We start from the raw sequence: 72089 nt of genomic DNA, 5'->3' as shown, positions 1-72089 counted from the left end.
GGTAAAAAAATGTCACAAAATTCAAATCAATAACCAAAAGTTTAATCCCATGTCATTTTTTCTTGGAATCACAGTGTAGTGCATAATCATTAGCTATGAGAGAATTAGGAGTTTGATTATAATTGACAAAAATTTAAATATCAAGAAGTTAAAAGCACAATTCAAGATTACATGGCAAAGAGATTAAACTAAAACTAATCAAGGCAATGAACTAGAAAAGAAAGTAAATTCAAGTTATAAAAGATCTTGTCAAGAGTTAAGGGTTAAGGATTACTATCCTTGTCACTAACCACAACAAAAGAAAATAAATTCAAGTTATAAAAGATCTTGTCAAGAGTTAAGGGTTAAGGATTACTATCCTTGTCACTAACCACAACATGATAATTACAAAGAGTAAAATCAATTTGTTAACCTCTACAAATTAAGAAAAGTCAATTAGGCTTTATTAATCCTAATCCACAAGTCCTAACTAACTTATTAATTGAATTAGTAAAAGATTAGCATTTGTAGAAACAAGATTAATTAACATCTCTAAATTATTAATCAACTTGGACATTAGTAACTCAAGTTCACCTAAATTTTCAACCTAAGGCAAGAATAAAATTTACTCTATAACTAAGTGAGGCACTTGATCAAACACTTGGGAAGACATATAAACAAAACTTCATAAATTCTAAGAATAATAAAAACTATAACTACACAATGTAAGAAATTGACAATAGCGACTCAATTAAGTAAGAATAAAGCATAAAACATCAAATTCATTAAAGAAAATTCAAAATTCAACAGGGTTCAAGAACTTAAAATAACAAAATATAAGAAGTAACAAATTCTAAGAAATTAGAGTTGCAAAACAAGAAATTATAAACTAAGAATTACAATTAAACAAAATAAAAACCTAGAACTAAAGATAAATTCATAAGAAACTTTTGAATTCTAGAGAGAAGTTGGAGCTTCTTTCTCTATAATTCAAGGACTCAAATCCTAAAAAAGGAGGGGTGAATGAGTGTATGATAAGTTGTGTATTGATCCCCTTCATGTTTTCTTCAAGATGCATTAGAAATGGACTAAATTAGGTCAAAATAGGCTCCAAATCGGGAGTCACATGCCTTTTTTAATGAGACACAGGATGAATATGATACATACACTTGCATGATCTTTGTAGCTTTGCCAATTCTTTATTTCTTCATGAAATCTTCATTTTTGCATGCTTTTCTTCTATCTTTCTAAGCTATCATTGCCTTCTAAACCTTAAACAACTAAAACAAATATATCAAAATATCGAATGGAATAAAAGTGAAATTAATTTGATAATTTTTAAAGTCTAAAAAGTATGTTTTATCAATTAAGCTAAATTAGTAGAAATTTCACAAAAGCATACCATTAGAAAAAAATATGTACAAATTAAATTGATAAATTTTGCACTTGTCAATCTAAAAATCATCATAATATAAATTTATCATCCGGCCGTTGACGCAGTCTAATATAAGAATATTAGAAGAGCTTTTCAAGAGAGGTTGGATCAAGTGATAGTAGATGTTGATTGGCTGCAGCCTTATCCTTCGCAAACTATGTTGAGACTCTCTGAGAATAAATCTAACCATGACACTTTATTATTGTTGGATACTAGTCCTCAAATAGAAAGATCAAAGAGTTAGTGTGCTTTAGAGGAAGTCGAGCAAATTGTTAGTGATACATGAAGGAGCACGTCAAGGGGTCACCTATGTTTATCTTTGCGCAAAACTTCAAGAGGTACATGCATCAGTTAGTTCATTGGCACTAGAATAGTAAATTTAATTCCCATATAGAGATTGAAGAACTCATCTCTCAATTAGAAGAATTAGGAAGTTCGAATATTGGAATTCACTAGAAGTTGTTTATCACAATGAGGAGTTGTATTATGGAGAGAAATCCAAAACTAAATGACTTTATGCACGGCATAAAAATACAAAATTCCTTAACCAAAAATTCAAAACTAGAGCCCAAAGAAATAAAATATGGAGACTAATAGGTGGTAATAATTAGAAAGTAGCTACAACTCATTCAGAGTTAATTTTAGTGGTTTAAAATTACTTTAAGGATATTTTTACGTTTACTAATCAAGCTGATTTAAAGCCTTTCTTCTCGAGTTTTGAATCTAAGGTTACATCTTTTATGAACTGTAGATTCATAAGATCTATCTCAGTCAAAAAAGTAAAATATGCTATTTTTTGTGTCCACTCACTTAGTGCCCCAGAAAATGATGGTATGATTGTCATGTTTTTCCAAAATTACTAGGACATTATTAATGGAATCTATTTTGAGTTGTTGGCAATTTTTTTGAAGGTGGAAGAATATTAAGGAGCTTTTATTATACCTAGATTTGTCTTATCTCCAAAATTTTTTATGCCAGTAATATGATTCAGGTAATGCCTATCAATCTTCTACAATTTCTTATAAGATTATTTTAAAAGTGATTGTTCATAGACTCTACGGTTTCATGAATAAGCTAGTGAGCCCCGCTCAAAGTTCTTTTTTAAAAGGTGGACTAATCTCATATAACATCTTAATAGCCCATAAATGCATACATTATTTGAAGAATAAAAAGAAGAATTTGGAATATGAGATGATATTGAAGTTTGATATACGTAAAGCTTATAACAGAGCTAAATGAAATTTTCTATGATTTTGTTGATCGAAAAATTAATTTCGATCAGAAAGAGTCAAATCGAGAGATGTTAAGTATGGGTTTTTCGAGAAAATGTGCTTAGGAGACTAAGTTTGGGTGTTGCTGATGCGGGAATTGTTTCCAATTGCTTTGTCGAATCGAAGAAGCTAAGTCGAGAGAGAGATTCGATTTGAAGGAGGACTTTCGGAGATTTAGTCGAGTGGTTAACAAAGTGAGAAGGTTAATGAATAATTAATCACATGGGAAATATCTATAATCGTGTAGCGAGAACAGTTACCAAGGGCGGTTGTGTTTCAAAGGTGTAATTTATTTTAATTATAATTAATTGTAATTAATGTGATCCAATTAACCGTTATGTAAGGTTAGCCTATAAATACTAGGAAATTTCAGTGAAAAGAGGTTGGAACTTTTACTCAGAAAAACACTCAAGCACACTCACATCCCAGGAAATTTCTGAGTCTGCAATCGAGTAACTTTTTCTGTAGGGTTCCTTCCACCTTCTTTATTCTTTCAATTTATTTTCCTGTAAATTTAACATTTCAATTGATTTTATTTATTAAGTGTTCTTTGCTTTTATTTTTCAATTTATCTTTCTGCGTTTAAATTTTACATGTTGAAGTCTTTTGATTCAAACGAAGGCAATTTATTGTTTTTTCTTTAATTTCTTTGAAAATTGTTGATTTAGTTTTCAAAACTTTAATTTCTGAGTTTTATTTGTCAATTCATAAATTTATTTTATTTTAATTTTCAAATTTAGTCTAATCGAAGACGCTTTGATGCACTTCTAGAAAACTGGTACTCGCACAGAGGAGTAGGTTTCGCTCCCAGATCACTAGATATCGAACCACCATCGATTTACTAAAAATCGACAAAACAAATTGGCACGTCCGGTGGGACAGTTTTTAAGTCGAAGTGTGTCAAAAGAATAACTACTTTTCAGTAATTTCTTAGTGTATGCGATTACGAAGTGGGAAGATCATTCACATGGTTGATGAATTATCAAATGTGAATGGTGGTTCTTCCACCAATGATAGTATACCGGTATCCATACAACAAGCCAACGTGTCTTCACATTCGGAAGGTGCAATCGGAACTGAAAGCATAGTCGTCACGACTATTCAAACTGGAAATGTTGGACGTAATACTCGCCCACATGGCCCTGCGCCACCGTTTCGACCTCCATTAACCGCTGGTTGGCCCCCTTATGGTCTTCCTGCTGGTTACACCCCACCGGTGGGTGGGTTTGTCTCGCCTATCCGTTTTGGGAATGCAAATGGAGTAAATATTATGCAAAACCCACAACAACACTCTGAGTATTCTCGTGAGTATCATGTGGGCTCCACTTCGAATGCTACGAGTTCAATGGCAGTGTATCGACAACAAGTGGAGGAAAGTCACCATGACTTGGTTAATTTATTGACTCAGCAAATGACTACAATTTTGAATCCTATGATGGCCAATCATGAATCAAGATTCGAGCGTCTTACTAGACAAGTCGAGAGGATCGCTCGAATCGTCGATTATGATGAAGGCGAAAGGCATAATGCTCGAGGAACTAATGAGGGGATGGAAAATATTTTTCAAAATGAAAATCATGTTCCAAATCGAGAAAATCCTCGCATAGTTCATCGACATGAGAATGCTGATAATGTTTTACGTGGATTGCATGGTGATCGTTATCAGGTCACCCGAATTATAGAAGAAGTGTTAAATCGGGTTGGATTAAATGTTAGTTTTATGAATCAGCCACACTTTGTATCGGCTTTTTCCCAAGTAGTTCAAATGGCTGAAGTGCCAAGAGGGGTGAAAAATCCGAAAATAACTACAAAATTTGCTGGAGAAGTCAGAGAATCAACAACTGAACATGTTGCTCGTTATTTGGTCGAGATTGGAAACTTAGCAAATGATGAAAATTTGAAAATAAAATTTTTTCCGTCGTCATTGACGAAGAATGCATTTACGTGATTTTCAAATCTTAGACCAAATTCGATTACAACATGGAATCAGTTGGAAACTGCTTTTCACGCTCAATTTTATCGAGAGAAAATGAACGTAGCAGTTACCGATTTAGTAGCTTTGAAACGTGAAGATGGTGAAACCATTGATGATTATTTAATACGTTTCAAAAATTCTAGAAGTATGTGCTATGTTACATTTCCTAAAAATGAGATAGTGAAAATAGCAACTATGGGGTTGGGATTCTATATAAGCAGAAAGTTGCTTAATGTGCATATTCCTGATTTGGCCCATTTGGCTGAAAAGGTTCGGCAAACTGAGTTAATGAAAAAGGAGAAGGAAAAATATAGAACCGAACAGAGGTCGAAGAGTAAACTGTTTATGTAACACCCTAATATTCAAATCCTTATGCTCGAGTCATAAGTCAATGATATTACGGTGGTACGACTCTCAGGTGGATTTTTAATATATAAAAGTAGGTAATTTCGAAAGGAGTATTAATTGAGAAGCCTAAAAAGAGTAGAAATAAAATCGTGAAGACGTGTCACTCACGTATCGACAACAAAAGATAAACCGTGAAGCCGAAAGCGATATACGGATAAGGCGTAGAGGAGATTAAGAGGTAGATAACAGATAGATATATATAACATAAGTAAATAGCCACTAGTCGCGACCCGCGAAGTTTAGGCCAGCTAGGATACAGTATGAAAGTAGTTGACAACAGTATATCCTAATCTCTCCCGAAGGAAACATGAGAGCCTCTATAGGCAAATTCAAAAGAGTTCAATACATAATATAATCTTTTCGAAACAAAGGTGGAGAGATTCTAAGCAAAACACAAAGTAGAGAAAATAAAGATCTTCGCCGTCTCTCAGACGACCCACAACTCACTTCTGAGCACCTGGACCTGTATCTGAAAAACAAGAGATATATACAGAATGAGAACCCCGGGCCCATGGGTTCCCAGTACGGTAAAAGTGCCAAATAAATTCAATGTACTGCAATAAAAACTCACTAAGCATCCTAAACTTCTTCGCCAATTATTCATCCTAGGTTCTCACTAATCCATGAATAGGCAACTGTCATAAGGGAGTGCTAAATCTAATTCATGTTTCACATGTTTCCCAACTCGCTGACTCTTCCACGAATCAGACTCAGAATCATAAGCAAAACTATCACCAGTTGTTCTATCTCAACAATTCTATATTAATACATCATACCTTCACCTGGAGCTAGTGAAACCATATCACTGCGTCTACCCAGGGAGTTCAAATTATCTCATTCAATAATCATCATCATCATGCAATCGCATCATCAATTCATCTCATCAAGAACAGCCCTCAACATCCACCGACACCAGCATGAGGGGCCTCTCAGTTGTACAAACACAAGCAATACAGGCAAGTAATACACAAATATGGTACAAGTAGAATAAGTAGCACATAGTCAGGTAACATGGCATATATAATGTAGAAATCCAAAACAAACAGGCAAACCCAAACAATTCAAACATATGCAAATGATAAATGCCTGCCCTATGGCTGATGATATCATCTGTCGGTTATATAGCCAACTCGATATGTCCTGGTAGCTGACCATTGGACAGAAACACCCCTTGCGGAGCAAGTAGGTTTGAGCTACAACCCCCTTGCTAATGCCCGCTCAACCCAGAGCCAGTGAAATAATCACTACTGTGGCTACTACCCAGGCGGGTGTCTAAAAGCTCAACCTGGAGCGAGTGGATTCACCACTACTGCCGCTACTACCCAGGCGTTACAATCTCTGACCTGGAGCAAGTGGGACGAACCACAACCCTTGCTACTGCCCAGGATCTCAAAACATATATTCGTTCAGTTTAAAAGCAATCATCATTGTTATCAAATCTCAAATATTAACCTGGAGCAAGCGTGATGAACCACCACTCTTACTACTACCCAGGTATCACAAATGCTCATTTATTCAAAACTCCATAATTTAACTCATTTATCATAAACATCCTTTCCCGTCTCATACCCGGAGCAAGTGGACAACGCCACTGCCTACTACCCGGGGTCACACATCACATTTCAACATTCTCCATTATTATCCATTTAACACATTCATTCATTAATCATATATGCTTTTATACTCAGCCATAACTAATAATGGCTTAGCCATAACCCGGCAATAACTCAGCCATCCGGCTCATGGTTCAATCAAGAACCAGTCATTTATCAATAAATATAGCCCTTCGGCTCATGGCATACACGTTACTTCCACCGTCATCCTCCATATCTCATATAATCATCTTTGATCATCATTGATCATAACTTTTCCACTTGCTTCACTCGCAAGTTACCACATCTCCTAGCTCCTTTCTCATTGCTAGGCATATCATAATGATTTAATACATAAGGGGTGAGATCGGAGGCTTAGAAGCATTAGATTTGGCTTTTAAAACTCAAAAATCAACTTTGGCATGAAAACAGGGCCACGCGTATGCGCACTCCACGCGCACGCGTGGATGGCCACAAAACTCATCGACGCGCAAGCATCATACGCGCGGATGCGCGGGTTACAAAATAGCCAAACGACGCGCAAGCGTCAACCACGCGTACGCACGGATACCTTTGTGCCCCAGGCACAAAACTGGCACAACTCTCGGGGAAATGGCTGGACATTTGGTGCAGCGCATCGACGCGCCCGTGCACACCACGCGCACGCGTGGATGGTGCTTTCTTGAAGAATGGTGCGTACGCGCCAAGTGCGCCTACGCGCGGAGGGTCGTTCTGCTAAAAATTTTCTAAGTTAAAAGCTACAGAATTTACAGATTCAACCCCCAATCTTCCGGCGGACATAACTCTCTCATTTTAAATCGTTTTTCACCCGTTCTTCGAACGGCATGGACATCCCGGATTCAATTTTATTTTTAAACAAATTTGGCACAAAACAGAGATCCGTAGTCCAAGTTATGTCCCATCAAAATATGCCTAAAAACCATGTTTTCATACAAAACCACAACGTGCCATTTTCAAAACAAGCCATTTTCAACTATTTTCAAAATCAACCAAAACATGCCAATTTCAACCCTTTTGAAATCAATCAAAATGTACCAAAATCAACATCAAGCCATCCTCAACTCACACATTGACACTTTACCAAAATTCCCAAAAACCACATCCAACCGTTTTAACACTTCTCAATCAAATGGCTAAAGGACAAACACAATATCATGTCATACATCCTTCCTCATCCCAATTTCCAATAATACCATTTCCAATCAACCATCATTATACATAATTAATATCATACTCACTATCACGTGGTTTCATCCACAAATCAACCTTAATCATTCCTCAAGCATATATCACAACATACATATCTCTAATGCATCATCATACCATCAAGGCATCAATAATCATAATCACATATATGATCACATAATATATCTCAACCAAACCAAATATACCTCATCTACATAATTTCACCCAAAATTACCAAATTCCACACTTCAACTCCTCAAACCTTATTATTCAATAACCAACCTAATCATTCATATATTCATTATCTGAAATTCATCCAATCACTTGTGCCATCATACAATGCACACATCGAATTACCTTTCTTACCTCTTTCCGGCCTCCGGCCCAAAATTCACGGCCTCCGGCCCAATATTCAATTTTTAAATGCATAAACCACAAATCAATACTCATTACCCAGTACATCAAATTCTCAATACACCAAGCATACAAGACCACACAATTTTCGACCCAATTATTAATTCACATTACATACCAACTATGCATATTAGCACCAACCATTTACATAATCCAAACTTAATCCTAAGGGCATCTAGCCTAGGAATTCTCATCACAACACACGGTACTTAAATGAAACTTAAACCGTACCTCTTGTAGCCAAACCAATTGAACCTCTTCTTTGGAAGTCTTCACCAACCTTAGCTCCAAGCCTCACCAAAGCTCCTCAAGCAATACCAATCTCCCAATTGTGCACCAACATCACCAAATACACTAACATAACTAATATCACATACATACATCAACCTATGGCTCATAAAAATGACAAATCACAAGAGTTTGAGCACTTCTTACCTCAGCCCATATGAAGTAGGGATATAACCCGCTTAGAATCCATGTTGGAGTATCCTTAAACACCCAAAATCACAAGATTTCAACACTAACTACCCAAAAACGTGTAACAGTGGGGAATTTCAAAAACTGGGCAGAGATGAATGGAATACTCACCACAAAACTTAGATAGAATTGTAGAGGATGAGAAGAGCGACGCGTGGCTGCAAACGGCTCGTCAATCGGAGCTTCGTAGCTCAAGTTATGGTGGTTTGAAAATCAAAGAGAGTTAGGTTTTCTCTCTTCTCTTCTCTCTTCCCAAATCAGCGCCCCAACCCTTCTTTTTAGGGTAAAATGAGCTAAAATGCTCATAACTAATGTATATATATGTTGGGTCTTGGGCCCACTTAGGCCCGGTTCACTTATTTTTATCCGTTGGCCCAACTTTGGGCCAAAAACTTTAAGATTAGCGCTCTAAATCGCACTTTAAATATTTCTACCTTCCCTAATTATAATTCCTCATTTCTTAATCTTATTTACTCATAATCAATTTTCTCAGCTGTAGTACCAGACAGATCTCATCCGGTACTGCCGGTCAAAATTCCACTACGCGCTTTTACGCAGAAAACTATGTTTTTCGACTCGGAAAAATTCAATGAATCCAAATATCATATTTAAATTATCAAATTCCAATTGCCAAATCTTCCAACCATATTTGCTCCTATTTAACTTATTATTTAATTAATTTTCGGTTAGATCGGGTATTACATTCTACCCCCCTAACAGAAATTTTCGCCCTCGAAAATTCCATTCATCACTATCCTCTCCCTTTGCCAAGCCAATTACTACTAATCACAGCTCAACTCCAAGCATAACCTCCAAACTTACTTTCTTATTCTCAAACCCTCAAATTTCTACATGACTTACTGTTATAAAGTCTCTGACTCATCAATCAAAAACCCCTTTCATTTCTAGAAAACAAATGAGTTTGAAATAACAATTTAACAAAAATCATAAGAATCCGCTTTCTTTTTATAATCTATAAAAGCATTCGAGACACATCTCTTTCGTTAAAGTTACTCATATCAAAAATTATCCTCAAAACCATAACCAACACTCTTTCAAATTTTTGGAGAAAAATTTTCAACAGTACCTCCCCAAAAATTGGAGTTTACCACCCATCACGGGCTCCCTCAAACCAATCTCAGTATCGCATCTGTATTTCAATTTAGTGGCTTTCACATTCATCTTTCAAAACCAATCATTATAAATCTCAATCTAATTCCAAGGTCACTATGACCAAACATCATGGTACTCATCTCTCAAACACGACAACTTGCACTCTCTCATCATCTAAATCCAATTATGCATCAATGATAATTTTCTCATCCGCTTTAGAACCATCAAAGCTCGCAGCCGCAATCAATTCCAACTATTTGGGGATCATTACTTGCAGTAACCCACTTAACCCTTCTAGTATTCAAACTTAAGATATTATAGTAAACTTTTACAGCTCCTAGTTGTAGCTATCCTGTGTTACTGCTTCCGCAAGTTTCTGCTGCTTTATTCTTATCTCTCGTCTAGTACGAGCTCTATTACTTACTTCCTCAAGTACTCAACCACAACTTAGCATGACTAGCATTTCAAATCAACGTTTCCAAATCCCTCATTTAGGACCATTCCTTATCTATTTAAATCAAAGGAACTAAAAGTCACGGGTTCAATTCATTTCACCAAAAATCCATAAATCAACCAACTACATAACAAACACAACACATCATTCTCAACAGAGAAAAAAAAATCGTTTACATCACAGGCATTTATCCATTTGTATTAGGGCAAATCCTTACTCGGACCATCCGGTTTGCTCCTCAGTCTAATATTAAACTCGACATTCCCAGTTTTTACTGTACAGGCAGTATTATAAAATCACGCACTGTCCTTTAAGCCTGATTATTGCAATTACCTCAATCTTACTGTCGCAATCGGCCCGCATCCTGACTCTCTCCTTATTGGCAATTTCTTGATACATGCCCTGGTAACCCGCACCTGTAACATACACCTAACCCCAATCGGCACGGCCTATTTGGGTGATGACTCCCACATCTCTGACAGCTCGAAACATCAGAAGCAGCCGCTGCCCATTTTCCCTTACCATTCCTTTGGGACTCCTCACTCGTCGCAAAGTTATTCTGTCCTTGGGGAAAGTGTTGTACGTATCCTCTCTCCTTAAACTCTCGACCCCTTGGTTCGAATCCTAGGTTGTGCTCTCTATGACTTCCCTTCTCTACAACCCTCCTTTTCACACACTCTTCAGCAATTCTGCTCTTATTCACCAACTCTGAAAAAGTTCGGATCTCCATTGGTCCCACTGAACTTAAGATGTCGCTCCGGAGCCCTCCTTCATACTTAATGCATTTCCATTCCTCGAAGTCTCCCAGAGCTCCTTGACACGTGCGGGAAAACCTGAATAGCTCCTCGAATTTGTCTGTATACTCAGATACGGACATAGAACCTTGCTTCAGCTGCAGTAACTCCAATTCCTTGGCTGTCCTGGTAGAATTTGGAAAGTACTTCTTATAGAATTCCACCAGGAAGGCATCCCAAGTGATAGGATCATTCCCCTGTTGCAGGAGACGTCGAGCCCCTTGCCACCAATGCGATGATTCTCCCGTAAGTAGATAGGTAGCAAATTCAACACACTGCTCTTCAGGCACCAACTGCGCTTGCAGTGCTCGCTCCATGGCCTGAAACCAAGTATCAGCTTCAGTCGGATTGGTGGTTCCCTTGAACTTAGGTGGATTAACCTTTAAGAAGGTTGCCAGTGTCATCGGGCCCTGAGCTTCCCTTCCGCCATTACCATTATTGTATATCTGTTGCCCAAGAGCCTCCGCGGTGGCCTGCATAGCAGCAGCCATATTCTTCAATGCCCCCATAAGGTTTACCGAGTTATTCGGGTTGATTTCCGGTTCCTGCGTATTAGTACGATCTCTTTCACGTCCCCGACCGGGTCCACGAGGCACCATCTGGTTCTTATACACACCAAACAATCGATATCAAGTTGATCAGTCTCAATATCGGAAGTATAGTGCTTCAAAGTACCAAAGGTACACTCATGGACTTCATGCTAGATGTATCGGTTAGATACCCTAACTAGCACAGGTACAGACTCAGAGTATGCATTGAAGCATAAGCAGTTCCATCCCTCAGGCTCACGAGGACGAACTGCTCTGATACCATAATGTAACACCCTAATATTCAAATCCTTATGCTCGAGTCATAAGTCAATGATATTACGGTGGTACGACTCTCATGTGGATTTTTAATATATAAAAGTAGGTAATTTCGAAAGGAGTATTAATTGAGAAGCCTGAAAAGAGTAGAAATAAAATCGCGAAGACGTGTCACTCACGTATCGACAACAAAAGATAAACCATGAAGCCGAAAGCGATATACGGATAAGGCGTAGAGGAGATTAAGAGGTAGATAACAGATAGATATATATAACATAAGTAAATAGCCACTAGTCGCGACCCACGAAGTTTAGGCCAGCTAGGATACAGTATGAAAGTAGATGACAACAGTATATCCTAATCTCTCCCGAAGGAAACATGAGAGCCTCTATAGGCAAATTCAAAAGAGTTCAATACATAATATAATCTTTTCGAAACAAAGGTGGAGAGATTCTAAGCAAAACACAAAGTAGAGAAAATAAAGATCTTCGCCGTCTCTCAGACGACCCACAACTCACTTCTGAGCACCTGGACCTGTATCTAAAAAATAAGAGATATATACGGAATGAGAACCCCGAGCCCATGGGTTCCCAGTACGGTAAAAGTGCCAAATAAATTCAATATACTGCAATAAAAACTCACTAAGCATCCTAAACTTCTTCGCCAATTATTCATCCTAGGTTCTCGCTAATCCATGAATAGGCAACTGTCATAAGGGAGTGCTAAATCTAATTCATGTTTCACATGTTTCCCAACTCGCTGACTCTTCCACGAATCAGACTCAGAATCATAAGCAAAACTATCACCAGTTGTTCTATCTCAACAATTCTATATCAATACATCATACCTTCACCTGGAGCTAGTAAAACCACATCACTGCGTCTACCCAGGGAGTTCAAATTATCTCATTCAATAATCATCATCATCATGCAATCGCATCATCAATTCATCTCATCAAGAACAGCCCTCAACATCCACCGACACCAGCATGAGGGGCCTCTCAGTTGTACAAACACAAGCAATACAGGTAAGTAATACACAAATATGGTACAAGTAGAACAAGTAGCACATAGTCAGGTAACATGGCATATATAATGTAGAAATCCAAAACAAACAGGCAAACCCAAACAATTCAAACATATGCAAATGATGAATGCCTGCCATATGGCTGATGATATCATCTGTCGGTTATATAGCCAACTCGATATGACCTGGTAGCTGACCATTGGACAGAAACACCCCTTGCGGAGCAAGTAGGTTTGAGCTACAACCCCCTTGCTACTGCCCGCTCAACCCAGAGCCAGTGATATAATCATTACTGTGGCTACTACCCAGGCGGGTGTCTAAAAGCTCAACCTGGAGCGAGTGGATTCACCACTACTGCCGCTACTACCCAAGCATCACAATCTCTGACCTGGAGCAAGTGGGACGAACCACAACCCTTGTTACTGCCGAGGATCTCAAAACATATATTCGTTCAGTTTAAAAGCAATCATCATTGTTATCAAATCTCAAATATTAACCTGGAGCAAGCATGATGAACCACCACTCTTACTACTACCCAGGTATCACAAATGCTTATTTATTCAAAACTCCATAATTTAACTCATTTATCATAAACATCCTTTCCCGTCTCATACCCGGAGCAAGTGGACAACGCCACTGCCTACTACCCGGGGTCACACATCACATTTCAACATTCTCCATTATTATCCATTTAACACATTCATTCATTAATCATATATACTTTTATACTCAGCCATAACCAATAATGGCTTTGCCATAACCCGGCAATAACTCAGCCATCCGGCTCATGGTTCAATCAAGAACCAGCCATTTATCAATAAATATAGCCCTTCGGCTCATGGCATACACGGTACTTCCACCGTCATCCTCCATATCTCATATAATCATCTTTGATCATCATTAATCATAACTTTTTTCCGTTGCTTCACTCGCAAGTTACCACATCTCCTAGCTCCTTTCTCATTGCTAGGCATATCATAATGATTTAATACATAAGGGGTGAGATCGGAGGCTTAGAAGCATTAGATTTGGCTTTTAAAACTCAAAAATCAACTTTGGCATGAAAACAGAGCCACGCGTACGCGCACTCCACGCGCACGCGTGGATGGCCACAAAACTCATCGACGCGCAAGCGTCATACGCGCGGATGCGTGGGTTACAAAATAGCCAAACGACGCGCAAGCGTCAACCACGCGTACGCACGGATAACTTTGTTCCCCAGGCACAAAACTGGCACAACTCTCGGGAAAATGGCTGGGCATTTGGTACAGCGCATCGACGCGCCCGCGCACACCACGCGCATGCGTGGATGGTGCTTTTTTGAAGAACGGCGCATACGCGCCAAGTGCGCCTACGCGCGGAGGGTCGTTCTGCTAAAAATTTTCTAAGTTAAAAGCTGCAGAATTTACAAATTCAACCCCCAATCTTCTGGCGGACATAACTCTCTCATTTTAAATCGTTTTTCACCCGTTCTTCAAATGGCATGGACATCCCAGATCCAATTTCATTTCTAAATAAATTTGGCACAAAACAAAGATTCATAGTCCAAGTTATGTCCCATCAAAATATGCCCAAAAACCATATTTTCATACAAAACCACAAGGTGCCATTTTCAAAACAAGCCATTTTCAACTATTTTCAAAATCAACCAAAACATGTCAATTTCAACCCTTTTTGAAATCAATCAAAATGTACCAAAATCAACATCAAGCCATCCTCAACTCACACATTGACACTTTACCAAAATTCCCAAAAACCACATCCAACCGTTTTAACACTTCTCAATCAAATGGCTGAAGGACAAACACAATATCATGTCATACATCCTTCCTCATCCCAATTTCCAATAATACTATTTCCAATCAACCATCATTATACATAATCAATATCATACTCACTATCACGTGGTTTCATCCATAAATCAACCTTAATCATTCCTCAAGCATATATCACAACATACATATCTCTAATGCATCATCATACCATCAAGGCATAAATAATCATAATCACATATAGGATCACATAATATATCTCAACCAAACCAAACATACCTCATCTATATAATTTCACCCAAAATTACCAAATTCCACACTTCAACTCCTCAAACCTTATTATTCAATAACCAACCTAATCATTCATATATTCATTATCTGAAATTCATCCAATCACTTGTGCCATCATACAATGCACACATCGACTTACCTTTCTTACCTCTTTCCGGCATTCGGCCCAAAATTCACGGCCTCCGGCCCAATATTCACAATTTAAATGCATAAACCACAAATCAATACTCATTACCCAGTACATCAAATTCTCAGTACACCAAGCATACAAGGCCACACAATTTTTGACCCAATTATTAATTCACATTACATACCAACTATGCATATTAGCACCAACCATTTACACAATCCAAACTTAATCCTAAGGGCATCTAGCCTAGGAATTCTCATCACAACACACGGTACTTAAATGAAACTTAAACCGTACCTCTTGTAACCAAACCAATTGAGCCTCTTCTTTGGAAGTCTTCACTAACCTTAGCTCTAAGCCTCACCAAAGCTCCTCAAGCAATACCAATCTCCCAATTGTGCACCAACATCACCAAATACACTAACATAACCAATATCACATACATACATCAACCTAGGGCTCATAAAAATGACAAATCACAAGGGTTTGAGCACTTCTTACCTCAGCCCATATGAAGTAGGGATATAACCCGCTTAGAATCCATGTTGGAGTATCCCTAAACACCCAAAATCACAAGATTTCAACACTAACTACCCAAAAACGTGTAACAATGGGGAATTTCGAAAACTGGGCAGAGATGAATAGAATACTCACCACAAAACTTAGATAGAATTGTAGAGGATGAGAAGAGCAATGCGTGGCCGCAAACGGCTCGTCAATCGGAGCTCTGTAGCTCAAGTTATGGTGGTTTGAAGATCAAAGAGAGTTAGGTTTTCTCTCTTCTCTTCTCTCTTCCCGAATCAGCGCCCCAACCCTTCTTTTTAGGGTAAAATGAGCTGAAATACTCATAACTAATGTATATATATGTTGGGTCTTGGGCCCACTTAGGCCCGGTTCACTTATTTTTGTCCGTTGGCCCAACTTTGGGCCAAAACCTTTAAGATTAGCGCTCTAAATCGCACTTTAAATATTTCTACCTTCCCTAATTATAATTCTTCATTTCTTAATCTTATTTATTCATAATCAATTTTCTCAGCTGTAGTACCAGACAGATCTCAGCCGGTACTGCCGGTCAAAATTTCACTACGCGCTTTTACGCAGAAAACTATGTTTTTCGACTCGGAAAAATTCACTGAATCCAAATATCATATTTAAATTATCAAATTTCAATTGCCAAATCTTCCAACCATATTCGCTCCTATTTAACTTATTATTAATTAATTTTCGGTTAGATCGGGTATTACAGTTTACTCGAAAGGAGAAGGTTGCTTATGTAACCATGGAGTCCTCAGAGGAGGAAATTGATTTTGAAACAGAAGTCGATTTGGCCGAACTTAAGAAAGGCCCTCCATATGTTTGTTCTTTGTTGAAAAAACTCCCTGGTAGTGAAAAGTCGAATGATTCAAAACTTAAAAGTGGAAAAAAATTTAGTTTTGATATCTCGAAATCTTATCAGATTTTCGATGTGTTGCTTAAAGATAAACAATTGTTTTGCCTGAGGGTAGAACATTACTTTCCTTAAAGGATTTGAAAGAAAAGCCTTATTGCAAATTTCATCAAGCAACAAGTCATTCAACTAACAGTTGTATTTGTTTCAGGGATTTGATTCAGGAGGCAATAATGGAAGCACGTTTGAAGGAAATGAAGGTTGATGTAGATCCCTTCGAAACTGATGCCAGATATGTGGAACCTGCTTTGGAGTGAATATGGTGGGGATGTCTTATGATTTTGATGTGGCTCTTGATGATTTCGAGTCACAAGTAAGAGCTGTGTACCCTAGAATAGGGGATAGTTTGTTGGACTTCTTGGTTCAGCAAAAAATCAAAGACCGGGACGTATCTCTGTGTCCACGGTGTAACACTGTCTTTGATGCCGAAGCGGCGACAATCTTTGAAAAGGAAAGAATGAAGAAAGAATTAGCCCACAGGGAGGAACAAGCACGTCAGAGACAACCAATTCGACGTGTAGAATGTTCTGGTTCAAAAATTCCTCTACATGATGTGAATACACCTTTGAGCCGATCTCAGGCTATTGGTGTTCAGTGGATCAGAAACTGTCAAAAGTTTCAAAGGTGTGATCACTTATATCGACGCAATCAATATGCCGCTTTTCGAGGGTGAGCCAGAGGATACCCGAGAGGAAGAGGAGGAAGGAGAAGTTTCCATCAAAATAAGAAACTTCAAATTGATACAGGGAAGGAAGCAAGCAAGGGGGCAACTCCTTCGATGCATTCTCGAATTGTCTTTCCTTCTGATGGAGAGACTTATCCTAAGGAGATTCCATCGCCAGCCAATATGGACAGAGGGAAGGCAATCGCTCAGTCTTCTGGGGTAGATAAACATAAAGATGTTGATGTTGATGAGGAATAATTCGACGAAGGAGATGATGACATGGTGGGGACGATTTCAATAATCCCTACTGAGTACCTTGGGGAATGCGAAGGTAATTCGGATGAGGATTACGATCAGGAAGACGAAGAGGCTTTTTCTTTTATTCGCATAGAAGATGAACCAGGTGTTTTCCTTCGCCCTACTGAAAAGCAAATGTCTCATTTACGTCCTCTTCACATTGTTGCTGTTGTGAATGGTTACAAGATAAACAAGGTACTGATTGATGGTGGGGCAGCAATAATTCTCTTGCCTGAAAGGATGCTAGAAAAAGTAGGGAAACATGTTAGTGAGTTGGTCCCTACGAATATTGCTGTAACTGATTTTAGTGGGAATTCCACGCCAGCGAGAGGGCTGGTTACCTTAACTGTGAAGGTGGGGTCGTCGAAGAGACACTCAGTGTTTGTGGTGGTGCCATCGAAGGCAAGTTATAACGCCTTACTTGGGAGAGATTGGATTCATGGAATAGGTGTGGTGCCATCTATGGTGCATCAAAGTATGCTTCTATGGACTGAGGAAGGCAAGCCTGAAATTGTCAAAGCAGATTCGAGTCTTTATGTCGAACAAATGCATGCCGATTTTAGGATATATAATCGCAAGCTGAAGCCTTTAAATGTTGATCGATCTCTGAATCCTTACAATTGTGAAGGTTGTTATTTGACTTCGGAGGGACTGTCGGTGAAGTTGCGCTACCCAGACATGCCCTATGAACTAACAGGTTGGGATTGTGATTCTTGAAGGCCTCGAAGACTGAACCATAGACCAGGTTGAGGAAGTTTCCGATTACTTGGTAACTTTGTATAATTATTTAAATAATTTCCAAGCTTTAGAAAATAAAGATGATTCTTCTGATAAAGTTGAATCAGATATGATTAATAGATTTGTTAGTAGTAATATGTTTGATTCGACACCTCTAGTCGAATGTAGTAATGATTTTTTTATTACTTGTAATGAAGTTAACGATATGAGTCAGACTGCCGATTTAATAGCAGAGGCTCATTGTTTAGAGAATAAAAGTTGTGATGATTCAATCAAAGATCAAGTTTCTACTCTTTTTCATGATGTTATTGATTTTACTTTTGATTGTATTTATGATTTGGAGCCTTTGAGATTTGAAAAATGTACAACTGAAGATGATTATTATAAGGGGTTTGAATCTCAAGATCCTTTAGAAGAAGTTAATTTGGGAACTCATGATGATGTTCGAATTACATATATTTGTAAAGATCTTATTGATCCTTTTCGAACTAATCTTATCGATTTGTTACATGAGTTTAAGGATTGTTTTGCATGGGACTACCATGAAATGCCTGGTCTTGATTGATCGTTAGTATAACATCGATTAGCATTGAAACCCAATGCTCGACCTTTAAAACAAACCCCTAGACGTTTTGTTCCTGAAATTAATGTGAAAATTAAGGAAGAGTTAGAACGCTTGATTAAAGCCAAATTTATTCGAACCGCTCGTTATGTAGAGTGGGTGTCGAATATAGTTCCAGTGATGAAGAAAAATGGAAAATTGAGGGTGTGTATCGATTTTCGAGATTTGAACAATGCTACTCCAAAGGATGAGTATTTCATGCCAATTGCAGATATGTTAATCGATTCTGTAGCAGAAAACAAAATCCTAAGCTTCATGGACGGTTATTCTGGATATAACCAAATTTTTATTGCGAATGATGATGTGGCCAAAAATGCTTTCCGTTGTCCTAGGGCATTAGGTACGTATGAATGGGTGGTTATGCCTTTTGGTTTAAAAAATGCTGGAGCGACATATCAACGAGCAATGAATGCCATTTTCCATGAGTTTAATGGAAAATTTATGGAAATGTATATTGATGATGTAATGGTCAAATCCATTTCTGTAAATCAACATATAGACCAATTAAGAAAAGCATTCTTGACTATGAGGAAAAAATGATTGAAAATGAATCCTTTGAAATGTGCTTTTGGTGTATCGGCAGGAAATTTCTTAGGCTTTGTTGTTCATAAAAAGGGGATAGCTATCGATAAGAATAAAGCAGATGCAATATTAGCTTTGTTTGCACCCAAATCGAAAAAAGAAGTACAATCGTTTTTGGGGAAAATTAATTATCTTCGAAGGTTCATTTCGAATCTTTCAGATCGAACCAGGGTGTTTGCGCCTCTAGTAAAATTAAAGAATGGTTCGAAATTTGAATGGACTACAGAACATCAGTCAGCATTCGATTCGATCAAAACTTATTTGGCCAAAGCCCCAATTATGGCGAATGTTCGTCCATTTGAGCCTTTAAAATTATATATTGCAGCATCTGAGAATTCGATTGGATGTATGTTAGCCCAAGATGATCAAAATGGGCATGAACGCGCAGTTTATTACCTTAGTTGAGTCCTAACTGATATCGAAACAAGGCATTCGCCGACTGAAAAATTATGTTTGTCATTATATCATGCTTGTATGAAATTAAAGTGTTATATGGTGGCTAAGTTGGTAAAGGTGATAGCGCAGACTGATGTTGTTAAGTATATGCTTAGTTTCCCTATGTTAAGGGGCGTTTGGGAAAATGGATATTAGCATTAACAGAATTCGATTTGCAATATGTCCCAGCAAAAGCTGTTAAAGGACAGGTCATTGCAGACTTTCTTGTGGATAATTCGAAAGGTCTGAATGACCAGGGGCAAATATTATTGATGTAGAGGTCAATTATTGGAAATTATATTTCGATGGATCTAAGCACAAAGATGGTGCAGGGGTTGAAATCCTCATTATTTCACCTGAGGGTGTTCCATCAGAATTTTTGTTTGAATTAAAGTATCCTTGCTCTAATAATGTCGCTGAATATGAGGCTTTAATTTTAGGTCTCGAAATTTTAATTGACAAAGGAGTTTTAGATGTTCAAATTCTAGGAGATTCACAATTGGTTTTAAAGCAGTTATCAAAGGAGTTTAAATGTAACAATGAAACGTTATAGAAATATTTAGTAACTGCTTGGGGGATGTTAAATTCTTTTCAGAAGGTTTCTTTGGTACATATCCCTAGAATTCACAATGAAATTGCTAATGAATTGGCCCAAATTGCTTCAAGATATCGGGTTAGCCCGGAAACTATTAGAAAATATTCTAGTATCCAACAAATTTTAGTGCCAGCAAGTGAAAGAAAAGTGCTGTGTATGGATGAATGGGAGGATTCTGATTGGAGAAAGCTTATTGCTCAGTATTTGAAAGATCCCAATACTGCAGTTGATAGAAAGGTAAAGTTACGAGCAATGAACTTTGTTTTATTAGCTGATGAGTTGTATAAAAAGGGGATTGATGGAAGTTTGTCAAGATGTTTAGTTTGAGAAGATCAGAATGTTGCTCTGGGCGAGGTTCATAATGGAATTTGTGGTGCTCATCAGGCAGGAAGGAAAATGAGATGGGTGTTATATCGAAATCATATATATTGGCCGTCTATGGTAAAATATTGTATTGATTATGCAAAAGCATGTCAAGAATGTCAGAAACATGGCTCGATACAACAAATTCCAGCAGCTGAGTTACATTCGATAATAAAACCATGGCCATTTAGAGGTTGGGCTTTGGATCTAATTGGCTTGATTCATCCTCCTTCATCAAGACAACACAAGTTTATTTTAGTGGCTATTGATTATTTTACGAAGTGGGTTGAGGCTATTCCGTTAGTAGAAGCTGGGCAAAATGAGATAATTGACTTTATTGAAGAAAATATTATCTATCGATTTGGAATTCCTCAGACATTAAGTACTGACCAAGGAACTATGTTTACTGGTCAAAGAATTAAAAACTTTGTAGCTTCGAGAAATATTAATATGGTCACTTCGACTCCTTATTATGCACAAGCTAATGGCCAAGTTGAAGCAGCAAACGAGATATTGATAGGCTTGATTAAAAAGTATATTGGGAATAGGCCTCGAACATGGCATGAGACTTTAAGTCAAGTGTTATGGGCTTATCGAAATTCAACAAGAGGTTCGACAGAAACCTCACCTTATAAATTGGTGTATGGCCATGATGCAGTATTACCATTGGAAATTAATTTGAATACCTTGAGGGTATCGAAACAGAACAATTTGCCGGTCGATGATTATTGGAATGCAATGTTTGACGAGTTAAATGAGTTAGATTTAGAGTGAATCTTAGCACTAGAGAATATAATTCGACAGAAAGAAAGTATTGCTCGAAGTTATAATCGTCGAATTTCTAGAAAATCTTTTCAAATAGACAAATTGGTTTTGAAAGTTATTTTACCAATAGAAAAGAAATCGAGATTTCTTAGTAAGTGGTCCCATAGTTGGGAAGGTCCCTTTCAAGTGATAGGGACATATTCCGAAAACGCTTATCAAATTAAAGATATCGAGTCAGAAAAGATGATTAGCTCGATTAATGGAAAATATTTAAAACTTTTCTATTGTTGGTAAATATAGAAAATTCTGCATGCATAAAGTAAAAGAGACAAAGTCATTACAAAATAAAAGGAAAATTTTAAGGCGCCAATAATTTAGCCAGAACAGAGCGCAGTTTTGTCCTTTTGTTTTCCAGAGTTGTGAGCATCCCAGTTTGTTTAGATTTATCAGTCTGGATCTCCTCAAGTTGTTGTTCGACTTTCTCTCACTCAGTGTCAATCGAGACAAGTTGTTGGATAAGGAGATGTTGCTCTTGCTGAGCTGCAACCAAAGGTCTAGCCAAGGTGGTCCGATTTTGGCGTATAGTAGTAAGTTGTTCTTGAATTAGAGCCAATTCCGCTTCGAGTCTTGCTTCTTCTTGGTCATGAAAGGCTTAGATAGAAATAGCATGGGCAATCTTTAAATCAAACTCGTCACGAGCATCTTTGATTGGTTGAGAAGTTGCTTGGTAATTTTCAATTCTGGATACGGTTGTGGTTTCTCGATTTTCAATTTCTTGGAATTGAAAATGGAATGTGACACTTTCTTCGATGAGTTGTTTAAATCCTCGAATTAAATCAAAATTGGGAATGTTGGTTGGGATTTCAAAAGAGGAGCTTAAAAGAGAGGTTAAGAGTTGATTAAGGATTGGGTCATTAACCCATGTGGCCGGAGGATGATCCAAGAGCTTGATGAGTGATCGAAGTTGTTCCCGAGTGTCAGGATCCAATTCGATTGGAGGTCTTGTAGAAACTGGACTTGAGATGACTAGAACAGGTATTGGCACTTTGGTTCCTTGGATGATTTTATTCAAAATAGAAGTCAAGTCATCCAATGTAGCACTAGATGGAGTTGTCGGGATAATTGACGTGCTTTGTCTTGGTCCTGGAGGAGTCTGAAGTTGTGCCAAGTCTGAAGGTGTTGGTTGCAATTCTGGTGGAGTTTCTGAAACATTGGATTTGGAGGAGTCTGAATTAGTAGTGTCAGCAGCCTTGGAAGCAGAATCAGAGTCAGGAACTATTAGATTCTTTTCAGAAAGAATAACCTGATTGTTTGGTGAAGTCGATTCAATCCTTTGAGTTTCTGCTGGAGAATGTTGCAAAGGATTGGTTGTTGGATCCACTATTTGTATTGTGTGAGAAGAAAGTGAAAAAGTGGCTAGAATTACTCTGGGTCCTGAAAATTGAATCGAGTCATGTGACGTTGATTGTTCTTGACCATGTTGCTGTGGCAAAATTAATGGGTTAAGTTCTTCAGCAGAGGTGACTGAGTGAGTGACGTGGGCAGGCTAGAACAAAAGGTACACATTTGTGAGTTTAAATTTTACGTTAAAATAGGTAAAGTTTGTAGTGACGATTGTGTTACCTGAGAATTTTTGGTCCTGCGGGTCAATTGGGGGCCAGAATCAGAATCGGCTATATCTTCTGATTGGGAAGAGACAGCAGGAGTGTCTTTGTTGGCCGGTTTGATTTCCTCAAAACTCTCAGTTGATGAAAGCAGTATCAACTGATAAGAAATCCAGAATTAAGTGTGATTTAAAAGACAAAAGTTGAAATATATTTTAAATAAAGAGAGGAATTATAAAGTTACCTTTCGAGAAGTTTTAGTGGGAGTTTTCCTGCTTTTCGCTGGTGGTGGTCGAGCAGTTTCAGCTTTCCTTTTCTGAGTTCTTTTTGGAGAACTCTCAGCAACAGGAGCGGTTTGGATTGCAGTTTGTTGAATGTCTTCTAAGGTACGAGTGTACCTGGCATAATAGGCAGCCCACCATTCAACACATGATTTGGTGATATAGGAACTGCGTTCATACACCATGAAATTAAAACGATCTCTACATTATTGATTCATGGTGAGGCAAGAGTCGAAGTCTTCTTGAGTAGTTAGAAGGAAGTGACAGAAAGGGTCATCGTTTCGAGGCTGAGGTTTGGGAATGGCTTGTGAAAATCCTAATTGTCTGGCGGACAGGTGAGGAGCATACAAAGTTATCTTGAATTTTTCTTTTTTTTTTTTTTTTGTAAAGATAATCCTGTGGGGATTACCTAAACGGCTAATAGGTGTGCCCAACTTCGGTTGGCAAGTTCACTTCCTTCATTTGAGTTTGGAAAAAGTAAACGATCTAACCAAGCAATGCCTCGGTTGCGGCACAAAAAAAGAGTGAAATTCAGTTGTTCATTCTCAAAATTTTTACGAGAATGAAAAAGGGTGAAAACAGCCCAAAACCTATCCTTATCTGATTGTGCATTTGGAAAATTGGGTTTGTATGCAGATAATCGAAACCTTTCAATATACTGCTTGTCAGTATGATCACTCTCGGGTTTGGTCATAAAATTCTCAAAGATGGCATTGAGCCATAATTGAAGAAGCCATAGAGGGCCTCTTGCACTTATTATTTTGTTATCTCGTAGGTCACGAATAAATTGGCCAAGTTCTTCGAAGATGTGCCCCAGAAGAAGCTTAGCCAGGTTGAAAGTTTTGCCTTCGTGGAGAAGTATAGCCAAAGAGAGGTAAAGTTTTGACATTTGAACGCTACGAGAACAAAATAGAATTGCATTTAACCAGTAGAATAGAAAAGCTACATGTTCATTATCGGTGATTCTTGTACCTTCTCTACCCATGTTATGGGCGATGAAATCACTGTAAGAACTGCTCAGAACGACGTTGTATTGACGTTCAGATTGCATTTCAGAAGTATAATCTGGTGGATTGATGGAAAGTCCAGTGATTGCGGCTACATCGAGAAGAGACATTCCAATCATTCCACGAGGAAGGTGGAAGTTATTGGTGGTTCTGTTTCAGAAGCATGTAACAGCCCCGATCATCCAAAGATGTGTAGTCAAAGAAAAATGAGAGAGTCTCAGCAGTTCATGAATCCTAGAGCTCCCCAACTGGCACTTTTTTTATTGATTATTAGTTTGACAGATAACACAATAAATGTAGCAATATAAGAACTTTGTTAATTGATTTTTTAAATAATTTGGTAACCTAAGATAAGAATTTTGGTAATTGATTTTACTAATTTTTTTTTATTTTTAATCTATTTTACATTAGATAATATTATTTTTTATTAATTATTTGATTGACATATAACATTTAAATGTGGCAAGATAAGAACTATGTTATACATTTTTTATTGTTTCAACCTTTATGATTATTTTCTTCTCTTTATTTTTCTATCTCATGAGCAATGTAAGTTTTAATTTATTATTTTTCTTATATATATATATATATATATATATATGAAAAAGTTTAGAGGCCAGCAATTTTATTGAATTTTGGCCAGCATGTAACCAGCAGAGAAAAAGTGAGTCATTAGATGAAATCTCACACCATTAAATTATCATTGATGACTATTTGATGGCTACCAATCACGAAAGTTACTGGTCCCCTAGCATTGATATATAGAGCTAATACAGAGAGTTGACTATGATTTTGGTATCCAATTTTTTGGACTATATTAACCCTATAATAAATTATTTTGGAAACTAAATTATAAGGATAAAATAGACATAAAATTTGTCTTGAAAAATCCAATAACTTCCCACTAAAATGACAGTTTTAAAAAATGTAAGACAGTCTACAAATTGCTAATAAAAAAAAAAAATAGACTGGTATGAAAATCAATATCTTCACATTCTTCATCATCTTCATGCTTTGTTTAATTCTATGTTAGTTTTAGTTTATATCATTTGTTCTATCAATATCTTCATAGTTTGTTTAATTCTATGTTAGTTTTAGTTTATATCGTTTATTCTATCAATGTCTTTGCATTCTTTATCATGTTCATATTTTGTTTAATTTTATATTAATTTTAATTTATATCCTTTTGTTTTGAGTACGTTATCCTTTCAGTAGTTTAGTTTTTACTTTTCTGTATTTTTTTTGCTGTTCTGTTATTCTCCTTTCTTCAACACTCTCGCCTTCGTCTTCAGTTGTTAATTTCATTCAGTTTTACAGTGGTTACTACTTTCACATATAACATCCACTTATATCTTTTCTTCTCTTTAGTTTACTTATCTAATCTATATTTTCAATCATTCCTCTGCCTTTTTAATTTATTCTCAACTTTTGACGTATGAAAATAGTACTATGTCTTTTTTTTATCAATTTAATGTAGAAAGAAATATTTTTTTTGTCTTATCAATTTGATGCAAAAAAAAAAAAACAGTTTCTTTTTATTTGATATGTGTTTTATGTTTTTTATATGTCCTTACCTATCACTAATTGAATGAAAGAGTTCCATAAATATTTTGTTAACTTATTTTTTTTAAATTACTTTGTAATAATATTTTTTTTAATTTTTTAAAATATTAATTATGTAGAGTATTATGTTCAAAATTTGAATACATAAATATTTATATTACTTTGAAAATAAACTAAATTATTAATTTTGTCTACCACAATATTATTTATTTTGCATATTGGCTAAGTTATTTGATTGGCATATACATAGGACGCAAGAAAATTCACACCCATCAAAGATTCATTAAAAACATTAATATGTTAATTTTCTAAACTATCTAAGCTATTAATTATGTAGAGTACTAGATTTGATATTTAATTATATAGAGTACTATGGTTGATATTTATTAATTTTCTAAATTGTATTGCAAAAAAATTAGTTAATTTTATATTATTTGTTTGTCACATAATTAACATATAAAAGATAAAAAAAGCCTACACCTATCAGTAGAATGAAAAATTTTCACACATATTTTGTTAACTTCTTTTTTTTATTTGTAATCTATTTTACATTGGATAATATTATTTTTATTAATTATTAGTTCGACATATAACACAACAAATGTAACAATATAAGAACTTTGTTAATTGATTTTTTAAATGATCTAGTAACCTAAGATAAGAATTTTGTTAATTGATTTTGTTAATCTCTTTTTTATTTTTAATCTATTTTATATTAGATAATATTATTTTTTATTAATTATTAGATTTACATATAACATTTAAATGTGGCAAAATAAAAAATATGTTATACATTTTTTATTGTTTCAACCTTTATAATTATTTTCTTCTCTTTATTTTTCTAACTCATGAGCCATGTAAGTTTTATTTCTCTCTCTCTCTATATATATATATATATATTCTATTTTTTAAACTATTTTATTTTAATAGATTTTTTAATTAATTTATTTTATTGTATTTTTCTTTTACTTTAAAAACCTTAGGGGTCTAATGATCTTTCGTTTAAACGATTCCAATTATACGATCAAGAAGTAGTTTAAGAGAATAGGTTTAAATTTTGGTAATTTATTATGTCTAATTTTTATACAAAAGGTTAAAAATATTCCGAACTTAAAAAAACTATTTAATAATAAAATTGAGTTTATTCAAAATCGTAGAGAGAGAAAGAAAAAGTTAAATTTTTTTTAACTAATTACAAAAATTCACCACCATCAAAGCCATTAAATTTGAGTATATTAAGTGATGATTAATAAGAAGCAAACCAGAACGATAAATCTAAAAATTTTCTATCTTTCTTTATATAGTATTTCACTTTAAGTAACTATTTTAAATAGATAGTATTCAAATAACAAACAAAATAATAAAAAGATTCGCATTAGATTATGAAAGTTAATCTCATCCTTATAATACAATGGCATTATTTCAAAACATGTAAAATAAAATAATAAAGTACACTTAAATTAATGTGCACAATAAAATAAATGTAAAACTTATATAGTAGCAGTCAACTATGAATAGCAATAGTTGTCTTTTGTCCCAATGTACTATATTAAATTGCGACTTAAAATTATAATTATTAGTTTAAAAACTTACAATTATGTTTTTTTTATTATTTTAGTTAAAAGTAATATATTTTGATATTTTTTTAGGATTATTGACATCAAATTTTGATAATTTGAAAAAAAATTTTAAATGCTTAATGTCTTACTTCTTTTAACAAAACTTCAACAACTCATAAAAGTTAATAGAATAGATAGTTATAAATCAAAGTGATAGACAAGATTGAAAGTTGCGATAATAATACTTGGTGATAATTAATTACGGTCGGGTGAAGAGAAGGTGGAAGGAGAAGAAAAAAATGAGAAAGGAGAACAAAGTAATATAATAATGGCGATGAGACCATGACAAGTATGTGTATAAAGAATAATAATAAGAAAAAAGTGTTTGATATAGTAAATGGATATAATAAAAATATAAATTAATAATTTAAAAAAAATAACAAAATTAAAGATAATTTAAAAAATTAAATATAAAATTAAAAAAATTAAAATATTTTTTATCAATTAAAATTATGCATGAAGATAAATAGTGTTTTAAATATAAATTTTTATCTTGACTTTAAATTAAATACTATTAAAAATAAATAACTAAACTTAATAACGTTTATAAATAGTTAATTTGTAAATAATGCTTTTAAATTTTTATTTTGATTTTGTTACCTATAATAACAACATACTAAATTTGTTTAATATCTTATTTAATTTAAATGTATAAATTTTATACGTTCTAAAAGTTAATTTGATAATTTGGATAAAAATTTTAAATGCTTTATGTCTTACTTCTTTTAGCGAAACTTCAACAACTCATAAAAGTTAATATAATAGATGGTTATAAATCGAAGTGATAGACAAGATTAAAAGTTGCGATAATAATACTTGGTAATAATTAATTACGGTCGGGTGAAGAAAAGGTGGAAGCCTGGAAGGAGAAGGAAAAAATGAGAAAGGAAAACAAGGAAATATAATAATGGCGATGAGACAATTACAAGTATGTGTTTAGAGAAAGATAGTAAGAAAAATAATAGTGTTTAATATAGTAAAGGGATATAATAAAAATATAAATTAAAAATTAAAAAAAAATGAGATTAAAAAAATTAAAAATTAAATATAAAATTAAAAAAAATATATTTTTTAACAATTGGAATTATGCACGAAGATAAAGAGTCTTTTGAATATAAATTTTTATTTCGGTCTCAAATTAAATACTATTAAAAATAAATAATTAAACTTAATAACGTTTATAAATATTAAATTTATAAATAATATTTTTAAATTTATATTTTGATTTTGTTACACATAATTTTTAATTGAATAATATTGAAGCGTTTATATAATTATTTTTATGGTCAATAAATATGACCGTTTTTCAAAATTCGAAAAGTTATTGATAAGGAGATGTATGATAAATTATGAATGATTTTTTCTAAATACACAATTTTTATACTCTCCTTTTTTTTATTAATTATTCTTACAATTTGATATTTAAAACAAAAAAAAAGTATTCACATTTTTTCTATCTTTCACTATTTATGAAAAAATGAAGGTCTCTTCATATTCAAATTCATATTTTGATTTACCACTTAAAATATATGAAGACAAATATAAATATTTATGACATTTAAGTAAAAATTATTTTTTATAAATAACTAACATATATTTTAATTTATGTATACTCTTTTTGAATTAAGATAATGTTATTATTATTTTTTAAATTATATTTTTTCTGATAATATATATACCTCTCTATTAGAAGTTTTTATAATTTAACATTTTAAAAATTTTTTATAATAATTTTAATTTTAATAAAATATAATATAAATAAAGTTATGTCAATATTAAAATAAAAAATATTTATTTAATAAATTAAAAAAAATAATATATTAACAAAATAATAAAATTAATTTCTTAAAAATAATAGAAAAGCCACTGACTAGTAAAAAATAATTTGCGCACCGTTAGACCCCAATAACCCGTCGTCACAATTATAATCTACCTTGGTTTAAATTGTTCTCATTCCCTCAATTCCTAATTTCCCGTTCTACCCTTTCATTTGGATCAGCTATTGCTACTCTGTCTCTGTCAACTTCGGCTACCGTCGTTGCCACTCTCCAACTTCCAGGTTCTCTTTCTCTCTCTCTCTCTCTCTGTGCTTGGATTCCATATTCTGCTTCTAGAGTCTAGATTCGTCTTCTTGGTTCTGCCCAATTTGACTTCATTTATCGTCCTTTTGAAATTTATTGACTATAGTAAGTAGTAACTAGCAATGTTTTAATTCTGTTAGAAGAGGATAAGGGGAAGCAAAAGTTTCAATATATATTTTTTCTTTTTCGCTTTGAGTTATGGTTTTGGTTTGTATAGCTTATCATTGGCATAAATGTTAAACTGAGTTGCATAGAAAAGCTTAGGAATCACATGAAAATCTGAAATTGCTTTGCATTTGGAATGTAAAAATCAGCAAGGCACATGATGATGTTTTCAAGGTGAAAACGGGGTATTGCATTGCATCACATTTCGCTTACTTGAATTGTTTTGTGCATGTGTGAACTACGCTGTTCCTCTTATCACTAATGTTTACTAATACCCAAATAACTAATTACTCCCTAATTACTGTATCATATGTTCGTATCAGTGTGATTGGTTATGCGAACTTAATTTGTTGATTTTGGAATCTCAACATTGAGATAACATTTTCACATCTCATTGACTGACTTGTTCTTCATTTGTAGGCAGAGTTTTGTCTTTTTGAAGTAGCGAATTAAATTTTGCATCTGGATATTTGGAAATTTAGGTATTGATTTTCGTTATCAGATTTATGGTTTCAGCATCTAGTCAGAAACTCCGATTGGAGCTGATCAAATAGAATTGCTTATCCAGTACCCTATCAAAGGCCATGCCTACCATGAAGAAGGTTGTTCATTATGTAAAATACTACCTTTGGATTAGTTCTTTTTTTTTATTCTTTTTATTTTTTTTAGTTCTTTATGATCTAGTTATGTTTTCATTGTGGACTGTCTTTGGTCTCTATTTTGTAATTTCATAGTTAATGAATTTTGAGGGTTTATTTAAGTTACTATTTCACTGGAAAAATGGTTACAATTTAAATATTAGTGACTTTTTCATTACTTCTGTCATGCTTATATGTCTCTGCCTATAAAGTTAACTGTGAGCAAAGGAGTACAAGTTTCTTCTTCGTATTTTTACTTTTCATTTGATTTTGGAATGATATTTTACTCTGGAGTTTCTAAGATGTTTCGTGCATCATTAAGAACTGGCCATCTGGTTAGGAAATCCTTCTCTAACTTCCTATGACACACAAAGGAAGATAGTTTTGTTTAGACAACTGTAACATTATTTGCTAGATAGAACTGGCTCCTACTTGATTTTAACTTCTATAAAAAGTTTTTTTTCTCTCTCTTCATATGTTTAGGTGCCTTTCTTTTGGAAAAAATAAATGGCCTTTTTAAGTAATAATTTTATATTGCGTTTTGATAGTGTCTCTTCCTATATTTTTCCTTTATAAGAATAATAAGTCGTAGTAGTATTTTGTTACCATATATATGAAGATTGCAATTAGGGTATGAGTTGCAACTGTTGAGGATTTCTCTCTCTAATAAGTTTTCCCTGTAGATTGACTTCCTTGCCTTTTTTATGTTACAGAATTCTGAACAAACATCTTTTGGGTTAGTATTTAGCAAATTGGCAGAGGAGATTGGTGAACCTGTCGACTTTGAACTTCCAGAATGGTTTAATAAGTGCAAGCCAATGCCAGTAACATTTATAAAACGCAGTATCCTTTGGAGATTTTAGTTCCTGTTTTATTATTCATATTTGCATTCCTTGAAGTTTTCCATACTTCTTATTAACATCATTATGCATGAGAAATTGAGAACCCATTTAATTGCAATCTTCACTCTTCATTTTTGTACAGTTTTCTTGTATGTTTCCCTTAGTTTCAAATGTAATTTTTTTTATTCTTATAAAATATAAGATATATATCTGACAAAAAGGGTTAAAAGAAGGCTTGATGACGATGGCATATTTTGTTCTTGTACATCATCACCTGGATCTTCTGCTGTATGCGGTAAAGATTGCCACTGTGGGTGAGTATTGTTATCCGAACTTTAGAGTTATAAATTTTATGCCTTTATGATCTTAAATATTTAAACATCAAATATATATATCAGAACTTCGTGGAAGAATTGTACATGATATTTTGTGAAAATTACAACATTTATATATAAATGGAAGTTGATATCAGCAATTTAAGTAAAAGGAGATAGGGTTCGAACTAAACAAATGGGGCTGGACAACTCATATGATGTGATATATTCTTCTTCGGGGCCAGAGCAAGAACTTGCCTGCGATGGGCACATAACTCTAAAAGAAAAATATATCAGAAAAAAGAAACTTTAAACGGTCAATATGAACTAGGATCTGCTATTCTGCTTCTATGTAATAGACTTGTGTCATAAAATTGAAAGTATCCATAGAAAAACTAAGCTATCAAGCATGATGATGGTGTAACTTGACCAATTGGTTTGATATGATATATAAAATACCTTGCAAAAGTCTTGTTCTTGGTTGGATGCTGTTACTTCCCACCCCCCTTCACTTCCAAATTAATGTATTGGGTTGAAGGGAACAAGTTCATTTTGAGATTAATAAGCAGAGTATTGACAGTATGAATTTTTAACTTGTAAATAATAGAATATATGAATATCTGGCACTCATTCCTGATGAAATGAAGTGAAGATGTTATGCTCAAAATGAAAACTTTTCATTTATCTAGATTCTGTTATTACACCTAATGCAGACAGACCTTTAATTCTCAAAAGCTTCAACCTTTTGTTTGCATTTTGTTGACTGGCCCAATAGGATGCTTCTGTCTAGCTGCTCTTCAGGCTGTAAATGTGGGGTTTCCTGTCTTAACAAACCATTCCAGCATCGACCCATCAAAAAGATGAAATTAGTTCAGGTACAAGCCTCTGGCTCAGGAATTTTTTATTTTTATTTTTTTGATTTTTTAATTTTTTGGGTTTATTTTACAATGTGACTTTCTCAGCATTTTTCTGATATTTGGCTGTAATATTTTGCAATATACTAATGTCTCAAAGAAAGATTGGGTATAATTGTGTTCTCCTACTGTCCTACATTTATTTTTTGTTCCATCCACAAATTTGTTCCCCATTATAAACAGGGTCATCCAATTTATTTTATTCTTCATGTGCTGATGTGCATACATCTCCATTTAGATATGATTCCTAATGCAATTTGCAATCCATGTAAACATTATTATAGGAGGTAGATTTCATTCACCCAATGGTAAAATTTCTGTCTAGCTCTCAAGTTAAATTCCTGGAAACACTACTTTTTTTTTTGAGTAAACTTTCATACGTCTATCCTTTTTAGTCCTCACCAAGTGGGATTCTTATGCATAATTTCATTTCTGAAGTATGATTGCAATCAAGAGAAGTATTTAATTTTTATGTATTGGCCGTGTAAGATAACTTTGCACTAGCCAGAGGAAATATCAAATCATAATAAGTAACTATCCACTAAGATTTCTCATTTCCCTCATTCAACTAGAACATAATGTGAAGTTATTCTACACTATTATTGCATAATGGGAAAAAAAAAATAATGCCGTTCTCTTATTATAGTTTTCTTGTTTTCTGTATAATTGTTTATCTACTGTTTCTCCTATGTCCGCTTTCTGTTTAAGCACCTGCTCTTGCTGTGTTTTTCGAGTCATGTTTGCTTGCCTTTCTCTTAGTGATGGTTAGTGTTACTGACCTTGTAGATATTTTTATGTAGACTGAGAAATGTGGTTCTGGAATTGTGGCGGATGAAGATATCAAGCAAGGAGAATTTGTGATAGAATATGTTGGAGAAGGTTTATAATCAACTTATCCTATTGACATTCATCAGAATAAATGTTCTTTAAAATATTTATATTCTTTTAAGCCTACTAATAGAAATTACCTCTTTCTACCAGTCATTGATGACAAAACATGTGAAGAAAGATTATGGAACATGAAACTTCGTGGGGTGACAAACTTCTACCTATGTGAAATAAATCGAGATATGGTGATCGATGCAACATATAAAGGAAACAAATCAAGATATATCAATCATAGTTGCTGTCCTAATACTGAGATGCAGAAATGGTTGGCTACTACTTTGCTGATCAAACAATTGTGTAGTAATATAAGGAATTTAAATTCTGATTCAAAATTAGGTTATTATCTAATATCTTTTCTTCTAATGTTTCCCCCTCTTAAGGATAATTGACGGTGAAACGAGAATTGGCATATTCGCAACGCGCGACATAAGGAAAGGCGAACATCTGACATATGATTATCAGTATGAATACTTGCTTTTTCCATAGATTCCACCCTCTTCTATACTAATTCTTTCTGAAAATAACTACTATTCCCACATGACGATGTATTGGTTGGTGTTGTTTGTAGTCGGTATTTGTTTTCTTAATTATTATTATTATTATTATTATTATTATTATTATTTGCAAGATGCTAGTATAACAAAGGACACATTAACAATGCAATAACACTCCTGGATTTTAACTAGATACCAATTAGCAGGTTTGTCCAGTTTGGTGCGGATCAGGATTGCCACTGCGGGGCTAATATGTGCAGGCGTAAGCTTGGTGTGAAACCTACCAAGCCTAAAACTTCTTCAGATGCTGCATTAAATTTATTCGGAGACCAGGTGGCCAACTTCCATGAATATTTGTTTCTGTCAAAGTATTAGAATAAAGTGAATTTTGTTTTTCTAATATTATTACTGCTAACTGTTCCCATGTGCTAATGCTTTTTAATTTCGTAAGAAATATACCCCCTCCTGTTGTAATTTCTGTAGTATTTTTCTTTCCATGTGTTTTCTTTTGGATTTTGGTATGGGGTGAATCGCATTAATATGTGCTAAATACTTGAGTGTATTATCATTTGTAAATGTGTTGATTTAAGACGGACCAAAAAATATTTACATAAAATGTTATTGGCCCTCAGATTTTAATGTTGACAAATGGTAAGTAGAAAGAGAAACTGGTATAGAAGTGAATCTTTCTATATAAAAATGATCGTAACTCGTGAATATAAATTTGAGACATGAATCATTTTCCTTAATTCTTAACATATAATTATGTAATGTCGGTAAATGGAAAGGGAATCATCTTTATGCTTAGCATTCAATTGTCTTGTTTGATGCATATAGGTGCGCTCCCTAGTCGAGGACTTTTGATGTCGTCATATAGACTATTTTCGAAGTCTATTAAATTTGACTGTCATATTGACTAATTCTGTGCATTTTTTTCTCTGTAAAGGTTTATCAGAATGGAGGTTTGCATATTGGTAAGTTTGTTTATTCTTCATTTTATATGCCACTTTTTAACCCCCTGTACATGTTTTAAAATTTAAATCTGCTTTCTTCTGTTTTTTTTTTTTTTTATGCTTGACTCTTCAGGAAATTCCCGCCTCTTTTGCCAATCAAACTGCCTTCGCAATTGCATTGGTGAAGTTGTTAGAATCAGACACCTTGATATTATAAGGTATATTTAATAATCGTTTTCTAAGTCGTAATATAACGTTTTGCTTGTATAAGATGAACCATAATTTCTTCCACTTATAATGTTCAGGTTCGGGATTATTAAGCGGTTTCATGAATATTCGAAGAAACACTCGGTAAGAAATCCTTTGGCTTTATTTTTTTTCTGTAATTTAGATGAGCAACACGAACAAATGTGAATGCATGCTTACATTTGCAGATCATGTTTGAGGATGGACATGTTGAATTTTTTGACATGTCCAAGGAAGATTGGGAACTGGTTACATTGTGATGCAGCTATTAGGTAGGTATAATTTTCCTTGTGAATGTTATTATTTACCTTCGTCCATCCATTGTTGAATATTATGCCCCAAAATGTTATTTGCTCACCGAAAATCAGTCACTATATATTTGTGTATAAATGCATATGTAGCTTAACTCATTTTTATTGTGTATCTTGTATTTTAATGTATATTCTATACTAATGGCTAATTTAGCTGATTTTGATGTATACCTAGCATGTTGTTATACCCAAAAAAAGAAAACCAAATATTCCCCCAATCCATTGTAGTGTCAAACAGGCCAATCTGACCCGATTAAGCCCCAGGTTATACGATCTGACTCGTTTATTTTTTGTTTGCTGAAATGTGGTTTTGACATTCGGAAAGCTTAGCCAAGCATTTAAAACCCCGTTCTGTAAGGTTGATTTTCTCTTTCTTTTAACCAGTTGGTCCTCGAAGGGTATTTCTGACCTTGGATGCGGTGGTTGATGAGAGCTGTATGTGACATTGTGGATTGGTTGACCCAACAGAATATTCCTTGCCTGGGGCACTTGGTTCCTCATTTTGTCTTTGTTGGAACTGTGAAATAGTGTTTGTAATTTGTAAGATGCATTTCTTTTATTCAATTTTTAAATAAAAGTTTCATAAAAGATATCTCAACTTTGTTTTTTTGTTTAATGGCTGGATGGTGTATAATATCACTTCAGAATTCAGATAGATGATAGGTTGAGGATTTTTTTTTTCTTGTAACTTTTATTTATCACTTTAATAATAATAATAATAATAATAATAATAATAATAATAATAATAATAATAATAATAATAATAATAATAATAAAAAGAATTACACAAATAAGCATTACGCAGGTTGTATCCAAAATCATTTTTGAGCTCTAAACAAGATGATGTTTTTTTTCTTTTAATTTAATATTTTTTTAATCTCTTTTTTATTGTGTATATGTATGATATGCTAACTGTATATATAGAGAGAGGAAATTATTGAGGTTCCTTTAAAGTTTGTGTAGTTTATTTTTAGTCCATCTATTTGTTCAAATTGTATTCGCCTCTCCTAAATATTTTAAGATATACTAGAAAGGGTAATCTATCAAGCTGTTCCTGATTTTTGAATATCTTTTTATTTTTATTAAGGATAGAAATATCTTTAAAATATTTTAAAATATCACAAATATACAAGAATACTTTTAAAAGATTGAAAATTTTATAGAAATAAAATTTTTGTTAGTTTTTTTTATTCACCTTTTAAATAATTATTTATATATTTTTATAAAATTTTAGATTAAATATATAAACAGTTTATTAAATATAAAATTTTTTATCACTTATAAAAAATATTTTTTTATTTTTATTATATTTTAAAATATTTTGAGAATATTTTTATTACGATTTATAATATTTTCAATATATTTTAGGTAAATTCTATTGTGTAGAAGTCAAAATATTTTTACGCAAATAGAAATATACGTGTCATTCAGCGAAAGAAAAATAAACTTAAAGTGTGACCTCCTAAAGGAGACCATTCCTGCATATTGGGTCCCATCAAGTCTAAGAGTTAGAACAGAGGACCCCACATATAATTAAAATTCTCAAATTCACTTGATTAAATCATGATATTAGCTACCAGTATTTAAAGAAAAAATAAATAAATACTTTTTTAAATAAATAAATACTTTATTAAAATGAGAGAAACGCTTGGATTACTACTCATTAGCACATCACAAAAAAATTATAAAAAGTGAAATTAAAACATAATAATATTCTATTTGTTGAAACAAATTAATTTTTATTTTTTAATATTTACCTTGTAATAATATCAGTTTATTGTATTTATTTCTATTAATAAAATTTTGTTGTAAATATCTCTTGAAAAAATTTCAAATTTTATAATTCATTTAAAAGTGATTACAATCACTTTAAATTTGTGTATTCATTAAGCACATTAAGACTAGAAGTGAGTTGAGTTAGATCAAATTTAAGTTCTGACTTACAAAAATTAATCTTGATTTATGATGCATGATCATCATTCATATCTTTTCCTATTAATTTGTTTGGTAAATTATTAAATTTCTCGAAAAATTAATTATATATTGTAAGACTCAAAATCTTTGAAAAGTCTTGTTATGATCAAGTCTCAAATCCTACAGTTATTTATAGCCTTAATTTCAGAAATTATTTTTTATTAAAGATAATTAAGGCAAGTTTTGATTTATTGAATTTGAGATGAGTTATGATTATTATCCAATTTCATAATTATTGGATTATTTTCTATATTTAAATTATAAAGTTGGTAGCTGTGAAATAATGAAGATTTTATATGATTTGGATTAGATAAGTAATATTTTGAATATTAATACTGCTATTTTGGAAATTAAATAAATTAAGTATATTATTTCTAATTATTTGGTTGGGACATTTTATTGAAAATAAAGTGTGAAATTGATGATCAAATAGTATTTTTATACATTATTATTGTTGGATTAGAATTTATTTCTAATTACTATAATATCCGTATTTTTATTTGAAATTACCAATTTGCCTCTAACCCTAATTTTTACTCAAAAAGAACGAAACCCTAAAACCCTGGCCAATACCCGTTTTTCCCCATGACCCAGCAGCAGCAAACCACACGAATCCCCCCTTCCTCCATGAACAAAGAATCTGAAGCAAAGAGACAGCGGGAGACTGAGCTGCCGCGGAAGAAGGAAGGAGGAGAGGGCGACTCGCATCGACGTGCCAGCCTCACCGCCGCCATCGCGCCGTCGCCTGACCGAGGAGGGAGAAGATCGCCGCGCCACACTGCCTCACCACCACCGCAGCAAAGGGACCGAGGAGAGAGATAGCGACGCATTCGAAGAGAGGAGGGAGAGGAGGCCGCGCTGCCGCCGCGGTCCCTGTGCCGCCGCCCCTTGCCGCGATCGAAGCTCGCTGTCGCCGCGTTGCTCCGGTCTGTCGCGCCGCCACTGTGCTCCTTGTTGCAATACCGCCGCTGTGTGCCGGCGAGAGGGAAGCCGCCGGGTCGTACAGAGGAGAGAAGGCATGACCACGCCCAGCCACTACCGTTTCTGCCGCCAAGAAACCCCACTGTGCCTCTGGTCGCTGAGAAATGCCACTGCCACTGCCGCCGGAAATCGCCACTGGAACTGGTGTCGTTTGGTAAGCTTTGACCCATCTTCAGTTTCCTTCTCCATTAAAGTTCATCTTTACCATGAGAGTTGTGATGCGGCTGTGTGCTAGGAGTTGCTGCAACTTGCCGCTGGCGGAGAAGCTGTTGAGGTCACCGGAACCATCACAGGAGCTTTTGCAGTTTGATTCAGTCTTTAATCCTTTCTCACGGGTCAAGCTCCGGTTATTGCGGGTCACGATTAAAGCTGCCGCCGGACCGGTTCGGAGACCGCCGCTGTTCGGTTCATCCGTTCCTTCTTCGTTTCGGTAAGTAAGTATGTTTCGGAAAGCCTCGCGTTAGTATTCGATTGTGTTTGGTTAATGAATATGAGCCTTGGTAACTCGGGATCGAGGCCTGATTATTATATGTTGCAATTAGTGTTGCTATGGTTATTGCGAAAGTGGCTGGGAGCTGAGGTTTTGGTCGCCGTCAGTTCGAGTTGGGGCGGAAAGGACTCTGTGATGCGTTTGAGTTATGGGACTTGCGTTTTGAGGTAGGGGCGCTTTTCGAAAACTACAGTTTATTATTGGAATTATTACATATGGATACTGATGTGAGATATGGTGTAATTAGTGATTGTATCTGCCTTATGTATTATTTGATTGACTCGAATGATTATGGATGTTGGCTTGGCTAAATTGTTGTGTGGCTTGTGAAATGTAATGTTTGAAGTTGATTCTTTAAATATTTGAAATGAGTTTAATCCGTTGAGGATTGGTTTGAATTGAGTCAATTATTTTGATGATGTGAAAGATAGAATGCTCTTGAAATTCAGCCTGGGTTGCTTTAATTGCTCTGGTTTTGATAAATGATTTATTGCTGAACCGATTCTTTAAAGCTTTATAAATGAGTTAAATCGGTTGATATTGAGTTGATTTTTGAAATGGTTTCCTTGAGGTATGCCATTGAGGCGACTGTTGGATTTAGCTTGCTTTTGAATTGATTTCTGGTTTTGAGCTGTTGAAAAGGAATGAGAAACGGTTTAGTTGGGACCCGAACCGGGTGGCAAAAGTCCAAGTTTTAGGGGAGGTGCTGCCGAAATTTCTATAAAATCCGAGTCTTTATTGAAATGTTGTCTGGAAAATGATGAGTTAAAGACTTCTACTATTTTATTTGAATTATCGAGAAAAGGATGATTCATGCTTTCGAAATGAGTTAACAAAGAGGAAATTGTGATTTAGTCTTGCTTCTTAAGAAAGGCATTGTATCTCTTTCAGGAGAAGGTTATTTAGATGAAACTTGTGTTTTAAAGCTGTTTGGATGTGAAAAGGGTTTATGCCTTTGAATTTGACTTGGGGGTTTCAATTAAAGAAGTTTCAATGACTTTGAAAGAACCTGAATGTCTATTGACAAGTTTCATTTTGAAATGTTTTGAGAAAGTTTCTAAGTACTCTTTGAACTCTGAACTTTTGCAAGACTAAAACAATTTTGAACAGTTAAAACGCTTTAAAATTTATCATGGGGGTTGAAGCTGGTTTTGCCTAAGGAAAGGAAACGGCTTTGAAAGAAGTAAATGATTACGTGACTCGGTTTGGCTTAGATCTTATTTTATTACTCAAATCGGAAAGCCAAGGTTTTAATGATTTTAAATGAATTCGGCAAAATGAGTTATGCTATTCTCCCCTAAAGACTTAGGACTCTGCCGAGAAACTTTGTTATAAAATCCCATTGTGGGATAGGTGATTTTGAATGTTCCCAAAATGAATCTTTAACTTTCCATGGTTTTGGAAGTTTTGGAAAGAGAATGCCGAGAGTGGCTTTGTTTTAAAAAGTGAACTCACTTTGAGTAAATGTGGCTTATGAGCCTGAGATGATTTGAGAAATGAGATCTTTAAAGCCAAGGCTAAAAAGAGTTGAAACTCAATTTCAAAGTGAAATGAATTGAGAAAATGATTTATGGCTTAAATGCTGGTTTCATGAATTTAATGATGTTGAATGGTGGAGGTGCCATTTTGTTATGAGCCGGAATGGCTGTGTATAATATTGATTTATGGCGGATTGCCGAATGAGTTATGGGCCGTATGGCTAATTATGAATTATGAATTTAAGCCGGATGGCTGAGATGGATATTGATCCATGGTTGGGACTGAATGAATATATGCTTGAGATACCTGGGTAGTAGCAAGGGTTGTGGTTCGTCCCACTTGCTCCAGGTCAGAGACTGTGACGCCTGGGTAGTAGCGGTAGTAGTGGTGATTCCACTCGCTCCAAGTTGAGCTGTTAAACACCCGCCTGGGTAGTAGCCGCAGTAGTGGTTATTCCACTGGCTCTGGGTTGAGCGGGTAGTAGCAATGGGGTTGTAGCTCAAACCTACTTGCTCCGCGATGGGTGTTTCTGTCCATGGTTAGCTACCAGGACGTGTCGGGTTGGCTATACAACCGACAGATGATATCATCAGCCACTAGGGACAGGCATGCATCATATGCATCTATGTGACATTTTTTGGGTGTGCATACTATTCTTGGTTTGCCTATGTGATTAATTGCTAATTGTTCTACTTGCAATAACTGTTTGTTTGTGCTTGCATCTCCCTATTTGTGTTTGCTACTGGGACTCTGTTGGATTGTGGTGATTGGTTGATGGTTGGATTGTTTGGGCTTAGGGCCATGGTTGGAATGAGATGAACCGATGGTTGATTTCAGTTTTGTGTTTCTGGTTTGGAATAAAATATGAAAGGCTATTTTGTTTCAGCATAGGTAAACCGTTTTGAAAGGCTTTTGAGTTTTTGAGAATTGAATGGTTCCTCTTTCAGAAAAGATTTCCGACTTTATTTTTATTGTAAACCGTTGTTTTTGAAAAGAGGCATAAGACGGTTATTAATCACTGGTACGGTTTATCTTCATGTATCCTATTACAGTAATTTCCAAAAAACCCTCTACTGAGAACCCTTTCGAGGATGATGTTCTCACCCCCCTACATTTTTCCCCTTTCAGGATATGGGCGCAGAAGTTACGAAGAGCTTATTTAATTGTTGTTGTGATGCTCTGTATTGTTTTAGTTATGGTTTACTGCACCCTCGCCTTTATCTTGATATAATCTGTAAGAGGGATAGGAATTGTATTGGATTATGTTTGTAATATTATTTATATATATTTATGTATATATGGATGTACTCTTTATGTGTTGTTGTAAGTTGAATGGTATTTATGGATGTACGTTATCGAACGAAAGTATCTTTGGGAGCGGTATTGCGGTTTAAAGTTTTAAACAGGCTCATATTTTAGTATTAATTAATATAAGTGTCGTCGTAATGTCTGAACTATCAGAGTCGTGCAGCCGGAAGTGCGAGCTTTGGTAGTTAGGGTGTTACATTATGGTATCAGAGCAGTTCTTCCTGTAGAGCCTGAGGAATGGACTGACTATGCTTCAATTGCATATTCTGAGTGTTTGTCATGTATTAGGTCTTGTCGAATGACGAAGATTAGAGCTTTATGCACATGACGGTCTATTGATTAACTCTGTTAGTCTTGCATTGCATGATTCTTGGTATTAAGTTTGGCCGGCTTAATACTAGTGAATTTTGTATATGAAAGCACTAATGGGTTATCATAGATGATATACGAGTTTTGAGTGAAGCGAATCGCTGGTTTGGGAACGTTAGAAACTATTTCTCGAGGCTATTCAGTTGTGTATCTTGGATTTTGTTCGAGTTGACCTGTTCTTCATACCCTAACTTGAAGTTCTTGTTTGCTACTCCTCTTGAAAAGTAATTTGATGTTTCCACTCTATTTCTCTATTCATATGCATTCTTGTTTAACCTCAGTTGCATATGCTTGTTTGGAATCCTTGATGCATCTGTCTTCCTCTGTTTGAGTTCTTCTTGATTCAAGTATTCTTTGATATAGTTTTGAACTTGTCTTAATGTGCTGTGACTTTTAACTCCGGGTTCCGTGTTCATTCTTAGAGAACTTGTTGATTCAGTTTTCCTCTTATTTGACAGTGATTACAGCTAATTTTGAGATTTTTATAAAAATTGCTGTTGACTAGATATACACTTATCCATATGTGAAACTTCGAGACTACTTATACAGTTTAACAATTATTTATTTCTAATGCCTTGCCTGTACTTTTACTGGTTTATGAAATTGCATTTACTTTAAAAGTAAATTGACTTTCTAGTAATTTTACTATAGTTCCAATGAACATCTTCATTTGATTATGTATTTGGTTATTCTTCAAGATCCCGGAAAGAAAGAATTTTTCGCTTTTACTTAGGTTGAGTTTCGTTTGGTAAACTTCACTTAATTCATTTTGATTTGAGTTTGATTTAGCATACTGCATGGTTTATGCCATTGTTATTCTTTTGAAAATGTTGGACTCATAGCTTTCTTCTTATGATCAAACTCGCTCCTTCTTAAGCTTTTCACCTCTATGAATGTCATACGTGATTCTGTTTTTAACTAATCTTTTGCATCTTGTGAACATTACCATTGATCTTGGTTTGTCTTCTCTTGTGAATCTCATCCTTAAGTGAGTCAGTTTGATTCGTTTCAAGTTAGTGCATTGTTTATTCTCTCATTATCTCTACGAGAGTTTTTAGTCAAAGATTTATCCTTGAGAAATTACAAATGATTGAGTTGCCTTTTTCTACGACTTTTGTATTCTTTTGGATCAATTTAAAACTTGTTGGATGTCTCATGACTAGTAGATCTTGTTTAAACTACTTTGATTTAAGATCTTTTCTTGTATGGCTTGACTCCTTTTCAAGTACATCCTAATCTTCTTGAATATCGTTATGACATGGTGATTTCAAGTATACTTTTGGAATCTTGTTTTGAATTTTATAAAGCAGATTGAATTCTCTTTGATGAAGTTCCAAATCGAACTTATTTTTCAGTTGCTTGGTTATAATTGAAACCATTGTTTAATTTTGACAAAGATGATTTAAAGTTGACATGCGCTATTTTAAATGAAGTTTTGAGAATCTTCCTTGGTTAGTGGAAACCTGTCCGTTTGTAATGCACCACTTGTTTTCTTACCAATTTATAAGTAAAATTTTACCTCGAAATTTCTTTTCTAAAGAGAGTTTAACTTCCTCTTTTGTCCCTGCTATAAATGTTATACACGCTTGTTTGAATATGGGCTTTGGGAATTTTTGAACAAGCATTTGATTTCTCTTCCGAGTTTTAGGAATTACTTTTGGTTAAGTTGTGCACCTAATTATCTTTCTAAAATATTTGAGGAAATATTTTAGCTCTTAGCGAAACTTGTGTGCATTTTGTTTTTTTTTTAAATTCTACATGATCTGTTTCAACATGAAGTTGTATTATAGCAAAGTCACGTTTATGCTTGTATTACTCTCTTGAAGAATGTTTATTACTTGACTTTCTTCCAGACTGCGAAATGATTTTTCCGCAAGTTTTCGATTCTTTTATGAACAAAGTATTCGGAAGTATTTTAATCGTGCTCTTGAGTTCTGTGAGCTTTGTCTTGGGTTTGAAATATTCTCTTCTGTAAACCTCATGTTTCCTTGACTCAGCTTAAGTTTGTTTCAAACTGATGCGCTGGTTTTCTTCTTATTGATCCTATTGAACTTCTTTGATCTAAGGGCTATCTTTGAAGTTGTCAATTGAATTGTGTCTAGCAAAATTCATTGCTTGAACATCCTTGTTTATCTGGAATTGGATACATTCTCTCAAATCTATGAGTACTACCCTTGGCATTTGACTCTCCTTTCTAAATCTTGTATCCTTCTGAGTAGACCCGAGAACTGTTTTGATATCACGTGCGACTTGTAGACGTATACGTAACGCGATGCGTTAGTTCTTTAAGACGTGATATGTATATATGGAAGGTAAAGCGGTAGGTGTGTAACGTTATGATGAGTTGTGTGTGTTTTGCCCCTTGCAAACGAGCTTGCGGGTGTTAGGCTTATGATTGGCTATGAGGTTGAAAAGTGTTTGACGGAGTTGGAAAGTTGAAGCCTTGAGGTTGATCTGAGATTAGTGTGCGGATGTTAAGCACGTCGTTTTAACCCCATCATGTTTTATAGCCTTCGATGCCTTGCTTTACTACCACATGTTTGAACCATGTCATTTTTGCTTTGTGAACGCCTATCTTGATTTGCACCCTATTTTGGCACCTCAAGTTTTTGTGAGGCATTGAGATCATATGACCTTGTGCATCGAGCCTATCTTATAACGTTTGCTTTACAATCACACTCCTGCCTTTGTATTTTTATGCATACGACCATCCAAGTATTTGAAAACCGTATATATATTTATATTTTGAGATATTTTTGCTTCTTTCTTAAATGTGTTCAAGGGAGAACTGTTATGGAATTTCTTTTATTTTGTATCAATTTTCGAGGGCGAAAATTTTTATAAGGTGGGTAGAATGTAAGACCCAGAATCTTTGAAAAGTCTTGTTATGATCAAGTCTCAAATCCTACAGTTATTTATAGCCTTAATTTCAGAAATTATTTTTTATTAAAGATAATTAAGGCAAGTTTTGATTTATTGAATTTGAGATGAGTTATGATTATTATCCAATTTCATAATTATTGGATTATTTTCTATATTTGAATTATAAAGTTGGTAGCTGTGAAATAATGAAGATTTTATATGATTTGGATTAGATAAGTAATATTTTGAATATTAATACTGCTATTTTGGAAATTAAATAAATTAAGTATATTATTTCTAATTATTTGGTTGGGACATTTTATTGAAAATAAAGTGTGAAATTGATGATCAAATAGTATTTTTATACATTATTATTGTTGGATTAGAATTTATTTCTAATTACTATAATATCTGTATTTTTATTTGAAATTACCAATTTGCCTCTAACCCTAATTTTTACTCAAAAAGAACGAAACCCTAAAACCCTGGCCAATACCTGTTTTTCCCCTTGACCCAGCAGCAGCAAACCACACGAATCCCCCTTCCTCCATGAACAAAGAATCTGAAGCAAAGAGACAGCGGGAGACTGAGCTGCCGCGGAAGAAGGAAGGAGGAGAGGGCGACTCGCATCGACGTGCCAGCCTCACCGCCGCCATCGCGTCGTCGCCTGACCGAGGAGGGAGAAGATCGCCGCGCCACACTGCCTCACCACCACCGCAGCAAAGGGACCGAGGAGAGAGATAGCGACGCATTCGAAGAGAGGAGGGAGAGGAGGCCGCGCTGCCGCCGCGGTCCCTGTGCCGCCGCCGTTCGGTCCAGCAACGAGCTGCTGCCAGAACCGTGCGAGGAGGAACGACGCCGCCCCTTGCCGCGATCGAAGCTCGCTGTCGCCGCGTTGCTCCGGTCTGTCGCGCCGCCACTGTGCTCCTTGTTGCAATACCGCCGCTGTGTGCCGGTGAGAGGGAAGCCGCCGGGTCGTACAGAGGAGAGAAGGCATGACCACGCCCAGCCACCACCGTTTCTGCCGCCAAGAAACCCCACTGTGCCTCTGGTCGCTGAGAAATGCCACTGCCACTGCCGCCGGAAATCGCCACTGGAACTGGTGTCGTTTGGTAAGCTTTGACCCATCTTCAGTTTCCTTCTCCATTAAAGTTCATCTTTACCATGAGAGTTGTGATGCGGCTGTGTGCTAGGAGTTGCTGCAACTTGCCGCTGCCGGAGAAGCTATTGTGGTCACCGGAACCATCACAGGAGCTTTTGCAGTTTGATTCAGTCTTTAATCCTTTCTCACGGGTCAAGCTCCGGTTATTGCGGGTCACGATTAAAGCTGCCGCTGGACCGGTTCGGAGACCGCCGCTGTTTGGTTCATCCGTTCCTTCTTCGTTTCGGTAAGTAAGTATGTTTCGGAAAGCCTCGCGTTAGTATTCGATTGTGTTTGGTTAATGAATATGAGTCTTGGTAACTCGGGATCGAGGCCTGATTATTATATGTTGCAATTAGTGTTGCTATGGTTATTGCGAAAGTGGCTGGGAGCTGAGGTTTTGGCCGCCGTCAGTTCGGGTTGGGGCGGAAAGGACTCTGTGACGCGTTTGAGTTATGGGACTTGCGTTTTGAGGTAGGGGCGCTTTCCGAAAACTACAGTTTATTATTGGAATTATTACATATGGATACTGATGTGAGATATGGTGTAATTAGTGATTGTATCTGCCTTATGTATTATTTGATTGACTCGAATGATTATGGATGTTGGCTTGGCTAAATTGTTGTGTGGCTTGTGAAATGTAATGTTTGAAGTTGATTCTTTAAATATTTGAAATGAGTTTAATCCGTTGAGGATTGGTTTGAATTGAGTCAATTATTTTGATGATGTGAAAGATAGAATGCTCTTGAAATTCAGCCTGGGTTGCTTTAATTGCTCTGGTTTTGATAAATGATTTATTGCTGAACCGATTCTTTAAAGCTTTATAAATGAGTTAAATCGGTTGATATTGAGTTGATTTTTGAAATGGTTTCCTTGAGGTATGCCATTGAGGCGACTGTTGGATTTAGCTTGCTTTTGAATTGATTTCTGGTTTTGAGCTGTTGAAAAGGAATGAGAAACGGTTTAGTTGGGACCCGAACCGGGTGGCAAAAGTCCAAGTTTTAGGGGAGGTGCTGCCGAAATTTTTATAAAATCCGAGTCTTTATTGAAATGTTGTCTGGAAAATGATGAGTTAAAGACTTCTACTATTTTATTTGAATTATCGAGAAAAGGATGATTCATGCTTTCGAAATGAGTTAACAAAGAGGAAATTGTGATTTAGTCTTGCTTCTTAAGAAAGGCATTGTATCTCTTTCAGGAGAAGGTTATTTAGATGAAACTTGTGTTTTAAAGCTGTTTGGATGTGAAAAGGGTTTATGCCTTTGAATTTGACTTGGGGGTTTCAATTAAAGAAGTTTCAATGACTTTGAAAGAACCTGAATGTCTATTGACAAGTTTCATTTTGAAATGTTTTGAGAAAGTTTCTAAGTACTCTTTGAACTCTGAACTTTTGCAAGACTAAAACAATTTTGAACAGTTAAAACGCTTTAAAATTTATCATGGGGGTTGAAGCTGGTTTTGCCTAAGGAAAGGAAACGGCTTTGAAATAAGTAAATGATTACGTGACTCGGTTTGGCTTAGATCTTATTTTATTACTCAAATCGGAAAGCCAAGGTTTTAATGATTTTAAATGAATTCGGCGAAATGAGTTATGCTATTCTCCCCTAAAGACTTAGGACTCTGCCGAGAAACTTTGTTATAAAATCCCATTGTGGGATGGGTGATTTTGAATGTTCCCAAAATGAATCTTTAACTTTCCATGGTTTTGGAAGTTTTGGAAAGAGAATGCCGAGAGTGGCTTTGTTTTAAAAAGTGAACTCACTTTGAGTAAATGTGGCTTATGAGCCTGAGATGATTTGAGAAATGAGATCTTTAAAGCCAAGGCTAAAAAGAGTTGAAACTCGATTTCAAAGTGAAATGAATTGAGAAAATGATTTATGGCTTAAATGCTGGTTTCATGAATTTGATGATGTTGAATGGTGGAGGTGCCATTTTGTTATGAGCCGGAATGGCTGTGTATAATATTGATTTATGGCGGATTGCCGAATGAGTTATGGGCCGTATGGCTAATTATGAATTATGAATTTAAGCCGGATGGCTGAGATGGACGTGTCGTAGCTCAAACCTACTTGCTCCGCGATGGGTGTTTCTGTCCATGGTTAGCTACCAGTACGTGTCGGGTTGGCTATACAACCGACAGATGATATCATCAGCCAATAGGGACAGGCATGCATCATATGCATCTATGTAACATTGTTTGGGTGTGCATACTATTATTGGTTTGCCTATGTGATTAATTGCTAATTGTTCTACTTGCAATAACTGTTTGTTTGTGCTTGCATCTCCCTATTTGTGTTTGCTACTGGGACTCTGTTGGATTGTGGTGATTGGTTGATGGTTAGATTGTTTGGGCCTAGGGCCGTGGTTGGAATGAGATGAACCGATGGTTGATTTCGGTTTTGTGTTTCTGGTTTGGAATAAAATATGAAAGGCTATTTTGTTTCAGCATAGGTAAACCGTTTTGAAAGGCTTTTGAGTTTTTGAGAATTGAATGGTTCCTCTTTTAGAAAAGATTTCCGACTTTATTTTTATTGTAAACCGTTGTTTTTGAAAAGAGGCATAAGACGGTTATTAATCACTGGTACGGTTTATCTTCATGTATCCTATTATAGTAATTTCCAAAAAACCCTCTACTGAGAACCCTTTCGAGGATGATGTTCTCACCCCCCTACATTTTTCCCCTTTCAGGATATGGGCGCAGAAGTTACGAAGAGCTTATTTAATTGTTGTTGTGATGCTCTGTATTGTTTTAGTTATGGTTTACTGCACCCTCGCCTTTATCTTGATATAATCTGTAAGAGGGATAGGAATTGTATTGGATTATGTTTGTAATATTATTTATATATATTTATGTATATATATGGATGTACTCTTTATGAGTTGTTGTAAGTTGAATGGTATTTATGGATGTACGTTATCGAACGAAAGTATCTTTAGGAGCGGTATTGCGGTTTAAAGTTTTAAACAGGCTCATATTTTAGTATTAATTAATATAAGTGTCGTCGTAATGTCCGAACTATCAGAGTCGCGCAACCGGAAGTGCGAGCTTTGGTAGTTAGGGTGTTACATATATAAAAAATAACTATAAAATTTTAAATAATTAAAAACATTAATATATATGTAAAATTATATATTATTTGAGCTCAAATTCGGTTTAACGAACTAACTCAAATAATATATAATTTTACATATATATTAATGTTCTTAATTATTTAAAATTTTATAGTCATTTTTTATATATAATTATTTTTTCTAGAAATTTAATAATTCACCATACAAATTAATAGGAAAAGATATGAATGATACTCATGCATCATTAATCAAGCTTAATTTTTGTGAGTCAAGCTTGAGTTTGGTCTAATTCGGCTCACTTCTGCTTCTAATGTACTTAACGAATACACAAATTTGGAGTGATTGTAATCACTTTTAAATAAATTATAAAATTTAAAATTATTTCAAGAGACATTTACAACAAAATTTTATTAATAGAAATAAATACAATAAATTGATATTATTAAAAGATAAATATTAAAAGATAAAAATTAATGTTTTAACAAATAGAATATTATATTTTAATTTCACTTTTTATAATTTTTTTGTGATGTGCTAATGAGTAATAGTCCAACCGTTTGTCTCATTTTAATAAAATATTTATTTATTTAAAAAAATATTTATTTTATTTTTTTCAAATGCTGGTAGCTAATATCATGATTTAATCAAGTAGGTTAATGAGAATTTTAATTACATGTGGGGCCTTCAGTTCTAACTTCTACAGACTTGATGGGACTCAATATGTAGGAATTGTCTCTTTTTGGGTCACACATTAACTTCATTCTCCTTCAGCTGAATGACACGTATATTTATATATGTGTAAAAATATTTTGGCTTCTACACGATAGAATCCACCTATATTTTATAGATCACCAATAAAAAAAGGCTTGACAATCACACTCCAATTGACCCATAGACTTTGGAGAGCAAGTGAGCACTTGTCCTTTTTTTTCAACACTATAAATCCAAATTTAGTACAAAATAATAATCCAAAAAAAAGTATATTTTTTTCTTATTACAACCACTGCACTCTTTACACTCAAATTTCAATATCTCATGGGAGTTTAATAATGAGTGAAGGAGAGGGCGGGAGCGAGAGTTTGAGGCAAAACACGGGGAGGATGACAGCTATACTGTCGAAAAGAATAAGGAGGAGAGTGCAAGTGGGTATGCATTCGGTAATAAGGAGAGTCTTTCTCGGGATGATTTTCAGAAAGTGCTTAAGGTCTTAATTCGAGATAAGGTTATTGGTACAGCAAGGGCGAAGGCCATTGCACTCGTTGGATCATTATCAGGGGATGGTATTGCGACAATGGTCGGAAAACAGGGTGATCCTCACCCACAGTGTGTAAGCTTTACGAAAGAGGCGAAGACCTATTTGCTCGAACCTTATAGAGAAGGCTTGGTGATCAAGGTCCTGGACAGGAAGTATAGTTGCACATATCTTTCTCATAAGCTGAGGGTAGTATGTCGCATCAAAAAAGGTTTCAATCTGCTAGATGTGGGATTTGGGTACTTCCTGGTGAAATTCGATGCCACTGAGGATCATGAGAAGGTCATGCTTGGTGGTCTTTGGTTGATCGAGGGCCACTATGTTGCAGTAAAATCATGGAATGTTGATTTTCGACCTAGTGAACAATTTTTCGGTTCTTCGTTAATTTGGATTCGGGTCTCCGGTCTCCCAATCTGGTGTTATCAGGAGGGCTACGTATTGCACCTACAATAGGAGTCTCGGTAAAAGTTAATTTGGCCACCAAGCTGACAGAGTAGGACAAATATGCTTGTGCCTGTGTTCAAATAAATCTAGGGTTGTCGGTAATCAAGAATATCATTGTTGACGGTGTCACTTATGATGTGGAGTATGAACGACTGACTCTACTTTGTGAGCTTTGTGCAAAATATGGTCATGATAAGTCTCAATGCTTGGGAAGGGTTCCATGGAAGAGAAGAGGGATGGGTCTGGTCAGAGGGAGGCGCAGGGCAGTGCTAAGTTGGATCAGGAAAATAAAAAACCAAGCGAAATGGAAACTGTTGATACACTTGAGATTTCATGCAAGGATAATTGCACTAACTTGATGCAAAATTTGTGGATGATTCATTGCTTGGGACCGGGAAAAATTTAAATGAGGCATGTAGGGAGGGAGAAGTGGGCTGGCAACAGGTGTTGAGGAAAGGGAAAACTAAGTTAGGCCACAAGCCAATGAAGGCCCAAGGATCCAAGTAAGCCTCTGCTGGTTCGGGTGGCCAACCAAGGCCCAAACCTTATTCAGCTCGTGGATCTAGGGAGCAGGGAGGCCGGGTCGGGCAGGAAGCAATCCAGCAGCATGCACCATCTTCTCTCCATATGCCAGCAATGCGAGGTCCCTCAATTAGGAAGCGTCCGCATCCAGTGTCCTTGCAAAACTCACCGATTGGGGGCGCGGAGGGGGTTGCACTGGTGTTGGAGGGTCCAGCCGAGAATTCGCTAGGGAAGGGAGCTGCGCCACCACTGGTTTCTGTGTATTGGGTTCAGGAGGATGGCATTCCAACAACAGCTCAAACGGAATGGATGCAGAGAGGCCCAGTGAGAGCTGTGACGCCAATTGTGGCCCCGAAGAAAATTCCATCATCAATGAAACAGAAGGAAGTGGTGTATGGAGGTCTGAGGTGTGGACAAGTCTCCTAATGAGGTTGTGGTGCAAGCTAATCTCACCTTGTTTATATTCTCTTGTCACTGTTTATTATGAATAGTTTAAATATTTTAGTTTGAAATATTAGGGTGCTTCTAATAAGTTAGCCCAGGTGAATTGTAAAGACCTTGTTAGAAAATTTAGATCTATTTTTTTTATTGTGGTTGAGACTCATTCTCTCTTTCAACATTGGAAACTGTTCTAGGAAAGACTTGGATATTATCCTGTTGGTATAAAAGAGGTAACAGGACATAAGGGTGGTATATGGTTCCTTTCTTCATTGCAAGGTACTTGCTACAAATTAGTTGATGCTTGCGATCAGTGTGTCACGATTGAAGTTCAGCTTGAAATTATGGTTTGGAGGTGTAGTCGTATTTATGGTAGTCCACAGCATAATACAAGAAGTATTCTTTGGGATTACCTGGTAGCTCATTCATTGACTTTTCAAGGGCCTTCGATTGTCCTCGGTGATTTTAATGAAATTCTTTCCTCTCATGAAGTTAAGAGTTGTCATTTTTCGAGTCGCCATGCTAAAGACAATTGGGAGACGTTTTTCTTGGTATAGGAGGGTGAAAAACAATATTGAGATGGCGAAAAATCTTGACCGAGTTTGTATTAATAGTAGATGGTTATCCCTTTTTCCTGAGAGCTATGCAAAAATTTTGAATAGACTGCAGTTTAATTACTGTCCTATCTTAGTGCGCCGCAAAGGGTGCCCACAACTGAAAAGGAACAAACCCTTTCGCTTTATGGCGGCGTGGGCTACTCATCCTGGTTACAGAGATATTATGAAATAGTCTTGGTGGTCTGTCTTTAGTGGGGTGCAAGGCAAGCTCTCAGAGATGTAGAGAAAATTCTCTTGAGTTTAATTCTATAGTGTTTGGTAACATCTTTGTTAGAAAATATGAAATAGTGATAAATTAATTATCTTCAAAAGGAGCAACAATTGATTGAGAAATATAATAACACTCTTGTGTAAGAATAACTTTGGTTTCAAAAATCCAAAGAACATTGGGTGAAATTTGGAGACAGAAATACCAGTTTCTTCCATGTTCAGACTCTTGTGTGATAGAAGATAAATAAGATTCATGGTCTTTTTCTCAAGGATGGCATGTGGGAGACAGACCTAGAGGTTCTTAGCCGGGAAGCTAAACCTTTCTACAAGAGCTTATTTTGTCAGGTGGAGGATGTTAATTTGGGGTGTCTGGATGAAGTTTCACTTACTTCTTTGAATGAGAAAGCCTGCTATAATCTTATTGCGCCTGTGACTATGGAAGAATTTAAGGCATCTATTTATAGCATGAATTCCTTTAAGGTCCCGGGTCTGGATGGATTCAAAGCTTACTTCTTCAAAGAATATTGGAAGATTATTGGCTTTGATGTTTGGAATATGGTTAGGAAAGCTTTTTCTGGGGTACTATTGATTCGAAGATGATAGAGACTCTTCTGGTTCTAATTTCCAAGGTAGATTCACCGGTATCTATGAAGGAGTTTAGATCAATCAGTCTCTGTAAATGTGTTCTACAAGGTCATCACTAAAGTCTTGGTCAACAAACTTCGCCCTCATCTAACGGATATTGTTAGCCCTCTCCAAAGGGGTTTATTCCAGGAAGGGGAGCACCGAACAACATCATTATAGTGCAAGAGGTTCTTCATTTCATGAAAAAGACTAAGTCAAAGAAAGGAACTCTGGCGTTTAATATTAATTTGGAGAAAGCTTATGACAGAGTTGATTGGAGGTTTCTAAAACAGACCCTCATGAAATTTGGTTTTCCTATTCCTACAGTCAACCTGATTATGAGCTGTGTCACTTCATCCTAATTGTCTATTCTTTGGAATGGTGATATATTGGATAGTTTTACTCCTAGTCGGGGTCTTCGGTAAGGAGATCCTATGTCTCCATATCTTTTCGTGTTGTGTATGGGGAGACTGTCCTGCTTGATTAATCATCAAGTTGATATGGGATGGTGGAAGCCAGTTGCTATTTTTAAAGGGGTCCGAGAATATCCCATTTAATGTTTGCCGATGATTTGCTTCTCTTCTGTAAAGCAGAAAAACGGCAAGCTCAAAATGTGATGGCAACATTGGAGAGTTTCTGTAAAGCTTTTGGGATGAGGATTAATGTGGAAAAACCTAAAGCATTGTGCTCCTATAATGTTTTCACGACAAGAAAAGAAATCTTTACCGGAGTATCCTCCATCAGATTCGACCAGAATTTGGACAAATATCTCGGGATTACTCTTAGTCATTCTAGGGTGACCCGAGCATCTTTCAATGAGGTTTTGGATAAGATCCAGAGGAAGCTAGCTGTGTAATACCTCGAATTTTTAAAAATTAAATAATTAATTATTTATGAGTTATTATATTATATTGAGATTTTATTTTAAAAAATTATTTTTTACAATAATAATTAAATAGAATTCTATGATTATTAAGTTTAATTTAATTATGACTTATTCTATTAAATTTGAATTATTTATCAAAAAATATTTTGATAGATAAAAATTAAATTAATTTTTATTGTTATTATTATTATTAAAAAAGTTAAAAAAAAAAAGAAATTTGGCCGAAGTCATTTGGCAGCAAAGGAAAGATAATGGAACAAAACGTGGCTATATATATGTGTGTGAAATCATGACACCAATTCACATTTAATTATCATATTAATCATTATCATCACCGAATTGAATTGGAGGCAAGAGAAAGAGAGAGAGAACGTGGAAGCTTCCATAGCACCCGAAAGCTTCTGAGTTCAATTTTTTTGATATCAGTAACTCCAATAAAAAATCTAATTCGGTAAAAATGTTCGTATTTTTTTCTTTTATGTGTTGGCATCACTTTTGTTCGATAGAATTTGACGGTGACGTATCTCTCCTTCCCCTTGAGTTCGGCCAATTGGAGTTCTAGAAAGCATAAATGATTTCTGGCGTTTTCTTCTTTGGCAGCTCGGTCAGAAAGCTTCTCTGGAGCTTCGAGTATTTTGAATTCGTACGGAGGTAGGGTTTGATAATTTTATAATAATTAAATGTGAATTTGGTAAGTGAATGTTGGTTTGATTGATTATTGTTTGAATTTGATTAAGTCTATGTTAAATTTTTGTTGAATTATTATTGTTTGCTTGAGATTTTAGTTCGGTTATGTATGAACAACCAACTGGGGTGTTTTAATTATTTTGGGAGTCAAAATAAAGTTTCAAAAGCTTTAAGAATTATATTAGCTCATTTTGAATTATTAAACAAATGATTATGTTTTGAATTTTATCAAGAAAAGGAGTTTGATGAAAGAGAAATAGATTTGAATTGTTTTTAAAAAAGAGATTTTGATATTTGAAAAATACCTGGACAGTACGTAAGAGTTGTGGCTTGGTCCCACTTGTTCCAGGTCAAGATTTTAAAAGATTATGGTTTTGAATTTGAGCTATGACCTGGCAAGGATTGTGGTGGTGTACTGCTTGTCCATTGTCGCAATGGACGTGAGGATCGTGGTTGTTTACCATCCACGGGTTGTGAATGTGTTTGTGGGGATCGTGGTTGTTTACTGCCCACGGATTGTGAATGTGTTTGTGGGGATCATGGCTATTTACTGCCCACGTGTGTGTTGTTTTTTCAATTGAAGATCTTGCGAGGTTCGTAGTGGTGTACCGCTCGCAATGGTGGAATTCGTAGTGGTGTACCGCCCGCCAGGTAGGGTTCGTGGTGGTTCGAGTTAGCTACCGAGTGTGTCGGATTCTGGCAAAGTAACCGACACGTGAGCTCACAGCCAGTAGGACAGGCATGCATCATACTACATTTGTTTGCTTTGTCTGGGTATGCTTAAGTATTTTGGTTTCCCTATCTGATGATTTCTGTCTAATTGTTATTTGTTGTACTTGCTGTAATAGCTCTCTGATTGTGTTTGTCTTGCATTGTTTGTGCTTGTGATTGATTTTGTTTTGTAATTGAGTTTTGATGTTGATTCAATTTGGGCCAGAGGCTGAGTTGATTTGAGTTGGGCCGGAGGTTGTGATTGGTAGGATCAGCGGTAAGTTTTGGTTAAAATGGTTTCTTAGTAAGCGGTGAAATGTATGGAGTGTTGTTTTGTGCAAATTTTTATATAAGAAAAATATGAGTTTTAAATTTGGATAATGAACTAACTATTCACCCCGACCCTACTAAGAACTCCCCAGTTTTTATCCCCCTATTTCCTCCACCTTTTAGCTACAGGTGCGAAGGTTTAATGCGGAGCTACAGGAGCATAGAAGATTATGTTCATGAGTTAAGTTGTTAGACTTTACTTTTCCTTCGTCGTTTATTGTTTTTAGTTGTTAGAGGGGTAGGATTTGTTTTTCAGAATCTTGAAATAAGTTTATGTATTTAATGCTATGTGTCACATATATATATATATATATATATAAGTAAAAAATATTTCGTTTTCTTGATTAAATTTTCAATTCGTATTCATGAAGGCTCAATATTAAATAAAGATAGTATATAATAAAAAGGTTTAGAGGTAAGTAGCGCTCGGACTTTTAGTACGATCATGAGGTGCTAAAAGTTGGGGTCTTACAAGCTGTAACACCCCAACTTCCAGTATGTCATGATCATACTAGGAGCTAAATATTACCAACTTATTTTCCTAATTACGTAAGTAATATTTAATAAATATAAGCCTAGTCATTGTTAACACCTTGCGAGCTTACAAGTAATTTTTTTATACAGCAATGATTTAGAATGATCGAGCAAAAATGAGGATTAGCATCGCATACACATAATATAATAGAAAACATAAACAAACACACTCAAAGAATATTAGAAAGCAAAATATAAACATCACACTAATATACATCATGATTCAAGAGTAGCTCAATCATACAAGCACAAAACTGTGATATAGCATTCCTCAGTTAGTGACTCATATAATATATACATATATGTACATAAGATGCCCTAAAAGGATGACTACAAAAGGATGACTACTATACACAATGTAGTTTAGAGAAGGGGGTGGAGTCTCCATAATCTAATCATGTCCGTGTCCCTGCTGCCCCTCCGAAAAAGGTGGCTCAATTAGCTCTGGTGGGGGATTGAGCTCAGGTGGTAATATAGGAATACCCCACTCATCAAGAACAAAAGGTGCATGAGCTACCTCATGGATGGGCTGTGCCGGAATAGGCTCATCAGGTAGAGGAGTATCTGGTGGTAGAGGATAATCAGGTGGAAGGGGCATCTGCTCCTCAGGATAAGGTATCCTAGGTCCTCCAAGGTGCAACCAAGAAAGAGGAAAGTCATAGAGTGCATCGAGATAAAAGAAATTTGTACTGGTAGGATGCTGAAAGGGTCTACCACGTACTACATAATTACATAGACAAGGTTCCGCACAATAGATATAGTACTCGCCGTGCATTGGGTCCTCATGGATATAAGGATGATCAACTTTGTAAATTAGAACTCCCGTGTCCATCTGAAGAGAAGTAACGGGTAAGAACTGGAAAGTTTTAAGTAAGGCCGGGGTATACAATTAAGTTCATTTATATTATCCATGCCCACATAGTCATAACAAAGTTCAGATAAATATATACATAACAACAATATAAGCCAAAACACAAATAGCAGAAGGAACAAGTAACATATGCACAATCACATCCAATATGCAACCACACAATTATGCGCAAACAAGTATGATGTATGTCTGATCCTACTGCAGGTAATGAGCATATTTGTCAGTTTCGACCCACAACCCGACGTAATTCGACACTCTTGGTTAAATAAGGCTTTTTCCAGAACTTAATCCCATATTAAGTACATCATATCCACTACCAAGTACTCTCGACTTGCAGGGCTAGTATTTGCTCAAATCTCAATATACCACAGATATACTAGTTAGATCTCTACCATGCATTCACAGCTTGTAGGGCTGGTACATTCTCTATCATAGCCTGTTTGGGAAGCAATAACACAATATGGGTGTCCCCGTGCAATATTCTCAAGCATTTTCCGAAGACTTATAAATCACATATAACCATACCTTTCAGCTTACAATAATCATCTTTGTCATTCTCTCAAGGCTGTTCTATTAATTCATAATCATAAATCAAACCTCATAACTTCATTGTAACCTTATTTTACAATTTTCTATTTACTCTGTAAGGCTAAGCCCACTACTATATAGCTTTTAACTTTTTTTTCTTACTAACATGTTCTCGAGTTCTTGAATCCTATTTCATTATCTTACATAACCCTATTCCTTCTCTTATACCTTTCCTTAGGTGTTTTATGAAGGAAATTAGGGAATTCTTGGCTTAAAGTTGTCTTTCTAAGACTTTTAGGAAAAATTGTCTTTTTATCAATATTTTATTATTATTAATAAAATAATATTATTAATGGCGGAATGTTGTTGTTGAAATTACTCTGATTGAAATCATTTTGATGGCCATGATTGTTATTGAAATTCTGGTGCCTCTGTGGCTGGTTTTTCCATCCAAAATTTAGGTGATTCTTCCACCCCAGATTATAAGTCTTGGAATACGAATCATTATTGGGGGGTCTGGAGGAATTTCCCATATAATTAACCTATTTGGAGGGAAATTGACCATAATCAAATGTCGCACCTTGAGAAAATTCACCACTCATGTCATAGGGAGCATCTTGGGTATTAATAGCTGAAACTTGTAGTTCACCCAAGAGTTGAGTAATGTCATTTATCTGTTGAGACACAGCCTTATTCTGAGTGAGAATAGTATCTAAGGCATCTAATTCCATGACTCCCTTCCTCATGGCGGTCCTCTCAGAAGAGTATAAATACTGGTTGTTAGCAACCATCTCAATCAACTTTAGAGTCTCTTCAGTAGTTTTCTTCATATGAAGGGATCCTCCTATAGAATTATTCAAAGAAGTCCTGGCAGTCTGAGTAATCCCATCATAGAAAATCTACAACTATATCCAGTCTGAAAACATGTCGGGAGGGCACTTTCTAAGCATCACCTTGTATCTCTCCCAAGCTTCATAGAGAGATTCACCCTCTTGTTGCCTGAAGGTCTGAACATCGGTCCTTAGCTTGGTCATCCTCTGAGGTGGAAAGAACTTAGTAAAAAATCTGCTAACAACATTGTCCCATGTATATAGGCTCTCATTGGGTTGTGTGTCAAGTCATTGCTTGGCTCAATTCCGTACAGCAACGGAAAGAACAATAGCCAATAAACTTCAGGATGGACTCCATTAGTCTTTACTGTATCACAAATCTGTAGAAAATTAGATATAAACAAGTTTGGGTTTTCCTGCGTGAGTCCATGAAATTGGCAGTTTTATTGCACTAAAGTAATGAGCTGAGGCTTCAACTCAAAATTATTGGCATTCACTGGGGGAACAACAATGCTACTATTATAGAAAGTAGGATTTGGAGCAGTGTAGGAACCAATAGTGCTTCTAGGTTGCTCAGGGGCATTAGGAATAACAACATTGTTGTTGTTGTTGTTTGGCTCCATAATAATTTCTTTAACTTCTATTTCAGAATTGTCCTTGAGACTCTCAGCGACTCTATAAGCTCTAGCCTGCTGTTGGCATCTTCTAATAGTCCTTTCAATCTCAGGATCAAAGTCTAGAAGAGGTTCCTTGTCCCTGTTCCTACTCATAAACAAACAGAAAATCAGAAAAAGTGAGAATCTCTACGTCAGAGTGAAGAAAATTCCCAGTGAGGTAAACTATGAAAGAGAAATAAAATAAAAGAAACTAAATAAAAGAGAGCAAAATTTTTGAAAATAAATAGAAAATTTAAAGCAAATATTTCGAAAATAGGAAGGAAAAATAAAAAAATAAAATGATAAAGCAAGGAAAAAAATTAAGCAGAAATTCGAAAATTGAAAGAGGAAAATTTAAGCAAATTAATGCAAGAAAAATGTCTAATCTAGGTAATCAAACAATAGTTAGTTGTCAATCATAGTTAATCCCGGCAATGGTGCCAAAAATTTGGTACGAAATTTCTAATCTACAACTTACCAGCAAGTGCACTAGGTCGTACTAAGTAATAACTCAGGTGAGTGAGTGTAGATCCCATGAGGATTAAGGGGAGAAAGCAATAATTGAATGATTAGAATAGTCAGACAAGCTAAATTGAATGTTTTGACTTCCAAATAGCATAAAACAGTAAATCAGAGATTGTAAGGAAGCAGACAATGAATGGTTGGTGAAAATAGTATGAGAAAATAGTTAAGGTTTTGGAGATGTTTAGATTTTCGAATTAACAATTCTTATCAACTACTTTAATCATGTAAAGATTCCATTCACAACAAACCTTAAGTGATTAAACCTTAATCCCTTAGCAATTTAATCTCCTCTAATTCAAGCAACTGCTAATTCCTTGGTCACTTAAGTTAAATTAGAAGATTACGTCCAATACTAGTTTATAAGTCACACAAACCCTAGGTCTCCAGAGATATGATGATTATATGTCACATATCATGTTAAATCCAGATAATTAGAGAATTGTGAGAAATTGATTTCAAGTTGTTATCCAAGTGATTTAACTTCTCCAAGATTCAACAAGAATTCAAGTAGAAAAAGATTTATCTTCCAATATACTCTAATTCCTAGGATGAAGAATGAAATCAATCCTTGAATGTAAATCAGTGTATTGATTAAGAGTAGAATGACAATAGTATTAATCCATTAAAATAAACAGAACTCCTAACCTTAACAATGGAGGTTTAGTTGCTCATGGTTAGAAAAAAAACCTTAGTAGAGAAAAAGGAAAAGTGCAGAAAAAGGAGAAGAAGAAGAAATCCTAGGCCAATATATAATCCTAATTGATACAAAATTTAAATTCTAAAACCTAGAATTATCTTTTCTTCATTCAAAATTGATTAAAAAATCAAACTAGAGAAAGAGATTTGGTACTGAATCACATGGGAAACACTCTGATTTTCGCTACTGGCACCGAACCCCGGGTTGGTGGCATTTGGCGCCACCTGGGCAGCAACTTTTCACAATTCATGAGGTCTCTGGCACCAAATGCTGGGTCGTGGCATTTGGCGCCACCATGGCAGAGACGATAGTGAGCTTTCTGTGTTCTGGCGCCAAACCTGGCCATCTGGCGTTTGGCACCAACCTGCCTTGAATTTGAAGCTTTTCTTCTCTTTGAGCTCTGCCAAACTCACCTGAATGCCACCTATAATAAATTAAATCATAAAACAACTCAAAGTAGAGTTTATGGGGGCTTAGAACACCTAAATCTTAAATTAATTCAACAAATCCGCATGCAAATCACTAAGGAAAGATAAGAAAGATGTTCACGCATCAATTTAAAAAAATATATTAATATTTTATCATTTTAATAATAATATTTTATTCAAAACTTTCAAAAATTATATTTTGACTCTCGAAGATTTTAGAAATTATACTTTGAGCCCCTTAACTTTTGATATTTATACTTTGGCCCCTCAACTTTTTATTAATTAACTTTTCACCTCAAAACTTTTTAATATTTATACTTTAACCCCAGAATAATCAAAACCTAAGGGTTTGAGTGTTCTTCAAGGTATTCAAAGTGTTTTTCAAGGATTCTTCAAAGTTCTTTATCTTGCACTTGATTTTTGACTATTTTACAATCTTTTCGATAACTGATTTTTACTCGATTTTTAACAAACCAAAAAGCAACAATTCAGCCATCTATAACACATCAAATACACACCATATCCCTTGAAACTCAAGGATGGAAAGTCATGATTCCAACAGTAGTAGCTATGACCTTGGATTACTTGATTTGCAAGTAAAAAACAAACAAAAATTCATGATTAAATCAATACATAAACGCTTATCTTCAAGCATCAAACAGATGATCAAATTTCACACTCTAATAACACACTCAATCATTGATTAAATTACCAAACTTTATCTCTTTTGCAGCTGTCCAAAAAATCGAACCAAGATCAAGCTTTCAAATCACTTTTACGCCTAATTTAACATCAAAACAACTTTAGAATCATATGAACCATGGAAGCTGAAGCTTCATGGTGATGAAAATAAGGATTTTCTCACCTCAAGTCTACTGAAAATCATGGTTTCTTGAAGCCTAAGGTGAGCGAACAAGAGATCCTAAGAGAAAACATGAAGAAGATCATGGTTAACATAGTTTCCACCATGGTCGAACCATACATGGTGATGAACTATCATCATACCTTGCCTTACCCCATGAAAAATGGTATGGTTGAGAAAAGAAAGATGAGGTTGTCACTTTAATCGGTTTAGATTTTCGATTGTAGTTTTAGTTTAAGAAGAACGGAGGTTGAAGTTCTATGTTTTTTTGGAGGTTTCATGGAAGCTTTCATGGAAATTTAGCTTGTTTGATAAGCTAAAATGATGGTCATGCTTATCCAAGGGAAACTGTGGCTTAGGATGATGTTTATGCTAAAGTTTGTTGCTAAAATATCTTAAGAAAGGACAATTACTAAAGCTAGATGTATTAGAACTTAAGTAATTGCATTACTAATGGATAAACATGAGTTACTTAGTATAAATGATACTAATAACTGGATAATCATAAAGATAAAAGATCCATGATGATGCATTAGTAGAACTAAGTTCATCTAAGACTGCCAGTATTATCCATTACTGGTAGAGTTCTAACTCAGTTATTATATTACTAAACATAGATCAACATTAATCACAATAGATAAAATAATAATATAATATTCCTAATAAAATAATAAATATAAATATTATATTAATATTTCTTTTCAAAATTCGGAATCGGCTCGTCAAAACGAGACTAACCATGGAAATCAGAATTTCGAGATTCAGACCCGAAGTGGCTCAGAAATGCAACTTTCTATGACATGCTTGCTTAAATCAGGAGAGGTGTCTGTGCAGTAAAGTTGCTTGTGTACTAAAATCTCTAAGAATTCTGTAAAAATTCCGTTTCACCCCAAAAAAAGTGCCGTTTATTCGGGGCTAGGCCGTTATACTAGCCAGCTCGAAAGGGCGATTACTCAACAAGGTGGAAAGACTCTATTTGATCAATTCGGTAGTGGTTGCTTTTCCTTCTTACCGCATGCAAGTCTATCTCTTCCGCAAAAGGATAACAAACTCTATAGCATCTATGATGAGAAACTTTCTCTGGAAAGGTCAAGCCAATGGTCGGGAACTAAATCTTGTTAGCTGGAAGGTGTTGGTCACCCCCAAATAACTTTAGTGGCCTGGGAATTAGAGATCCATTTTGTGCTAATGTTGCTCTTCTGGGGAAGCTAGTTTGACAACTCTTTCATCATCCTCACAAGCTTTGGGTTCAACTGTTGCCAGATAAATACCATTTTTCTTTGGGTTTCGATTTTAACCATTCTGCGAACAATGGATCTTATGTTTGGAGGAGTCACTATAAAACTTTGGATATTTTGAAAGATGGTTTTGATTGGTGCATTGTAGATTTGGATAAGAATTTTTGGTTTTCTAAATGGAGAAAAGAGGGATAACTTTGTAATGAGATGGATTATGTTCACACTTCTGATTTGAATTTATGGATTTTAGATCTGTGGTCAGTTGGAGAGTGGCACCTTGAGAATATTTATTCTCTTCTTCACCAGTTTTTGCATGACAACATTCTCTCCTACAACCTGGATATGCAAGCGGGTTCAGTGGTAGGCTGGACTTGTCCGGGGGCAGCTAAGGTTTATGATGCTCGCAACGGATACTTATGGCTCTGCAAGAAGATGTTTGGATGGGAAGAGAGAGGGAATTGGCTTTGGCTTCGGCATCAGCTTGTTCTGGAAAAGATCAAATTCTTGACTTGGCTTTGTATGCGAAAGGCACTGCTCATTGTTGTTTTTCATTTCAGGAGAGACCTTTTACCTTTAGATAGTTGCCCCAGATGCCTGACTTGCCAGAAAACAGTTTCTCATTGTATTTGGGATTGCCCAAAAGCTCAACTTGTTTGATAGTTTCTAGAGATTTCTTGTTATCCTCTAGATTTGAGGAATTGGTTCTTGTCCCATAGCAAAGAGCATCTTTTTTTAGATTCTTTTTTGGTCTTTGGTGGATTTGGAGAGCTAGGAATAATGAGAGTTTTAATCACCCTGAGCCTTGGCCTCCATTCAAAGTAGCTCGTATGGCTTTAGCCTTGGAGAAGGAGCTTTGGAATGTTTTTGAATTGTTACGAGTTACTATTCCTTCTACGATTAGTTGCTCTTGGATCCCCCCTTCAATGGGTACTTTTAAGATTAGTTGTGATGTTAGTTACTTAGGTTTTGGTGATTGAATTGGTTTTGCCTGTGTTAGTAAAGACTGGAATGGAAATTGGCAACGAGGCTGTTTGGGAATAATTGAGAGTTGCAATACTCTTCATGGAAAGTTGTTTGCTATCTGGAGAGGATTTATTCTAGCCTAGGACTTGGGACAAAGAGATGTGATTTACAAAATGGATTGTCTAGAGGCTTTCAATCTTATTACTAACTCTCATGATAATGCTGATTGTGTAGATCATTTGGTGCTTAAAATATGAGATATCATGACTTGGAAGTGACGCGTTGATTTTCACTTGATTTTGAGAGATGTAAACACAGTGGCGGTCACCATCACAAAGACAGCAATAAGATCACATCTCAGCATGTAGAGCTTCCAATGCCTTAAAAAAAGTTTGAGATGAGTATTCAGTGGGACTGCCCTACGTCTTTTTAGTCCATTAGGACTTTATTTTCCTTTTTTATTTCTTTTTTTCTTTTACTTTCCAATCACAAAAAAAATCTCAATATCTCATTGTCATTCACTCATCTTCCCTCAATCCTCCTTTGTCCTCACCCACCTTTCGGTCCCCCTCCCCCTCCCCGGCGCGTTACATTGTTATGCCTGCATCCTCTTTGCTCCTCTGCAATGCCACTTCCCCCAACTCGTCGTGACGAGCTTGACTTTCGACCTCTGCTTCCTTTTTTGTATTCCTAATCTGGCTTAGAGTTGCTACTTACTGTTGTGTTGCTGAGTTTTTGTCTAGCTTTTTCACCCTTAAAGGTTTTCAAATTTTATTTTTTTGTAACTTACATTCTCATCCATTCTTTTTAATTTTGTGGCTGCTTCTGCTATATGTTTATCTTATTGAATGCCATCTTAAAAATCAAATGAAGTGGAGGTTCACTTTCTATAATTTTATGTTGAGCTGCTGTAACTTTTATTTATTTCTATTAAAGATAAAACATATTCTTTAACTTTTGTGTAATTTTCTGTAGTTTTTATTTTTATTACTTTTTTTATTGAATATTGAATTATCCTTTTTTCCCTTTCCAATTTGCAGTAATAAATCAACTTTTGTTTTTAAGTTTTACCAAAATTTTTAAAATAATATAATCCACAAACCTGCCAAAAGACGAGGTATGGTAGAATTTGACAACATATTTTGGCCGGGCAGACATGATTTGTCACCCCCAAGCAACATCTAGCTACATACACAGACCATGTTTCACATGCCATTTTAAGTAAACACTCGAGTTCACGTTTGTGGGCTAAGGTAGGTCTAATCTACATAAAGGGAACCCTAATATGGCACGGATTGAAGGAAAAAAGGGTGTGGATAGACAAAAGGATATTAGAGGTGTTTAGTTTAGTTTTAGAGAGAAAAACACCAGCTCCACTTTAGAATAAGTGTCTTTTTTTCCATTTTCTATATACCACATTAAATTTATGTGATTTTCCTTTAATTTCTCTTATCATTTATGTTTCCAATCTTGATTTTATCATATCCAATTAGTCGGTCTCTTTCTTTTTCAATGGATTTGGACTTGTAACCAAAGAGGAATATCTCCTTAAATAGCTTATCTCTTTTCGAGTCTTTCCCTTTTGCTCTTGTTATTGCTATTGAACTTTTGATTTTATTGTATTGTTGGATCAATTTATGGATAATAATGAATACGTGTCTTACTATTTTGATTTTGAATTGCGTTATGGAAAAGTCTAGGGGGCCAGCAACTTTGTTAAATTCTGGCCAGCATGTAACTATCAAAGAAAAGTGAGCCGTTGGATAAAATTTCACACCAATCTCACACCATTAAAATCATGATTGATGGCTATTTGATGGCTACAAATTACAAAAGTTGCTGGCCCCATAGCATTCCTCTTGGGTTATTGTTGAGTTTATAATTTTTCACACCTTTAATTTGTCGATCATATCTATTCTTGTCACGAGTGAGTACTTTTTTAGTTAGGTTTGAGAGTGAGTTGCTAAGATGAGTCTTGAGTTCTCATACTATATGGTTAAAGAAATTTAATCTCAATTTGAATTATATTAATTAATTAATTAATATCAACTCTAACTAAATTTTTTCCTCTTGTGGGTTAATTAATATGATGAATTCTCATATAATTTCCATAGTTTGGTTTAGTTAATTAGTCATGACAAATTGGGTTGAATTCAATTTAAAGGATAATGATAGTTAGTCTTAAGTATCTACTCTTGAGCCAACACTTTACAGAGGGATTAGTGAAAATCTCGTCTAGAAAATAGTTCAAGCATTGCAAGACTTGATGATTTTTCAGTAATTTCCTAAGAGAGGTCTTCTTATCAAGGAGATTGTTAACGAGAATTAGAAAGATTTGGTTTAGGAGAAATCTCGACCAACAACTGCATGCTACTTCACTCTCAAGGCTCAAGCTCTATGTCACTACCCCCATCCCGTTAGAAGAGTAGACTTGGTGAGCTTGTAAAAGCACATACTCCATTTTAAAATACAAATATAAGTCTACATCATCTTCAGGTGCTAAATTATTCTAACTTGAGTAGGTTGGAAAGGAATGAATGAAGATGTGGTATCAGCAATAGTGGAAGCCAAGGTTGGAATCAGACTTGACATGAGAGTGGTCTCAGCCCCACTCAGCATTAGTTGGCAAGGAACCTAAAAGTTCGACCAAGGGTTTTCAAGAGAGGTTTAACGAAGTTAAGCAAAAAATGGAAAGGAGTTAAAAAGATTATCTGAAGGAAGTCGAAAGAGTCTTGAGAGGCAGCAGCCGATATGAATTTAAGATTGGGATCTCCCAAGACTAAGCTTCCCCTTGTTCAAGCATGGCGTGATCAATTTCATTCTCAGAAGTATGGCAATCTTGATAGCAAGAGGGGCATCCCAAACGAGCATATCTCTAGCGTTAGTCGATTTTACCTTGTCTTTGCCCCCTTTTATTTTTGATATTTTGGGAGTGAGCTTGCTCGACATCTTCTTCTATTTTCAAGTTCTCCTCATCTCTGAATGGGTTGGAGGCAACTCTAGACATTTTTATGGATTCTGCAGCTAGCAAAGAAAAATATGATAGTAAATTATTATGGGATGCTCTATTATTTTAGTGGTGTCATCGACGTAGTGATTGGTACCAAGACACCATTTAAGTTTCATCATAGTTACTTCACATGTTTTCCAAAGGCAAATATAAAATATTAAGATCCCGTTTGGGAAATCGGGAAGAAAGTCAGCTACAATAAAAAGAGCAATGAAAAATGTGAGAATTTATGAGTCATGTAACTCTCTCAAATGGCAGAAGGATCTCGATCACCGTTTAAGAATTTTTTTAAGACATTTGTCATTATGAGCGTATTTCTTCTTTTCATAAACTTCAATGACATTTTGAAAGATCAAATAAGATCAAATAAGCTTTCTTAGTGTTCCATTTGGTTTTGTAGTATTTCTCAAATATTATTATTTATTTTAAGTGCTTGTCATTGGACGTAGTCAATGCTTTACTAGTCTACATAGAGGGGAGCAACAAGGTAGAGAGACCATGTTCCACTAAAGGGTAATAGCTGAAGAAATAAATCTATAATCATTTGTAAAATGAGGGTGTAGTGATGCGTGAGCATGTTGTACCTTTTTTTCTTTTATTTTTTAGTTGTTTTCGGTTAGAATTTATTTAGTTTTATTATATTTTAGTGTAAAAATTCTCTTTGGATGCTACTTTGAGTTGATTTAGTGTTTTTATGATTTCAGGTGAAATTTAGAATAATTTGGCAGAGTTTGGAGCTAAAAGAAGAAGACTTGGAGCTGCCCCCTTTAGGGCGCTAAACGCAAGCTGCCCACGAGCCAGGAATGCTCTGCGCCTTTTGGTCCAAAGCCCACTCTTATAGCATCTTTAAGTGGATTTAGCCTTCATTAGTTATCTTATCTTCTATTTTTCTAATTTTTATTTTCAAACAATATCTTTTAGTTTTAGGATTTAATATTTTATTTTATTTTCAAATCAAATTAGGTTAGAAATAAAAGGGAAAAGATTCACCCTTACAAGGGGATTGGACTTTCAGATCTTTTCTCTTCCGCACTTTTCAGAACCCTAGTTTTTCTCTATAAGTCATGAGCCACTAAACCTCCTCGATTAAGGTTAGGAGCTCTGTTTATTTCTATGGATTAAGACTTTTATTCTTCTAATTTAATTAATGTACTGATTCAGTTTCAAGCGTTACTTTCGTTCTTAAATTTATGAATTTGGGTGGAACGAGATCCTTTTTCTACATGCGTTCTTGTGATCCTCGAGAGAGGTTTCTCACCTTAACTACAGTTTGAAAGTAAACTCCTCCGAAATTGCTAATTACATGAACTAATCTGGATATGTGACATATAATCCGTTTAGCTTTGGGTAATTAGGGTTTTTGTGGCCATAAACTAGATTTGAACTTAACCCTCTAATCAGAATCAAGTGACCAAGAGATTGGAGATTGATGAAGGTTAGAGAAGACTAAATCACTAAGAGATTAGGGTTTAGTCAATTATGGTTTGCCATGAAATGAATCTTGCATGATTAAAATGGTTGGTAAGAAATCTTAATCTTGAAAACTAAACATCTCCGATACCTTAACTGTTTTCTCTCATTGCTTTAATACCAAACTCATTATTCACTTTTTACTCTTGTTTTACTGTTTAATGCGTTTTAAAACTCACCAAATCAACTTTTCTGTTCGTCTGACTAAGCCAATCAGTTGACCATTGTTGCTTAGTTTCTCAGTCCTCGTGGGATCGACCCACACTTACCTGAGGTATTACTTGGACGACCCGGTACACTTGCCGTTTCAGTTATGGATATTCTAAATTCCGCACCAAATTTTTGGCGCCATTGTTGGGGACTAACAGTAATTGACAACTACTAGTTGTCTGATTGCTTAAATTAGGTGTTTTTCTTAAGTTTATTTGTTTATTTTTAATTTTCGAATTAGGTCTTATTTATTTTTCCTTAATTTTTTAATTTTAAGTTTGGTGTCCCGTTAGTGATTTTTCTTTTCTAAATGTTTCGAAATTTTTTGGTATTTTCCTTTGTTTAATTTTTGAAATTTTAGGTTGTTTCTCTTTCTTTTTTTTTCAAAATTTTTTGTTTAATTGCTTGCTTTATTTTATTGTATTTCTTTTTTACATAGGATATCTCACTGGGAGTCTCTATACTCTGACATAGAGACTCCCACTTTTCTTTATTTTTTATTTGTTTATAAGTCGAAATAGTGACACAAAACCCCTTCTTGAATTTGACCATGAACCTGAGAGGACCTTAAGACGGTGTTTGCAACAAGTTAGAGCCTACAGAACCGGTGAGAACCTTAGGGATACTTTTGAGAAGGAAGCTGAAGAGCTCAATGATGAATGGATATTTTATATGCTTTTTGGCATCATTTTCATATAGTTTTTAGTATGTTTTGTTTAAGTCTTATTAAGTTTTCATAGATTTTATTGTAAAATTCATAATTTTGGATTCTACTTTGAGTTTGTGTGTTTTTATGCAGTTTCAGGTATTTTCTGGCTGAAATTGAGGAGCTGGAGCAAAAGTCTGATTCAAAGGAAGAGAAAGCAATGCAGATGCTGTCTGGATCTGACCTCCTTGCACTCGAAAGAACTTTTCTGGAGTTACAGAAGTCCAAATAGAGCGTTCTCAATGGCTATGGAAAGCTAACTTCCAGAACTTTCCAGAAATATATAATAGTCCATACTTTGTCTCAGAATTGAAGGCCCAAAACTGGCATCCAACGCCAGCCTCTTGCCATATTCTGGCATCCAGCGTCCAAAGGAGAAGAGACTTGCGTCCAATGCCCATAAAGGACCCCTAGCCAGCGTTCAACGCCCTAGAGGCCTCCTAGCACGTGGATCTCATCAAAGCTTAGCCCAAACACTCACCAAGTGGGCCCTGGAAGTGGATTTTAGCACTAAAAGACTATTTTACCCTTTTTATGTAATCCTTAGTCATTAGTTTAGTATTAAAAGGAGAATATCACACTTGTTTAGGATCCCTTTTAACATATTTCAAATTTTACATTGTATTTTCTATCAGTATGAGTTTTTAAACCTCCTAGGTTGAGGGAAGGGGCTCTGCTGAGTTTTATGGATCAATAAAAGTATTACTGTTTCTTTTCAATATGTGTTTGATTCTCGATTCTAAGATGTATCTTCATTTTTCATCATTATGAATGCATTGAACTAGAACAAGGTTATCTCATTCTACATGGATTTATAGTGCGTCTTTCATCGGATAATGATGAACCACTAGCTTGATTATACATCTCTTAGACAGCTAATCCACAACTTCATTGGGGACTTCTCAAAACATCAGTTCAGCCGAGGTATGGGGAGATTAGAGTCTTTGTGGTAGAGGCTAGAACCCAAAGACACAGGATTCTCTGATCTAGAAGATTCGACCTTGTCTGTGGCATTTTGAGTAGGATCACTAAGGAGAATGGACTGCAGAAGCTTCACCTTCAATCATAATGGATCCAACACAAACCCTGGGGTTCAGATCTCGAGGAGCATTGGCAACCTCCCAACCGGCGTTGATCACATACAGCCTGCCATAGAGGAAATCATTTACAGTTGAAGAAGACAGTAAAACCAGAGTTATCCAGAAGAACAAAGTTAAGTTCTCTTTATTCTCTTTTATGCGTTTAAAACAACAAACCTACCTCTTCTATCGCCTGACTAAGATCTACAAGATAACCATAGCTTGCTTCAAACCACAATCCTCGTGGGATCAACCCTGACTCACTCAGGTATTACTTGGAGGACCTAGTGTACTTCCTGGTTCAGTTGTACGAAGTGTGGGAATTCGTGCACCAAGTTCTTGGCGCCGTTGCCAGAGATTGTTCGAGTTTGGACAACAATGGATTATCTTGTTGCTTAGATTAAGTATTGTCTTTAATCTTTGATTGAGTTTTTTATTTTCTTCTTTTTTAAAAAAAAATAAAAAAAATTCAAAATTTTTTTTCTGTTTTTGGCTATGTATTTTCTTTTGAGTTTCTTACTTTGAGTCTTACTTGTTTCTTGTTTTCTTTTTCAAAAATTTTTTTCAAAAATCTTTGCTTTTTTTATTAATCTTTATTTTTTGTTTGTGTTCTTGTGAAATTTTCGAATTTCTTGAGTCTTTTTCTGAAATTTTTTTTAAAATAGTGTCTTTTGTTTGAGTTTTGTGTAAATCCTCAAGTTTGGTCTCTTTATGTTTTTCCTTTTCAAAATTTCGAAAATTGTATGCTTTGATTTCAAAAATTTTTAAGTTTGGTGTCCCTTGGTCACTTTGGTTTTCATCTCTTTTAACCTATTCCTGGTAATTTTTCTTGTGTTTGATTTCAATTTCTTTAAATTTGATGTCTTTTGGTGTTTTTCATGCAAATTTTCGAAAATTGTGTCTTTGGTTTTTAAAATTTTTAAGTTTGGTGCTCTTTGCATGTTCTTGTTCTCTTTGAATCCTTTGAGTTTTGTTCTTGGTGTTCTTCTTGATCTTCAAAGTGTTCTTGTTTTTCTTCTTATTTTGATCTTTAAATTTTTAAGTTTGGTATCTTTTAGTGTTTTTCTCTTTGAATTTTAAAAATTTTAGAGTCTTAGATCTAAAAATTTTAAGTTTTGTGTATTTTGGTTATTTTTCTCTTTCTTCATTAATTCAAAAAAATAAAAAATATCTTTTCTATCTTTATTTTAAAATTATTTTCGAAAATATTAACAAAAATTTCAATTTTTTATTTCAAAATTATTATCTTATCTTATCTTAAATTTGAATTTCAAAATCAAATCTTTTAAAAAAAAAATTAAATCTTTTTCAAATCTTTATCTTATCTTGTTTCAAATTCAAAATAAAAAATTTAAAATTTAATTTTCAAAATCTTATCTTATCTTATTTCAAATTCAAATTTTAAAATTGAATTTCAAAATTTAAAATTTAAAATTCAAATTTCAAAATTTAAAATCAAATCTTTTTCAAAAATCAAATTTCAAATCTTATCTTCTTCAACTTCTTTTCAAATA

At 35.1% G+C, this 72089-nt stretch overlaps 1 protein-coding gene across 8 annotated transcripts; it reads left to right on the top strand.

Moving 5' to 3' along the window:
* The first annotated feature begins 29651 nt into the window (after positions 1-29651).
* On the top strand, positions 29652-36226 carry LOC107619097 (histone-lysine N-methyltransferase ASHH3-like). 8 transcript variants are annotated; one of them, XM_016321313.3, is made up of 14 exons: positions 29652-29784; positions 30474-30573; positions 31323-31452; positions 31654-31765; positions 32541-32640; positions 33480-33558; positions 33661-33832; positions 33948-34028; positions 34268-34394; positions 35008-35035; positions 35148-35232; positions 35320-35365; positions 35449-35532; positions 35956-36226. In XM_016321313.3, exons 2-13 carry the CDS (start codon positions 30556-30558, stop codon positions 35518-35520), a joined length of 1050 nt encoding a protein of 349 aa, XP_016176799.1. In that variant the 5' UTR covers positions 29652-29784; positions 30474-30555; the 3' UTR covers positions 35521-35532; positions 35956-36226. The 8 variants fall into 8 exon arrangements, with proteins under 8 accessions (XP_016176799.1, XP_020967017.1, XP_020967021.1 ...); XM_021111358.2 differs by having other exon boundaries at positions 29658-29784; positions 30474-30585; XM_021111362.2 differs by having other exon boundaries at positions 29698-29784; positions 30488-30573.
* The last annotated feature ends 35863 nt before the right edge of the window (positions 36227-72089 follow it).

This window comes from Arachis ipaensis, chromosome B9 (assembly GCF_059453495.1).
Source record: "Arachis ipaensis isolate K30076 ecotype BB chromosome B9, ASM5945349v1, whole genome shotgun sequence".
Taxonomy (NCBI): Eukaryota; Viridiplantae; Streptophyta; class Magnoliopsida; order Fabales; family Fabaceae; genus Arachis; species Arachis ipaensis.
This window is presented reverse-complemented; position numbering and strand designations above follow the sequence as displayed.

Excerpts from the sequence above, each read along its gene's own strand:
- LOC107619097 (XM_021111358.2), top strand. The coding sequence starts at position 30,556 with ATGCCTACCATGAAGAAGGTTGTTCATTAT. Across the intron at positions 31,453-31,653 it reads AGTAACATTTATAAAACGCA|ATATATATCTGACAAAAAGG; the intron begins GTATCCTTTGGA and ends ATAAAATATAAG. Across the intron at positions 31,766-32,540 it reads GGTAAAGATTGCCACTGTGG|GATGCTTCTGTCTAGCTGCT; the intron begins GTGAGTATTGTT and ends CTGGCCCAATAG.